This window comes from Lepeophtheirus salmonis, chromosome 5 (genome assembly GCF_016086655.4).
Source record: "Lepeophtheirus salmonis chromosome 5, UVic_Lsal_1.4, whole genome shotgun sequence".
NCBI lineage: Eukaryota > Metazoa > Arthropoda > Copepoda > Siphonostomatoida > Caligidae > Lepeophtheirus > Lepeophtheirus salmonis.
The window spans coordinates 51,669,756-51,737,492 of record NC_052135.2 but is presented as its reverse complement, the minus strand read 5'-3'; the positions used below and the strand labels follow the sequence as shown (position 1 = coordinate 51,737,492).

At 31.5% G+C, this 67,737-nt stretch overlaps 1 protein-coding gene across 1 annotated transcript; it reads right to left on the bottom strand.

Moving 5' to 3' along the window:
* Positions 1-7,179: 7,179 nt before the first annotated feature.
* On the bottom strand, positions 7,180-49,126 carry LOC121118797 (neuropeptides capa receptor). Its single transcript, XM_040713381.2, has 7 exons — positions 48,930-49,126; positions 36,862-36,987; positions 35,057-35,152; positions 25,106-25,196; positions 8,491-8,538; positions 8,265-8,424; positions 7,180-7,345 (listed from the first exon to the last, which is right to left on the bottom strand). Exons 1-7 carry the CDS (start codon positions 48,988-48,990, stop codon positions 7,307-7,309), a joined length of 621 nt encoding a protein of 206 aa, XP_040569315.1. The 5' UTR covers positions 48,991-49,126; the 3' UTR covers positions 7,180-7,306.
* Between the last annotated feature and the right edge of the window lie 18,611 nt (positions 49,127-67,737).

Here is a 67,737-nt window from a genome sequence, read left to right as displayed (position 1 = left end):
GTAGGGATTTTGTGAAGTGCGAGAAACAGCTTGAGCGAGACTAATGGTGCTACTGAATTAAGACCATTGTTAACATCAACTCCTTGTAATTTGATTTTAGGGGAGAAATGTGTTATTACTACAGAAAGGATGATATTCCCCAATAAATATAAAATTAGTACTGGGAAAATATTATCAAATTATATTGAAACATTTTTACTGTTATTTTAATATGAGTTTAAATAAAATTATGCCAAAATTAAGCGGGAATTCATCATTCAGACACTAAAATGATCTATCAACAATTAAGAATGGTATCACCAACCATTTTTCTTAAACCAATCTTAAAACTGTCATGTTCGTTACATTTTGCCCATCTTTTTTTATTGGATATCCACCAACTAAAACTTTTATCATATTTTGGAGAAAAGTTATGATAGTTGTGTATTTATTAACCCTAATCAGATATATGAGATAAGTATTAAGAGGATTGTACGTATCTTGCAAAATATATTCATGTTTGCATTATAAAGTAAACATGCGATATTTGTTTTTGTTTGATAATTTATTCTATAATAAAGAGTCAAAGGGTCAAAAGAAATCCATTATTTTTTAATGGATTTTTTAATTTTATTGGATTTATTTTTTATCTCCTTGGAAATCAAAGCTGTGCTTACATGACAGTCGGACTCGACAATTTCCATTATTTTATCCAGATTTTCTATAATTGACCTTCCAAAGCGCAGTGCATCTAAAATAACTGGAACGGATTCGACGGAACCATAATTACACGTAATTGGTTCTGACAGTATTTACTGGTGTCCATCTTTACTTTGCACTCAAACAAACTTGTTTCAAAAAATCCCAAAACAGCTTAAAATTTTTTTAGTTCGAAATTGTATCTTTCTAACGTCGTCTAAAGTAAACTGGTAGCCCTTATACCACGCGAGAAATACATCCCGAAAGCCATTTATTGTTAAAGTAAATGCTATCTTTTTACTATATCGATTATAATAGAATAATTAAAGAAATGAAAAATACACCAAATGACGTCACGAGGGATTGATTTTACCTTCTTTCAGGACCGAGAAAGTGGGACTGGTTGGGACAGGGCTGGTCTGGATCGACACAAACAGTAATGATTATAAATAACGACAAGTGGGGCGCTTGGCCCAGTCTGTTGGGATTTTCTATGAGTCCGATCTATGTATTATTACTTGACCTTTGGACTCCTGGTGGGTGTAAAAGTAATCATTTGTTCTTTTATATGTTTCCACATAGTGATTTGATATTCAAACTCACAAATTTTAATTCCAATTTGCTAATAATGAAAAAAGAAATAAAAAATATTTGAATCTGTAAGCAAAAATATATGGATTAATAAATAACTTTTATTATTAAGACTCTTCGAACCTTTTGTACAACATCCGATTACATAAGTCACCAATATATTTGGTATGTATCATTCATTGAAATAAAGCATTTAGGATTCTGCTTACTTGTGCATTTATTAAGTCACAAAAATACTTTTATTGGAGACTCTTTAAAATATATTGGGAAAAAATATGTATTACAATGCAGTTCAATTAATGGATCATGATTTTATAAAGAGTTAATACATAGTCGTACATACTAGTGTGGAGGTTCGGTTTGAGACCAAATCTCTTTTCGGCTCGGTCTTATGTCATCCCCCCCCCCAGATTTGAACCGATATCTCGGTTTTCCCGTCATCCCAGTAGTGTAAACCAAAATTTAATCATTTTTTTCGGTTTGAATATATAACGAAAGGGCTTCCAAAGGGTTATTATAATTTTTTTTTTTTTTTTTTTTTTTTTTTTTTGGGGGGGGGGGTGATGTAGGGGGCTTGGGTACTAAATTCTGTTGCAAAAAAATGAAAATTAAATTTTTCGAAAAAAACTTTTTGCAAAATATTAACTTTTTTTGGTTAAAAATTACAAAACTCCATAGTTATTCTCAAAAAATTAAATTTTTTGGAAAAAAATTCAAAACTCCTAAACGGTTTGCAAAATATTAAATTTCAAATATAAAGTTTTTCAAAAAAAGAATAAAACATTAAATTTGAAAAAAATCAAATACTCAATTCTGTGGAGAAAAATTTCAAAAATCCATAGCCATTTACTGAAAATTAAATTTTTGAACAAAAAAATTTAAAAATTATATTTAATTTCAAATATTGAATTAAAAAAAAAAAATCAAATATTAAATTTTCTGATAAAAAAACCACTGTAGACTGATTTTTTCGATCTTAATCAATTTTTTCTCTCCTATTCGACTAGTTTATGAGTTATACAAATATGTAATACGTATATAACTTCATATGACGTTATTGCGCACATCCTCATAATTTTGAAATGCACATGACGTTATCAACAATTTATCTATTAAATCGGTCAAGAACGAATTTTAAATAAGATCGATCCAGACCGATTTTTGGATCTATCCCGAATTTTTCTGTGGTACCGGTCCAGATGGAACTTCATTAAAGTACAAAATTAGCCCGGTTTCCATCTTAGACCGGGCTATGATTTTAAGACCGAAATCCAACACTAATATGTGTGAATATGTTTCTAATACGAAAAAGAATTGCAATTGACATAGATATATGTACATTTTTGCACTTTTTCATTTGGAACATTTCTCGAGCTAGATTCAAAAGACTTTTTGTAACAGAGTAATATATATTGCAGAGTGGTTCACAAACTCATAAAGCTTAAAAAAAATAGAGCAAAACACGATGGTTTATTATATGAACGTGTATATTTTATGTAATTAGTACAAAGTGGCCCCCGAAACTTGTAGTAGTATTTAGTTATGTCGATTTTATTCCCGTTATTTTTGATTACCACGTTTTATTACGTAACCAAACGACAGCTAAAAAAGCTGGCTAGTTATTTGTTTATCCCATTTCTGTAAGTATAAAATTTTTGAAGAAGCAAAAAAAGCAGGCAATCTCCTCCGCGCCAGTGTCAGTGCCGAGAAGGCTGCAGAGCCCTCTAGTATCTCCAATCGGACCGCCTACAACATCAATCAGTAAATTATATCTTATATATCCACGAAGAAACGAAACTCCTGCATTATCAATATGATCCTCATCCAGCCCTGAATTTAGTCCCCTGGAATTTACAGTTTGATGTGTTTTTCAGAAAAATGTCTGCAGCAACTTTCATTCATATATGGATTCGCTTTGGGCTACTGTTATGACAGCGTGGTACACCATAGAGACACCCTTCATGGCAAGATCTTCCAATCTGTTTGCTGGTGTGTCCAGGCTGTTATTGCATGAATGGAAGACATATCGATTGAAAAATATAGGAAAATATAGTATTTAAACATATCACAAATTGGTTATGAGTTGTCTTTTCTTGTGATTACATAAAAACCATGTTTTTTAGATTGCAATCATGCTACTACAAGTTTTGGATACCCATTCTCTATGTTTTTAAATAAAATTTGGTCCCCTATGTTAAATTTCAAACTTTTACGCCCTAGTGGACATAAATGTGTCACTAAGACAATACAGCGCACAATTTTTTGTTAAAACCAGCCTTTGTTTCGAAACTTAGCCTATAACTATGACGATAACTTTGATTAAAGTTTAATGGTACTTAAGTGCGACTTAAGGTCAATTTGAGAAACTTGTCCACCGCTTTGCACTGTTCCCAGATTTTTTTTACGTCACGTTTTAAGCTCGGACCCAAGTTGAGCCTAACCTTTTTTACTTGAATGTGACAAATGCAATTGAAATATTCAAGTCTCTATTCACAAATACGAGTCTAAGCTTATTTGCTGTTCAAGAGTAATTTATTAGGTGTCCAAGACAATTATCAAGTCTTTGCACTCGATTTCATGTGGAGTCTCAAGTTTTTGATTCCGATCCACGTCGAGTCTCAAGGTTATAACTAGTAGTCTGAGTCGAATTTGAAGTCTTATTTATAGTAGTTCGTTTTGTGGCTACGAGGCTGCAGCTTTGCACTGCAACCTATTGATTTTTTAGGTGTCCGAATCTAGTCTCAACTCTATAGCTTTTAACTTTGAGTCTGAAATGAGCAGGAAGCCACGTATGTGCGACCCGTCTTCGACTCGTAAGTGAGAAGGATATATTATATTTCTAATATTACTATCAAATTACTTAAATAGTGCCCTTCACCTTACTTTGACATAGGTTTATAAATCATAAGGATTTATTAGTGTTCGAGTTTTGTTACTGTTGACAACCTGAACGAGGTTTTTTTCACATTTTTCATTCTTAAGGAGAGACCATTTTAGATATAAAGTGGAACCCGAGTGTTTCGCTCTGAAATAATGGAGTATAACGCTAAGGATTAATTCGAAGAGTTATAATTGTTGGACTCAGAGTAGAATTGAGAATCTTAAATGGAGTAATTCCTGTCTTGCTAGATATTACAGAGAGGGATTTTTGTTTATTTTATGTTTATAACCTAATAAAATGTCATGACAGCTAAGCTACTCTTTTCCCGAACAAATTTCAAATTTTCAGGGTTACCATGTTAATGTTCGGTTTCTTTTTTTCTTTACAAAGCCAAAATGCTTCCAACTTACATACCTATTATGAAGTTTGAATCTCTCAAAAGGGATTAATTAATAGAGGTTCAATATTCCCAAAATTCAACCTTATAAATGGTAAAAATTGAGTTATTTTCTTCAAACTACTGTACTACTTGATAGTACATATATTAGAATACCATTTTACAACATATATCACGGCGTTACCTTGCGAATACCAAAATACCCAATGTATTTTGGATCCACTGTTGATGTCTTCATCTCACTAGTTACGTCATGGCGGTTTCAAGACTTATTCTTTTTGATATATAAACGAAGTAATAAGTTATTTTATACATATGTTCCGTTTCTTTAAGAATATGAATACAATTTCTTGTTAATCCTTCGTAGTAATTGTATAATGTATGTATATATATGTTACGGGCAATATAGAAAATCTGGTATTTTGCGCGAGGTATATTTTATAAAATAAACTGGAGTCTCTTGGTTTTATAATTTTTATTGAAAAATAAAAAAATTTAGAAAAAAATTCCAAAAATGAAATTTTTTAAAAATAAATTTCAAATATGACATTTTTTGAAAAAAATTCAAATATTAAATTTTTGGAAAAAAAAAATAATAAATTAAATTTCAAATATTAAATTTTCTATTAAAAAAATAATTGCTTAATTTAGAGGGGGGATAAAGCCCCTCCAGCCCTTCCTCTGCAGTCGCCCCTGCAATAGTTGTCTAGTAATACTTAAGAGATGCTTAATTTAGTATGACTAACTTATTTGGTTAACTATTAGATAATTTCTGGCCTTTTCCAGTGTCTTCATGGAAGAGAGGTTGTGTGATACAATAAAGGTAACGACGTGATATATAGATGATGACAAGTTGCTATGAATTTTCTTAGATAGACTTTGACTTTTCTCTTAGACGACTTCAAGGACAACTGATTACTATAAACGAGATCATGGAGAATTATTTGAGTAGTTACTATTACATTCGCGTGTGTCGTGAACATTCTACAAAATTAGGCGTAAGATCAATTGAATTATCTTTAATGTGGTCTAATTTCTAATTTAATATTACGAATCGTAAGAATGTGTTCATTTTAATCGGAGGATTACATTATAATATTATTAATAGGCCTTTCAAGCTTTAAAAATAATTTGGAGATACATTTTTATGTGACATCATCACTAGTATGACCAGGGGCGTATGCAGGATTATATATATTTTATGTTGGATTTTTTAAACTTTTTTATTCACAAAAAAAATTAATAATTAAATTTCAAATATTAAATTTTTTGTAAAATAAAACCAAATATTCATAGCTATTTACAAAAGCTTGAACTTTTCGTAAATTTTTTCAAAAATCCACAGCTGATCGCAAAAAAATGGAAAAATTAAATTTTTTGGGGAAAAAAATTCAAATGTTGAACTTTTTCAAAAAAATTTCAAAATCCCCCATTATTCACGAAAGTTATTTTATTTTTGAAAAAAAACTTTCAAATATATAATTTTTTTAACAAATTTCCAAAAATCCATATTTATTTACAAAATATTAAAGTTTTGGTAAAAAAACTTCAAAAGTCGTCACAAATTTTTTAAAATATAATAATTTTTTTAAGAAAAAGTTAACACCCCTGATGACATTATTTAATTGGGCTCTCAAGTTTTTAAATAAGTTCCAAGGTGACATTGCTCTACTTTTTTTGACTAAGTTCAGTAGTGATATAATAACATTTTAAGGTTGTGTCACTATGACGTCATTATTACATCATTTACTCCTTCCCAATTTCAAATACAGTGCGGTGTCACCGATAAGTGATTTATTGATTTTAAATTAACTATTAAACGGAACTTTTGGTTTGTTTGAGGTCATTGAAACATTGCCATTCTAAATCAGCCTATACTCTCATCATGACGGATGACAGGGTACAAATACTTGTAAAATATAATGTGTGACGTGAAAGCTTGTTATTGGTTGGAAATGATTGAGTCTCACGTCAATTGGTTGAAATCTGAGAGCCGCATATTGACTTACTTAACAATTAATGTAATTTAAATTATTTTCAAACAATTCCCATTACTCTTATGTATATTAATAAAGTGAAGTTTGATTGTCTGTCTGTGGAGTACTCATTTTTGAGTGTGTGCATAATATCTTGAAACTGGGTAACTACTTGATGTAGGAAGTAACAAAGGATAAGCGAGTACGTATCTCTATTAATTAGACAAAGTTTGTTCATCTGTCTGTGGAGTACTTGTTTTTGAGTATGCGCTTAATATTTTACTTTATATAAAAAGTAACCTTGTGGCAATGAACGGCTTTACACAAACAAAAAAGTTATTTATTTTACCTTTTACGTTCATGGAGCCTGGAATTATTTATTATTAATTTGATTATTTTGAAAAAAAAAACAAAAAAAAAACAACACAACCAAGACTCATAACTTAATTTTTGCATTGTTATGCATCTTTATTATTAAGACAAAGTTTGTTTGTCTGATTGTCAGGGAAAGACTTCTTAACAAGACAATTTGTAGTCATAGCTTAGCGCAAGGTTAATAGAAATACAAGTTTATACCATAACGCTTTTCCTACAAATGTTTTACTTCCACCACGCTTTTTAATAATGACGTCAAAGAGTATAAATGTTACCCCAGAGTGTCTATATATCGCCTTCCTTGACTGTTACTGTTAGAGTACCACTATTATACACTATCGTGTCATATCTTCCTGTCTTGCCTCTAGTCGGTACGGTACATTAAATTGAAAATTCTTGTAAGTCCCATTACATGATGCCATATCCTTGTATTTCTATTCCCCTTGGCTTAGCGCATCATAAGGAAAAAGAAAAAAAAAAATAAGAGAACATATAAAAAGTCAATAATAATGAATGTGACTTGACTTGAGATTTAGTAAAAAGTATGTGTATCATAAACTCAGTGCCTCCTATTAAAACGAGACTGTGTAGTTAACGTCAGCGTTTCATTTAAAAAAAGAAAAGAGGAGTACAACGATGAAAATCGGGTGTGTATTGTAGGCATGTTAAAAAAAAAGAAATCAAAAATCAATTTGGTAACTCTGACAGTTTGAATAATGTTTTGAAGGAGAACAGCTACAATGAGCTGTGACATAGGAGGAGGGGCAGAAAGAAATAAACAAGGACTTTGCCAAGAATTACAACGATCCCGTTCCTTAATTTTACTTTGAGTCTAACATTAACATCTAAAGGTTATTCTATATCTTTTATGTACACAGATGAATGTTCAATCAGGTCGCCTTGTAGAAATGGGAGTTCACTACTCAGGAATCAAATAATAATGCCAACTGCTTAGAGGGGTGTCCGAAGAGAGTAGGCTAGAGGGGCTTTATCCCCCCCCAACAAATTAATTTTTTTATGAAAAGTTCTGAATTTTTGGATTTTATTTCCAAAAAACAGTACATTCCTTTTTGGGAATAGCTACAGATTGTAAAATTTATCTTAGAAAAATTCTAACTTTTGGACTTTTGTGCAAAAAATCCAAAAACCAAGCTCCACCCACAAAATTCATTCTTGTTTATTCTCAAGATTACCAATTAAAAAGAAACAAAAAAAAAAAAAAAAAAAAAAAAAACGGGCTAGCTAAAAAGTATACACGATTTATTATTAAAGCAAAGTTTGTCCGTCTTTTTGTCTAGTTGTTGACGCTAAAGAACTCTGAAAAATGCGGGTTACCCACTAGTACATCATTATGAAGATTATTTACCTGATTCGAATGTGGATTTTTCATATAATGAATCTGCGTAAAATAGGCATAGGGAATGGATGCTAATATGGAAACGATCCAAATATAAGTAATCAACTTATTGGAACGACTTAGACTTGATATTTTGTATGATTGCAAGGGATGACAAATAGCAATGTACCTAGAAATAAAGAAATATTTAGTCAACCTTTCTTGACATCCTTATATGTATATACTAATTAAATACCTTTCTATCGTAAATGCGACAATGGTGAGTACCGAGGAATTAGATGTCCTAAATTATTAAAAAAAAAAAAAATGTACATATATGACGTGACATGTTAACATATAAGCAGGCAGAATTAAAAATAATAAATTTCTTCTTTAAAATTTAAGGTGTTAGAAGTCGTATTTAAAAAAAATCAAAGTCAATCTATTTCTCTGTTTAACATTGTATATTGAATTTTTATCACACGCAATAAATAAGTAAACAATACTGGCTTCCACCCAACGAATCAAAAAATATTGTTAATATAATTTGACGCACATAAATATATCGATTATTTTAGCTTATTGATATATTTTCACAAAAAAAAAAAAAAAAAAAAAAATCAAGCCAGATTCTATGTTGATTCATCACATATATAATAAAAGAGTTAAAAAAAAATCATATTTCATTTAAATTTTCTAAGGCCTAAGTCTCTAAGCTTCCTAAAATGAACACACTTTAAGGAACAGGTTTTAACATGACTCTTACATCTTAATATCATGTATCTGTACACGATATATATGTATATATATCGACTAGAAGTTGTAATTTGTACAGGTTGTGAATTGTACAAGCAGATTATATATACTACAAAATGAGAGAAAACACATTAAATGAAGAATTTTTTGTATACTTGTGCAAAGAATACTCTAATATGCAAATACATAGAACATGTATTTCATTTTTTTCTCTTCTTTTTTAATATCAACTACGAGCAACAATTTTTATTATCGTGATAAGTCTCTGAATGCACTTATGGTAATCGTACCTATGGTAAATATAGGGTGGGCCTTGGACCCGGATGTGAAGTATCCGGGTACGGTATACGTAAACTTTTATTAGCCGAGATCCGAAACAGCTTCAGGTACCCAAACTTTTATGGGTCATAAAAAAGATTGGAGGGATTTTCCGGGACTTAAAATGCTAATATAAGTATTGATTAATACTTAATCCTAGTTATATAAAAAAGAATTTAACACCATAAATATCGAACATACAATCTATTTATCTTGAGTTGCAATTGGAGCGGTATCTTAATAGACAGTTGCATTGTGTGATTATTCCATACGGCGTTATCTTAAATGTAACATCGTTTTTGTATCACACAACTTTTTCCCGAAAAAAAAGAAACTGAAAAAAGGGTTTAAAATCAGTTGGTAGTTAGACAATTTTTCTCAACTATGGAACTATTGTTCTTAATTATTTATTCACATTTTAAAAGAAGCTAATTCTAATTCAACCAATCAACGTTCGGAACACAATCTACACCATCGACAGTTGAGCACAAAATATTTTTATGTTAGTTAGGTTACACAAAAACTAAAATGTATATTGTATTTGGTTGCTTGCTGTCAAATTTTCTTCTTCTTTTTCTATAATCAGTGTTCTTAACATTGATTGATTGATATGAATAATGTCACATTCAACTATGAACATTTATTTATCAATAATATTTCAAAAATTGGAAGAATTGGCCAACTACGAACTCATTTTGGGCCTTTTTATGTTCTTTTTAAAGGAGAGGTTACAAGATACAATAAAGGTAACGATTTGTCCAATATTATTATAAAAATAATTCTAATAACTATGACCTAATTGTAACTAAATTCGGTTATTTATTGTTTCAGTATCCGTAATAAGTAAAAATGTAACCTTAAACGTGATCATATTTCGGAACTTTTATTTAAAATGAGGCAAGTATCGGTCTAATTTTTGTTTTGGATCCGGAAGTTTGGTCTAATGTATTTAAGTCTAAAGATCTGAACTGACACTGATTCGAGGAAATGTAGATCCGTGCTATATTTAAGCTACAGATTATCTTTTAGAGAATAATAGTTATGAAATTTAAAGAGAATTTAAAGAGTTGAATTTAAAAAAATCATATAATAAATGTCCTAAGGATGTTTAAAGATGTTTTTTGGGTAGGTTGATTTATTTATTTGATGTCATCGAAAGAATGATGAAAAAATAAAGTTCTATTAATTCCTTAAGAAATTCATTGCAAGATTATTTTTTTATTCAATTCGTTCCATCATTTCATAAATATTTTCTCATGATAGTAAAATAGAAAATATTGCCTTTAGTTGGTCAATCAAAGAAAAGGAAAAAAGAGCGTAGGCATCATATATAGTTAGAAAATTGATTTTTGTAGAGCGCGAGGAGAAGGTCTGAGCGAAACTTATGAATTATGATACAAATGGGATAATAGAAGAAATGAGAAATCACTGCAATGACATAACATAAAAGTTCCGAAGACCATATGTTGACCATTGGTCATAATTTAATTAAAAAGGAAGTATTTATTATATTAAAATAGTCAAACATATAGCTACAAGTTTGATCCTATCTAGTGGTACACATTTTATTATATTTAATCTGGAATGACATTAGCGCAAAATCACAACAAATCTCTTTTACTTTTTTCAGCAAAAACAAAAGTATTTCAAAAAGAACATTGGATTCGTCCATATAATAAGGTTTATAGAAATTTGTATTGAAATTCGGTTGCATATAAATTTGACACATAAAATTGACATTCAACTAAAATATCTGTAATTTTCTATTTTTTTTTAGCTACTCTCATTTTTTATTAAATGTCAATTTTCAATTTTTTAAAAAGAAATGCCACCTTTAAGGTAACGGTCCAAATCCAATAAAATTTTGACACGAACTATTTAGGTTACGTAGGTTAGTAATCAGACATTTCGCGCATTTGTCGACATTTATGAGTCATACTGGAGATTTATTGAGCGATCTGGTATATGAATAACATCAAAGTGTGATGCGTAAATATAAAACTATCTGGGACAAAAATTGAGAAAATAAAAAACTCCCAATAATAATTTATTTTGGCTAAACTTTCTGCTTATTATTCCAATTTGTAGTTACAGTCGTTTTAGTGACCCTAGTTTTGAAGTGACATTCACTGGTTGCTGTCCATTCAGTTGACTATCTTTTTGACGTAGGAGTGTATTGCTTCATCCCTATTTCCTCTTTTGTCACATAACAACACGAGAAATCATTTAAATTTCGTTTGAACAGCTCCAAACAGAGTTGTGAATCATTAATGAATTGTTGCTTCTGATTCCAGTTGATCAAACGCGGAATCCCACTTCGAAATTCACTTGTGCATCCCCAAATTTGTATATAAAGTTGGAAATACAGTACTTTTTGATATCTTTAAGCTGTTAGATATTCGCCACAGCTTAATTTTATGGGATTTAAAACTATTTTCTGGAGATTTTTTATTTCTTTTACGAAGCAACTACCGGTGTTGGTCCCCAACACCGGTAGGGTTTTAATAGTATTTTTTTCCAACAAAAGAAGAGTTTAATCAACACTGGAGATTTCTTTGTATTCATTGTCTCAAAGATTAAAACAGTTGGGTAGCTAAAACGTCTGTAACCTCACAACTAACGGTCAGAATGCAATACACTTTCTAAATCCGATAACAAATTAAAAAAATGAACTTTTAAAGTATGTTTTATCTAAGCATACAATACATACAATATACATACATGTTCAAATAACTTTATCAATGTCTAGTCAATCACGCAATGAGAGAATGCTCTTCAAAAAAAATAATTGAATAAAATATAACGTAACTAAATACTTATTGATTACATAATCAGTATACATAGATTCTTTAGGAAAGCCCACGTTAGTTTGAGCATGAAAAGTCAAATTTTGAATTTTGTAATACGTGACACGTCAACAATAAAGTAAGTTAGAGTTATAGGAGGCAAATGAAGTCTCATAAATCATAGAAATATAATGTGACGTAGTTCAGTGGACAAGGAGCTCTGGAGAAAATTATTCTCTTGAACTCAATGTACGTATGTTCGATTTACGATCACGTGATCCACTCCCTTGGTCGGTAAAAATCCCCGATAATAAAAGCCTTGTCACTTGACCAGGTCGTGCATCAGTCTGCGCACTGAGGACGTCGACCACAAAAAAGAAGAAAGAAAAGAAAAAAGCTTTTAAAATAATACAATCGCCATATGAAGACATATGAATGCCCTATTTGGAAATAGCAACGAAATGAATTATCATAATTCGTATAATAAAATATTATTTTAAAGAAGGTGTGTAACGTTACATCTTTTATTTTTCTAATTTTTATCGGTGTTCAGACCACATTCCATCGACTCACACAGTTTAGTCAGATAGTTGGTCCGGTTTATTCAGCCCAGACCTACCCAACACTAGTTAGTTCCAGCAGTTGAATAAAGGAGTATCAAAGACGACGGGCCATCGATATAGTTCATGCCCATGTAAAAATGCCCCCCCCAATAATAATATAAAAATATTCTCCATTTTCGGCGTTTCCACTCAAACTGTGTATCAAATTGACAATTTTTCAAAAAATTCCATATATGGAATTTAATTTTTGAATTTTTTCTTTTTTCCAAAAAATTTAATTTTTCAAATTTTTTTCCAAATTTAATTTTCTGTTGAATAGCTATGGATTTTAAAAAATGGATTTTTTTTTTTTTTGTGTGTATAGCAATGTATTTTTGAAATTAAAAAAAAAAAATCACCCCCTCCTCAATAAAAATAAAATAAAATATACATATATAATCCTGCAGACGCTCCTGGTATATGTAAAATTATTAAATTATTATTGGGATTTTCTCTTTTCATGATTTTTGTTTAAGATTATTTTTTGTTGACCACACTCTTTTTTAAATTTACTCTCAGGAAGGCTCATAAAATTTCACCTCTCTATTCATGAACCATTATAGCATATACGAGTCGAATCAGTTTTATATATATAGAAATTGTTGTCCGTTGTCAAAATTATCACTTTTTTACATTTATGATGATGAACAGGGTGCGCAAGCAAAAAAAAATTATTTTTTCAAACGCAATTAATTCTCCATGCAGTTATCAAATAAAAATTAAAACCTGATTCTGAAAACTTGATGAAATAAGATTTATTTTTTCAATATTATCACCTCCAGGCTCAATTACAGTCTATATAACAGAACAAAAGTGGGAGTAGGCCTTCGCCACTAGATCCCTTGGTAAATCCTGGAATTCCTTCTGGATCCAACAGATAAGTTCATCTTTGTGTGTTTCAAGGGGGTCGGCTAGTTTGTTGTTTGATCGGGTTCCACAAAAAAAAAAAAAAAAATCAATCTGATTCATATCCAGCGAGTTTGGAGGCCAAAAGTCCTCCAAGATAAAGTTCCAACATTTGTCTTGGAACAATTTGAAACTTTTATTTTCAATCAGCTTGCATCAAAATTCCCTCCTGACCTGATGCATGAACGTCTCACTGAGTCCAAGAATTTGAGTAATTGTTATGTTATCACTCCCGATGCAGATTCACAAAAGGCCTAGGTACCTTTTCCAAACATTTAAGACAAACGAATTCGTCAATTGATTCCATTTTTTCCAACGGGTGCAAGTTTAATAAAATATCAAAAAAAAAAAAAAAAAAAAAAAAATCAGCTACCTAAGTGCTTGTGTTTGTCCAAGAGAACACGCCAAAATGGTGGCATGTATAACTTGTGGAACCCTGTACTTGTATTTGTAGAAGTACCGAGTATTACACTAAAATCTGAACACTTTGGATTTCAACAAGATATCATTTATTCATTGAAAATAGAATTTCAACAAAATTAATACTATAAATAGATGAGTCTCTGAGCTCTCTTAATTATTAATATAGCCGCCCTTAGCGGCAATGATGGCTTCCAGGCGGCGATTGAAGGCATGGGAACTGCAGTTAATGTAGTCCTCTGTCATGGAGTCCCAGTGCTGGCTGACAGTGGCTTTGAGGGCCTCGGTGATTCGATGATGGTCATTGCAGGCCTTCCCCTTGACATACATTCAAAAGGTGTAGTCGAGGGGATTGGCTAAGGGCTGAAGGATGGCCAAAAGTGTCAAAATAGATCTCAAAAGAACTCAAATGGTTCATTTAAAGAGTCTCGCAAGGGAAAAGATGGGCTTCCTTCATTTTTGGTGTCAAAGGGGGACTCTTCACCCTCACAAGTTCTTTCCACCTACTTTTTTGATAGCTCTACGGATAGTATGATGTAAAATCCCAAGACCGAATGCGTGGGCTCTCATGGACCTGAGGGGATTACCCTGAGCTCTTTTTTATAACACATCCGGATCCATTTTCGCCTTTTTGATAGAGTCCTTCTTCCTCTCCAGCGTTTCGGACTTGCTACGGCGTAAACAGTGGCTCTGGAGACTCACAACTGCTTTTGTATATCCAAATGTAAATTTGTTTTCACGTTCAAGTGTCATTTTCTCGACTTATACTTACGCTTTAGAGCTCAGGTTTGTTTATGCTTTAATATATCGAAATATGAATTAATTTCAAAAACTCAATCTTAATTAATCATTGAATTTGTAAGTGCTATGATTCCAATGGATCACCCCGTACTATAGTACTAAAATGCCAAAATGGAGAGAGATGAAAGGGGGATAGATCACGTGCATGATATCATTCCCCTCCTCATTTATTTAAAATGATATTTTTGTTTTTGAATGTTTAATCCGTCTTAGAAACAATCTTAGAATCTATAAAGAAATAAAGACTCACAAATATTTTTGATACATTTGAAATTCCATGAATTGTTTTCTACTTTAAAACGAATGAAAAAATAAATATACTATTAGGAAGGCATTACAAAATAGAACTAAATTATATAAAAATAATAGCACGCAATTTATCTATAGACGAGGGTGGTCTGAAAAGTTTCAGATCTAAATTGAATGTAAGATATTTTTTCCGATTTTTATAAAAAAAAATTAACATAGTCTCCTTGCAACTCTACAGACTTCTCCCAGTGATGCTTCTAACTCTTTAACCCGTCCCAATAGTACTTTGCCTTTTTCTATGCAAAAATAAATTTTCCTTTGAGAAAAATCTTTGCAGTCCAATACTTGGGCAGTTTTTTGTTTCGGACGTATTATCGTGTATCCAAGTTTCATTTACAGTAATTAATTGGGGTCAAAACTTGGATTTATTGACCAACAGAGGAATACTCGATTTTACCCAATTTCACAAAAATACTCAAACAATTGTTACATAATAACTGCTCGTCCAAAATGGCTGAAACATTTATTTAGCATCTGTTAACAGTTGCTAAATAGATGTGACTAGCTCTTATTTACGAATGCTACCATCTTCATGTTGAGTTCGGAAACTTTTCAAACCACCTTTGTATAGAATGTATTGTATGTATGAGTGTGTCCGGGCTCACGGCCTCACCAATGAACTGATTTTGCTGTTTTTTTTTTTAATGTAGTTTCTTACGGCTTCAGAAACGGGTTTGATAAACAATTCCTTTGGATTTCAAGCCCATGGTGGGCTTAAAATAGCATTTTTCTAAAAAAAAATAAAAAAAATGACAAACAAACGACTACTTCATTAAAAACAAGTAAAAGTAAAGGCCTTAAAATTCAACAAAATATTCTCGCTGTATGTTGGCATGTATCTATGTATATTTTTTCGCTAGGAGATTATAAGGTTTAGATAAGAAAAAATGACTTCGTTAGAGAGGTAATTAAAAAGAGTATTCCTTTCATCCTTTAATTAATCAGATCGAGTTTCAAAAATGAAGTATTTAAATAAACATTATAGTTTTAGAGTTGCTCTATCTAAAGTAGGAATTGTCTTTGAAGTCCATATACATAATGTATGCTTATTTTTCTAGAAAGGACCGAGTATCGAACGCACATTGAGTTCAAGACAATAATTTTTTCAATCGCGTTGTCCATTGAGCTACGTCAAATTTACAAATAATAAATATTCAAAATTCTTCGTGTAATAATTAAACACCATCGACACGTTTAATCGATTCTATATTTCGAACACTACCCATATGTATACCCCGGAAAATCCCCAGAAAAAGGAAAATAATAGTAAGAATAATATAAAAATAACAACAACAGTCTAATTAACTGATGTACGGGCTTGATTCGGTTTCGCTACAAATATAATAAATAACTTTATAATTGAGCGATTTGTTTTATAAAAAATAGCCAAATTGTTAGCCAATTCTTCGCCACTTTTTGACTATTCATCATTTAAGATAAATATTCAACTACCGTTTTTCGATCAGAATATGGTCAACTAAAAAAATAATGCTTCTAGGATGTCCCTACATTTGGTCCAAACATATTTGTTGTCATAATAAGAATCCTAGCTCATTGCTAAGGACTTGAGTGTATCCCACTTCCAAATAAATTTCTTTTATTAATTTATAATAAGGATTATATCATTAATTAACTGTATCGTCATCACATAGTTTTTAGTATTCAAATATGAAATTCAAGTAAGAAATTGTTCACAGTTAAGTAGAAATAATTACAATGAAACAAAGTTCTCAAGTTTTAAATTGGTTTTGTATTATATTTGTTGGTCCAAAATATATTGTGACATCATCCAAACATTTGGTGTCATCATTTTGAAATTTGAGTTCCTTACATTTATTTTTATGGCAGAAATAATAAATAAGGGCCTTTTTCATTTGATGAGTGTCTTCAACGTCTATCCATTTAATTTTTACAAAAAATGGCCATTTTTTGTGATTGGTAAAGAGTTATTTAATTGAAGATCACAATTTTGTCGCCTCTATATATTTGTATATGGTCTGATCATATTAGAAATATTTTGCACTAATAAGTATGCAAATGACATTTCTCAGACTTTAACTCTAATTTATACAACACTATGGTCTTGAGTCTTAGCCAAAAAACGAAAACGTGAAAAATGAATTAAAAAATAAAGAAATGCTTTGTAGCATGGAACTCTAAAAATTGATTCCTCTTTGGTAGTGTTAAGACTTGGTGCCAGACTTAATTATTTTTTGGTAGGGTCTTAATTGATTTTTTTCAAGTAATGACCCTTAAATACACCATTTTAATCCAACTGTAAAAGAAAAACAATAATTTTTTTGATTATTGAAATTAATCATTTGTCCCGATTTCTTTTGTCAAAAAAATTTAAGAAATATTTCCACTGACTGCTTAAATTTTTTTTTTACATTGGAGTTACAGTTATGCATGTAAACACTATTATTGTTGTGTTTTGGTCTAAAAATCTTAGACTTGTCCAAGCCCATTTCTATTTTCAATGAGCTGAACTAATCCGGTCTTTAAAGAAGTTTGGATTCAAACGGTCACATTTAAATTCGGTCTAGAACTATTTTATAGATGAATTATTGATTATTTGTGTTTTAAAATCATGAATATTGGTTTAATTATGTGATATGAAGTCAAATATTTTTTTGTATGTTACATAAATAGAATTGATTATTTTGTAATGAAAAAAAAAAAAAAAAAAGCGTGAGGAGAGGGTGAAAGCAAGACATATGAATCTGTGATACCTATACCTAAATTAATACCTTGTTGATATCAACTGTCTGTTAATTGATTTTAGGGGAGAAAATGCATTATTTTTATAAAAGAAGATAATTTTCTACATTCAAAATATCATTTAGTGCAAAGAGAGTACGAGTTGACTTTTCAAAGTCAGGCAACGTATATTTGGTATGCTAAATTTTATCATTATTTATGTTAGCACATAAAAAAAACCCTTCACATATATACATATTATTAAAAGCTAATTAACATGTTTAGTTTTTTTGTCAGGCCCATAATGGTTAAAAGTATTTTGTGTTTTCTGCAATTTTTTTGCTATTGAAAAATATGGATCAAAGAATTTGTATTAAATTTTTGTGCAAAAAATAAAATTAAGAAAATAATTAAAATGTTAACAGTGGCGTACGGTGAAACTGTTCCGAGTAAAAAAAAAGAAGCTTATGAATGTTAAAAACTCTTCCGAGTAGGCCGGGAAGATGTCAATGTTGAGTCTCGTTCTGAACGCCCAAGAACATTGAAAACGTTAAAATAGTGAAGAAAAATGTTTTCGAAAATAGTCAGAGAAGTTGCTGAGGATATGGACTTCTCGGTTGGGTCGTGGCATAATTTTTTTCCGTCTCTTTGGGCATGAGACGAGTAGTTTCAGAGAAATTTGTTCCGAAATGGATTAATTTTGACAGTAAGAATCGTTGCATGAGCATCGTTAATGAGTAGTTCACAGAGGTCAATTATGATCTTGATTTGCTCAAAAGAGTCATAAATTGTGGCGAGTCATGAGTTTTTGTGACATTTTTTCCCCCCCAAAACTGAAGAGGCCTATAAGAGGACGTATAGTGAGAATCGCGGAACATGCAAAAGACTTGTAACCATTATGCCACTCCCACACAATGTTGCCTCATAAAAAAAATAAAAAATCTCCCGCGAAAAATTGCCGCGACGACCCATTTAGACCTTCACAAAAAGAAGAAAGAGCACGTAAAACAACTGTTTTTCTTTTTCTAATTTTTAAAGGGAGTTTTTATTCAAAACAATTCATAAATCAAGAGGAAATCGGTCCATAGAATGAGAACGATTTTTTCCCCCTATATCTTTAGACTAAAAAAAATCACTTGAAATTGAGACCGAAATATTGGTGCATATTGGTCTAGAAAAAATCCCTTAAGACAGAACAAAAGACAAGTTTCAAGACTAACTTATAGATTTGAGCACACATTTGTATTGCACTTAGTTTTTTGATTGAATTGCATCCTGCATATTGTATAATCTGGAATAATTCATATTTTAATAAATGCAAGTATTGCATTTATTAACGTCATAGATGTTGTGTAATTCTTGTAATTATGAGTAAAGCTTTAAAATAAAGTAGGAAAACGCGCCACTGTGCCTGAGTAGATACTTGGGCGGAATCAGTGGAAGAAGTAAGATGTTATTTTTAATGATACCTCAGATAACGTCACTATATCATTTTGTCATTTCCCCTTATGCCGTATGCAACTTTTTCTTCCCTTTTCATAATTTACCTTGATATTTAAGTTCGAGGAGTGAATTAATGGAGATTAGTTATATAATAATTATCAACACTCATAGTGGACAAAACTAAGTGTCCCTATGATGAAAGAGACTTTCATTAGAGCAGGTCAAAAATTATGAAATAATAACAGGCAGAGTACCTTTTCATGTATTTTAACCAGATTTTATTAAAGAAATTGTGCAATCTAACAAATGTATGACGTAAACAGTAGTCCAGCCCCTGACGAAGGTCAAAATATCAATGAAAATTAGTGTTGATTTTTTGGTCAGCAGTCTTCAACTCATACCTAAATACTGAATTGATATTTATTCGACAAAAGGTTGCAAAAAGAAAGAAGAAAAAGTTGACATGACTGTGATCTCCTTATTCATCCACCTCTCCCTCAGAAATCTAAGTAGAATAGGAGCAATGGGGAACATGAGAAAAAAGAGCAAATAGTGATAGTTTGTATCTTAATAAAATGCCTACCCTAAACAGTGGTGTTCGATTCTGCACGTATTTTTCATACTATTCAATGTCAAATTCGGAGACCTTTTCTTTTTCACTCTCATTGCATGAATAATCAAACTTTTCGACTGAGATTCCCCTTGTCACCCCATTCTATCCCCTGTCAAAACGTCCCTTAGGAGGCAGAGCCGGTTTACTGTCTTCGAAGATGAAGGCAAAGGTATCTTCTTTTTTTTAAACTTATTTGTTTCTTTTTTTTTTAAAAATTTATAAGAGTATGTAAATACTTTTTTTAAATACTTAAAATGGAATTTCATTAATTAAGTATAAGTAAACATTACAGCATTACAATTATTCCATCTATAAATTAAATATATCCTTCCCTAGGAATGAACGAGAAATGAACCTACGCCCATTGAGTTTAAGATAATAATATCTCCAGTGCGTGTAGTCCATTGAGCTACATCGGTTGAAATTTTTTTTTCTAGTGTAAAACGTTTCATAGGAGTAATGTAATAAAAAAAATATTTTTAGATTTTTTTTCGTCTGAATACTAATTAATAATTACCTACTTAGCGTAATTGCTGATACAAAATACTACTAATATCTGTTTAAATTTACCAAAAGAGTTGTTTTAGATGTAAAAAAAAGTTAAAATGTGACACATTTTTGTTGAATAATATACAAGAAGGCGTTTTTTTACAATTTGGATAAGTGCAACAAAAGGCATTGACGGTTTAACTTTTGTGGTAAAGCAATATCAAAATTCTAAACTAAAACTATATGGTTTGTATGTTGTGTCAATTTTTTTGCGTCTGAGTTAAGGCAGTTCTAAGTTCTACTCTGTATAGAAACAATTTTTTAGAAATAGTAGATAAAAAAACAAGATCAGCTGTGTTGTATAATCAAATCAAATGAAACTGACATTACATAAAGGAAATATAACACATTGCAAAGTTATATACCTACATTGTACATACAGTAATACCTTGAGATACGAGTGCCCCAGAATAATAGTTGTTTTTTTTTTGATAAAGGAACTACATTCTGAGAAACAATTTGCATTGACATAAGAGGTTATTTTTTAAATATACGAGCTGATAAAGAGTTGACAATGGGGTGCAAGAGCCGGTTTAAACTTTTTTTAATGGTTATTTCTTTTTGGATAAATTGTTTTGACTTACGAGCTTCGTTCACTAATGATTTAAACTCGTACATCAAGGTATTTATGTATATCAAAATGTAGGGATTATTTCTATATATAGTGCCGTAATCACGGTTTTTTTATTTGAAAGGGGCCTGGTTGGAGTGACTATGGAATTTACTATTAGTAATGCGATAAATACTTACACTGGTCAATTTTTTTTGACCCTCCCCTCGGATGGATATGGCCCTGACAAATATTTATGATTCTAAATGATATTTATATAAACTCACTGAACAAATAATAATATGTATTTTTTTAAAAGGTCTATTACTGTGTCCATATTAGGAAAAAGTAATTTGGTATTTCTTTTTTATGCCCTTTTTTTCAATTAAGGATATCTTGTTCATAATTGTTCATAGATATAGTGTTGTAAAGGTGTGATTGTATACTACAAACGATTTATGGACAGTATTGCGCTTGGTTGGGAATTATCGTACGTCGATTATGGAGGTCTCAAAGGAAGAAATTTGCTATGTATTACATTTTTACTAGCTGAACGGCAAAAAGGTGTCATTTCTAAAGCGAATTGTGACTGGCGATGAAAAATGTACAATTAACGTCAATATCAAATGACAAAGATCGTGGTCGATAGCCTACAAAAGTGGCCCAGACTGTGTCCAAGCCAGGATTGACTACCAAGTAGGTGCTGCTGTGTGTGTTGGTGGAATTGGCAGGGAATAATCTACTATGAACTCCTCCGTTACGGCGAAACTCTTAATTCTGCCCTCTACAGTGAACAACTTGACTGTTTTAGCTAGCGATCGAACAGAAGCGGTAAGTATTGGGGAGTAGGAGAGGAATCGTGTTTAATCAAGACAACGCCAGGCCGTACACTTTTTTGATGACGCGCCAGAAGCTGCGGGAGCTTGGATCCGAAGTTTTTATGCACCCACCCAGCAGTCCATATCTGGAACCATGTTCCTGTCTATAACCAACGTGTTTACAAATTTGGTCTTAATAAAAGGCTGTGAAAATTGGTTGTTCGAGTTTTTTGTCAAAAGGGAAAAGGGGTTCTATGAGAAGGTCAATATGAAATTGGATTCTCGTTGGCAACAAGTGATTAAACAGAGGAGGGCATAGCTGGCTTAAACCAAATGATTGTAACACTTCTTAGAAAGCATTGAAATGAAGCAAAAATAAAAAATTACTTTTTCCCCAAACTAACATTATCTTTGTACCAAAGTCAATCTTTAACTTTTGCCGTAATCCTGGTGAGTTTGTCAACAAAAAGAGACAAACAACTTTATTATTAGTGATGCCATTTGGGGCATGTTAAAAAAGCCGAAAATCAACATGGTAACCCTGACAATTTGAGAAATGTTTTGGAAGAGAGCAGCTTAGCTGTCATGACGTTTCATTAGATCAGCTACAATCAGCTGTGACGTGGGGTGGAGGGGAGAAGGAAATACACAAGACCGTAGAAAAGATTACTCCAATGTCGATCTTCAATTGTACTCTGAGCTCAACAAGTACCTATAATTATAACTCTGCAACAAATCCCTCAGAGTTATACTCCGTCTTTTATGAGCACACACGAATGTTCCATCAGGTTTTGAATATAATTAAATGTAGCAAAAAAGGACTCAGAAGTTAAAAAATAATAACAACAACATCTAAAGAAAAGAAAATTCATTCTTCAGAATAGCAATTAAAAAAAAGAAAAAAATGGGACAGCTAAAAATATAATATATGGCTATGTCGTTCCATAAATATTTTTGACTTACAAGTGATAAATATATTAAATAATATAACGATTGAGGGAGTTATATTATTTCAAATCTCTGATCATTGCTAAAGACGCAATGGACCAAAATATCGGTCCAAATTGTTGTTAAAAAATCCCTTAAGACATAACAGAAAATAAATTCGGTCTTGAACCGAGTCGGATATAATTTTCATATATGTAGTCAAATTTGTAATTTACTTAGTTTTTTTATTGAAATGCAATCTGCATATTGTATAATCAGGTGCAATTCATATTGTAATAAATGCAAGTATTATTACATTTTGTTGAAGTCATAGTTGTTGTGTAATTCTTGTTATGAGTTAAGCTTTAAAATAATGTAGGAAAACGCACCTTTTGCCTGAGTAGAAACTTGGTCGTGACTAGTGGGGTTACCGTTTTCCCAGGATTAGATGTTGCTTTTTATAATACAACAAATGACGTCACTATATCATTTTCTGTCAATTTCTTCTCCTTGCAGAATAACCTTGATATTTCATTTCATAGAATAAATTAATGGATACTGAGTAGTTAGTTATGGAGTGATATTCAGCGTTCTTAGTGGACAAACCAAAGTGTGGCTACGATAAAGTGACCAGATTTCTGAAAAGAAAATCGAGTACACTTTCATTGCAGCGGTGAAAAATAATGAAATAGCATCATTATGAAATAATAATAGGCAAAACTAGCTTTTATCAAAGAAATGTTGAATCAAGTAAATGAATGACGTCACCAACCACCCAGCCACAAATATCAATGCCAATTAGAGTTGATTTTTTGGTCATAAGCTTTATTCTCACAACTAAATGCTGAGCTGATATTTATGTCAAAAAGTGGAAAAAAGGGATACATACTGTGATCTCCTTATTTATCCATCTCTACCTCAGAAGTCTGGATAGAATAAGGGCAGAGTAGAATATGAGAAAAACTACAAGATGCCTTGTGTTTGAGTCTGCGTACAATTCCTCATATTCAGTGTCAAAATCGGATATCTTTTCGGTGAGACCTTTGACCAGGGTTAAGTCATCCAAAAAAGGAGTATCCCCGCATATCGATAACATCTGGTCACCTTATGCTATGACCACTACTTCGCTCTTATTTGTCACGTTATCTTTGTTTCGTTAGTTTTTAAAAAGCTATGGTTATATTGCAGTACCAATCAGGGGCCATATTAAGCTGAGGAGAGGAGACTGCAGGCACAGACCACTGCTAGGATTTTTCTTTGCAAAGGGCGAGGTGTAATTTTTTTTTTAACTATAACTGGAAAAACTTTTTTAACCCTCTGTTAGGGAACATCCTTACGTACTTAGTGAACTGGAGTTAAACTTTATCCTAATTTTATTACATGTATATATGTACTGAAATAGACTCAGAATTATGCTACTTAAATTTGTATTGTTTTTTAACTATTTGATCCATTTTGAAATATGCAAGTATTCAATTGAAAAAGAAATAATACAATATTCTTAAAACTAATCATAACAACTTTTGTTTGATCTATCAACAATATACAATTTGTTATCATTATAGGTAAAACATTAACTCTTCATTTGTGATAAGAACTTATACGAAATATTTTTATTATTTCTATTAAAATTTAAGCACCAAAAAGGTACTCTATTAGTTTTGATAAGGTTGAGCTTGAAATATAGAATAATAGCTGATATTACGTTATTAGGAAATTAGGAAGGTGTGTACTTTAAATTGAAAAAATGGAAGTAGGAGAAGCCAAAAAACAACTTAAAAGAAAATAAATTAATTAAATGTTAATTAAAAATTTACAAATAATTACATGCAATATTTTACAATAACAAAAAGTGGCATTTATTCCGAAGAATCTTTGATGCACATACTAAAAAATTCCGGTGATTAAATCTATTTTAAACAGATTTGTAGTAATTTTATATAATTCCCAGTTCACGAACAAAGAGTTAAGCAAAACATTTCCATTTTTTTCCTACAGAAACCCCCCTATTTACTGTTTGAGAGGACTAATGCAAATAAATCTTCTTTGTTTTTATTTTTTAAAGTTATAAAGTATTTATTAAAAAAATGTGAAACAAATTTGTTCTCTACTTTTTTAAATTTATATATGTATGTAACTACTTTAAACGGAGTTGCATTGATTAAGTGTAAGTAAACATTTGTTATAGTATCCATCTATTCTATAAATTATCGTTGAATTCCATATACATATGTTACGTATATCTCCTTCTGTAGGAACGACCCAGACGTGAACATACGTACATTGAGTATGAGATAATAATTTCTCAGGAGCTCATTGTCCCTTGAGATTTCTCGTTCTGTTCACTGTTTTCTAATTTATTCAAATACTTACATTTCAGATACCATGGCTCTAATCTTGCAAACAGATGTTCCGAACAACCATGGATACTGTTGCCAGAAGATGTGCAGATCATTGGGCAGACCTAGAAAAATCATAATTTATTGGTGGAAAAATATATGTACATTAATATTTCCATCATATGGTGTACAAAAGTACTCATCATTTCTTTGAAGTATCCAAAGAGATAACAAATTTAAATAATTTATGTTCTAAAAATCTTAGTACAAAATTGAATTCAATTAATTTAGAAATTTCTTTTTAAATAACTTTGACCTGGCAGTCAATTTTCTCACTGTTACTAAATTTTTCATAAATACTAATCAAAGTAAAATAGATATAAAGTATATTCAAACAAGAGTTAGTCCCTTTGCATCTAAAATATTAATTACTTAATACAATTAGTAAGATAATCACCCTAATTATATCTAATTTCGGAACATTGTTCACTCAACCTTATTTATTAAATATCTCATTAAAACAGTTAAAAATAAATAAAAAAATCAATAAAAATCGACCCTTTTGTTACGACAAATCTTTGTAAGTCATAAATTCTTCATTTTTTTTCTTTGTTTTTAAATATATTTAAAAGTATTAATAGATTCATAATGAAAAAAAAAAAAAGATTTTCTAATTACTAATTACCTACTTAGCATAATTGCTGATACAGAATAATAGTAATATCTGTTACATTTACCAAATAGGTTGTTTCAAAATTAAAAAAGTTGTAATTTGATACATTTTTCTTGAATAATATATAAAAAGGTGTTTTTTGATATGTTACATATATGCAACGAAAAGCATTTAAGCGTTAAATTATGATTTCAGGATTATTTTAGAGTTCTAGCTATAATACAAAGCAGTTTAAAAAATATTAGCTTCGAAATAAAATCCTTCATTTTACTCATTTTGTGTATGATTAGACACATTTTTTTGTAATTTTAATCAACATAACCTACTAAATTATTAATTCTTCATTTGCTACCATGTTTTAATCATTTTTTTAACTTTTACCCCCATGCGTTTAATACTTTATAGGCCACTATAAATGAAGATTAAAAAAACAAAACTTTATTAAAACCTAGTTCATGAAGGCAGTGAGAACAAAATGATGTTTATTCCCAATGAGTTATAACTGAAACTGATATTTTTTATTCAATATGGCCTCCGCTTTTTTCCTGAAGTGACCTTACGGAATTAGTATTCTAAAAAGTCAACCCATACGGCCTTGACTCCAAGGAGCTTAAATACCCGTGAGGCATTTTGCAGGCTACTCCCTTGACCTTTACCCAGATGGAATAATCCAATTAATTAAAATAACGGAGAGTTGGGAGCCACCATGTCCTTGAACAAGATCAAAAGAAGGTTGGATACAGACAACCTGTTATCTTTTGTGGTCATCATAATGAGGTGATGCCCATCCTACTTGGTCTTGATTTTGCTCCCAAGTAATCGTTAATGATGCTTTGGAGGGTTGCCTCCCTCATATTCTTCTTTTTGACTATATTGCGAATAGTCCTCACTGGATCTCTAGCAAGACAGATTTTGATTCGCATAATTATGGCCTTTGTTCTTTCCGTTCTTTTTTTACATTTACAAGACTTTCTAGCCACTGTTGTTTGGATTTCAAATCCCTTTTTAATGCCATAAACGGCCGTCCACATGACCATGAGGTCATTTTCAATCTCGGTTGGAGTCTTCTGACTGGTTTTTCCAGCATAATAATTTTTTGTCTTCCATTTTATCGTCTTTTATGATTAGTCAACAATTGCAAATGATTATTAGAATATAATGCAACTGCACTTTTGTAAAAAATCCTATAAAAGCTTTAGCTGAGAGCATTTTTCTAAGTGTAAACTTAAATATGAAGCACGGGATGATATATTTCTTTCTTTCATCTCGAAATAATATTTTAAATCGAAATTGTACTCTAAAAACTTATGTTGAAAGATATAATGGTCATTTTCGTGTTCTACCGATTAAATAACAAAGACAAATGTGGGTTTCAGCTGACGGGGAAAAATGCTGTTAGATTGAATTATTATAAAGAAGGTGCACAATATTTTTAATTGAAAAATTGGATACTTAAATGTATAATCTTTTACTCGTAGCGTCATATTTGGAATGGTAAAAGAAGAGCTTAAAATGCCAACTTTTACACAAAAGTACATTTTTTCTTGCCTAAATGACCTGATAGGCAATATCAATTCTATTGGATTGCCCTCTAATAAAAAAGTCTTTGTGCAGAGGGAGAAAAATAAATTTCTGAAAATGGGAGAGTCCTATATACAATAATCATATGATATGTCTACTTGTGTAACAAATATATTTTATATTTACATAATATAGGGTGGTACAGATAAATAGGGAAGAGTTTCAATCGCTTGTAATTCAGCTTCTATAAGTTGTGTGATAAAAAATCTTTAAGTTCTGAATAGCCAAGTATGTTGTTAGTACCCAATTTTAATTTTGAAAAAATTAGTCGACTGATAGAGATGGAGGATACCAGAAAAAACCGTTATGTGTGAATTGTGTTGCACGCGATTCACTCTGTATGGGATTATCAAGCGTCTCAAGTATTCGAAAATTATAATTTACCGGATATTTATGAATTTGAAGCGAGGGGAAGACCCAATGTGAAAACTGACAAAAAAAAATCCCCCATGTTCGTGGCGGGGAACAAAAAGTCCACCGATGCTAATCTGAACACCCCCTTTGCCAAGCTAGCAAAGACCAGGAACTTAAGCAAGATGACAATCAAGAGATCCGATGAATTCAACCGGAGGATTCTTGAGATTTTTTTCGTCATAATTTTTTTCATGGTTTAGGGGCTAAACAGTGAAGACGGACGTGTACCTGAGGGTGCACGAGGAGGTGATCATTCTCTGGATGGAATAGCACAAGGGAGAAATTACACCTTCCATCAAGACGGTGCACCGGCTCACAAGGCCAAAAAAGTGCAGGATGTCTTGGCCACAAATTATCTTCACGATTGGAGCCTGGATTTTTGTCCTTCAAACAGCCCAGACAAGAACCCATGCGATTTTTATCTCTGAGGTAGGATCGAGAATGAGGCCTGTGCAACGTATCATTCGTCCATTACCTGTACATTGGCAAATCTAGATCTGCACAAGGTCTCCCGGAGCTTCCAAAGCTTCCGGCGCTATGTGACCGAGGTTATCAAGAGAGGCGTACCACATTATGAATAATTGAATTTCATTAAAGGTAGCTTTCACAAAACAAAAAAGTAAGGTTCTACCACATCTAGCTCGTTTGTTATAAGCCTTTTGAGATTTCCCCAATTTATTTTAATAGATTTAGTTTAGCCTTCATCTAGCTTTATTGATAAAATAACGAGTACCAATTACATTTGTACAAGATTGTACAATGAGATTTCAATCATGTTTATAAAACGAAAGAATTCAAAATTCAAAGCTGGATCTTGGAGAATGAAGATTTTCAACAAAGTCTTCAACGTAGGCTAACAGTAAATTATGAGCGCGCATTATTTGCTTCTGGGATAACATTACAACTTACTCATACTATTCAAGTGACTACGAGTATTTTTTATTCTAAAGAAGCGTGAAGGAAATTCAATGGTAACTTCAGTCACTTTCATCTTCAGATTAAAAAGCTGGCCGAAAATTTGGTCCTCCAACAATAGGGATTAATTTAATAATGGTGGATGGTAACAGATTAGTAAAAAAGGAGAATACCTTGAACCTTTTTTTATGAGTGCTTTCAAAATATTGTCGGCGGTATAGAAATAACATTCCCCGAGCAAAGAGGCATAGGGGCACTATATTCTGATAAGACATTATTGGAAATTTTATAGGCAAAAAATTTGAATCTGATAAGACATGTGGGCCTGATGGGAAAAGTTTATGTCGTTGCAAAAAAGGAAAGCCTTATTTAATATATATATGGAGAAGCAGCCTTTCAAAAAAGGCTCTTATTCTAAAAAAGAAAAAAAAAAAAAAAAAAAAAAAAAAAAAAAACAGAATGGACTTCAGTCATTGGAGACCCATAACAGTGCTTAATGATTCATATATAATTGCTGCTGGAGTTTTAGGCAAGAAAATTTAGCCAATTTTAAACATGTAGTCTAGAGCAAAAATGTTTTCTTCGTGGGAGGATGTTTTCTTTATAATTCAGGCGGCACTAGAATAATTAAAGGAACGTCAAATGTATGTTGTGGGTATAACTATTGATCTTTTTTTTATAAAAATCATTTGACTCTACCAGCCACGTTTTTTATTATGAAGTCTGTTAAGAATATTTTCCCTTAGAAATGTTATAAAACGATTAGGGCTTTACTTTTTATTGGAGCTTGAACAGGTGGGTTGGAGAGTGAATCAATTGAATGGAAAAAAAGTTGCCAACAAGGATGCCCAGTTTCTCCTTTACTTCTTCCATGCGGCAGTAAGATTTTCAATAGGAAATTTGGCAGATTTGGTATTCAACTGGGATTGAGCAAGAAAATCATTGAACTGTATGCAAATAATGTGACTTTTATGGTAGAAGCTAAATCGGAGATGCAACTTGTTAGAAGGGTCGAAATTACCTTAGGTTGGTTGGATAAGTGTGAGATAAATTATGGCCTTGCAGTCAACAAGTATAAAAAGGCAATAATACCAATGAGTAATTGGACTATACTTTATACGTAATACGAGAAAGTTTAGAAGTTCTTGGGATTTAGTAGGACAGACAAGTAGTAAGGTTAGGAAACTGGACTTCACTAAACAGTTGGATCTATAAAAAATTAGCGGAATGGATAAATTTTAAGTTACAAAAAAGGATCGACTTATATAACACACATGTAATTCCATGGATTGATTATAAAACTACTTCAGCTGTGATAATTAATCGGACAGTATTCGATTAAGGAGGAAAAATGTTAGCATGGAAAGTTATTTTATATATATACATTCCTTCATTAAAAAGTATCCAGGAGAAACTTGGAGGTGGACTTGTCACAATTTGTACTATCTTGCCTAAAGTTTACAAAAATATTTTTCTTAATTTAATTGTGAACCCGGATGGTGGTTGGAGGTCTTGTATTTCCTCGAGCAGGATTTTCAAGTGGATGTTGTTTGGAATGAAAATGATAAACTCACAAGTGGTTCTTTTATTTTATTGGGGAATCTCATATAATTCTGTGGAGGAACACTTTGGGTTGTGGTTCAAACTCAACAATCGACTTAATACAGTAGAACAGGGAAATGAGGTTTTCCTTAAAAACCATAAAAATCCGATAAGTATGGTAAAGGAAGCTTTAGATAATAACATACTTTCGAATCATGATATTAAATATGAGGATAGTTTCTCAAAAGGGTAGCTAATCTTTCTTTTGCAAAGTACAACAGTAACACACTATCTGTTGACTCTTTGGTACATAAAATGGGTTCATTTAAAAAAGTATCAACCAAATTGAGTAGTTTGCCTCACTACAGTCAACTGCATCTTCTTCTGCTACATTCTGTACCATAACTAAGGAGAAATCAATGTTCTTGCTTCATAACTGCCATTCAATGTTTTTTTATAGTATTAAACGTAGCATTAATAATAATGACGTATAAACTTCATTTATTTATTGCTAAATATCCTAGAGACAAAATGGGAGGCGAAATGGTTTCAAGGAATATATCATAAAGTAAAACAGTTTCGGACAAAAGTACATAGCTCCGTTAATAAGGGGCAGGAATCATAGCTATTTTTCCTGTATTTTTTTTGTTTAATAGTATCGTTTCAACTTGTTTATTTTCGTGGAAGATTAAAAAAAAAAAAAAATTTTTGAAAAAATTAGCAAAAATGTCGAATAAATAGTTACAGCATATAACACGCATTTAAAAATAAATACTTCCTCTTGATATGGGCCGGTACAAAAATATAAAAATCTTTAAGCTCAAGATTTAATTTAAGCTTTAAAAAAAACCTCAATTACTTTCCATGATACTAACTATATGAGTAGACTCGAAAAAAAAGTGTTAGGAGGTGCCCTGTGTTTGTATGTTCTCTCTCCCAATGTTCTCCAATGTTGGTAATCCCTCTCTACTTAATTCAAAATAAAGAATAGTCTTAATGGAATCCACCTGTAAGCCATTATTCCCCGAAATGTTTGTTTGTTTCTGACATTGTCACCAAGACTGCATTGTAGGACAAAACATTTATAACTCCAGTTTGGGGTTGAGAACATAAGACTGGCAAACAAAGAGAAAGGTCGCCACTCTTAGCTATAGTTTTTCCAGGTGGTGGCGGAAAGCCTGGCACCTGCAGCGAATGCAGTCCTCTGTGAATTCTAGCTGACAGTGGCTTTGAGGGCTTATGACAGACACAGTAATTCCTAGGACAAGAGCTCAAAAATCTACAGAGTGATTGGCATCAGCGTTGTAAGGGTGGTATGTTCAAAAAAGAGTTATTTGAAAACTCATTTAAAAGAGTTTTAGTTATTTCATGGATGATGTCAAAAGTGACCTCTTCTTTTTCACTATTTTGATGAGGTCTCTGGACATCTGGCGTGACATCCTGAGATCTCTTCCAAAAGGATTGGCCTGGGTTGTTTTTTGAACTCTTTCAGGTCCATTTTGACATTTATGGCAGAGCCCTTATTCCTCTCCAACGTTGCAAAATTGCTGAAAGAGTAGTCGGTGGTCCTGGAGAGACCCAACTTCTTGGAGTGCGCGAATGGAAATTCGTCAATCACGCTCAAGTGTCATTTTATCGACTTGTACAGCTTTGAATTGTCTTGTAACTAATTATTTATGCTTGAATATATCGAAATATGAATAAATCTACCTTAATTAATTATTGAATTAGTTGATCTTCAGATTTCAATGGACCACCTGGTACAATAAAGGTTATGTCTTGTCATACTTTAATGGGACATTACATCCATTGGATTCTCTCAAAACTACGACTGCGTGTTTAGAGAGCCCATTATGTTTAGCCTGTAATTTAGTCTACTGTGTGATACTGGTAGTGGCAAGAAATTACGTGATGAAACGGATAAAATAGACTATTTTGAATGGAAAATTTTAATTGGGAGTTTTTAATTTCGTATAAGTAAGTTTTTAATTTTTATATCCTTATATTATCATGACTAAAATTTATACTCCATTTCGTATCTAAATATTATATTTTTAGCCTTCTGTGTCTTCACTTCAAATCCGAACGTAACTACTGCCCTTGGATGTTTAGCCACCTCGACATTAAAATGGATATTTGAGTAATAAATATTGTAACTATATGTGTCTCTAGTAGTTATTACTAGTGATGGGACGGTTAATTGGAATCAGAGCTTCGGTTTTTTCTGCAATAGGAATGGGCATAGAGAAAAAAATGTTAAATTTGCGATTCTTATTCCTTACTGGTATTGAACTATTTATTACTTTTCTAAGTCATGAAAAAAAAAAAAAAAATTAGTCCCCCCTCTCCTCACAATTAAAGAATTTTTGCTTTTTACATAAAATTTAATTTTCTATGAATAACTATGTATGTTTGAATTTTTTCTAATAAAAAAAGAATAATATTTAAATTTTTTTTTCAAAAATTTAAATATGATAAATTTAATTTTTAATTTTTTTCTTAAAGATTTTTTTTCTGTAATCGCCTCTGGAGTTTGGAAATTTTTCTCCAAAAATTTAATTTTTTCTGATTTCCTGATGATTTTTGAAATTTTTTTTCTAAAGAATTTAATTTTTTGCGACAACTGTCAATTTCTGAATTTAAAAAAAAAAGCTTTGAGAATAACTATGGGCTTCTCAATTTTTTTTCTATAAATTTCCAAAAACCAAAGGCCCCACCTTGCCCCACCCCCCGTAACAAAAAAATATATAAATCTATGGACGAACCTCATAACAAAATCATATTTTTAAACTATTATTTAAATATTAAAGAATCGGAATAGTCACTGGGAATTTTGATAGAATTGTCTTGGGATTAGGATTTCTGTTCGAAATCGTCCCATCAGTAGATATTACTTATGATACTATGGACATTAGTAAACAAATGCCAATACAGTTTGACCATTATATTTTATTATGAGGCCATAATTTGTATTAGTATTTTTGTACAATTAACAGAAATTTTGTAGACTGTAAAGCATATATTAGTTATAAATTAATAAGCTATTATCAAACAAAATATATTTTTCGATTTTCTCAACATTTTATATAGTTTTTTTTTTTTTTTGTATATAGAGACAATTTTATTCTACTTTAACTTTTCTTAATTTTACAATATACAAATTCCATCTTATACTACTTTATATATTTTTTTAAATTGTGGGATTGTAAATTTAATACATTTAACAAATCTTTATGCAAAATCTAGAATATCATCCTACTTCTCAATGTATAAAGTTGAAATTTTTGTGTTGAAAAAAAATTATATCATCTTAATGGGGGCCAATATAAATCAAACGAAAATAATTAGTTTTTTAATGTAACTCTGTATCTCCTATACAATAGTTCTGACCGCCAACTCCTTATCACTTCAGTACGCATACTTTTTGAGAAGGAAAAAAATATTCAGGGGTCTCTTCTACCACGAAACAGAAGAACCAATGTCTCTCCCACAGGGTTTTCCCATACGTTTCCTCAGGATTAAGTATTTGTTATGGATCTGTAAATGAACTAATGCATATATATATCCATTTTTTTTACAATTTATGACATGCAATATTCCCCTAGGACAAACCTTTTTGGCCATATATTCCCGTTTCTTATTTTTTGATCTCATATATTGTGTTTTAGTTAATTCAAGGGCATGTAATCTCCAAATCTGTCGATTTCACAGTGCCTTTATAAAAGTTCTATGCGTTGGTACAATCTCCCTACCCCGTACTTTTTATATTTTTTTATGATAATAAATCAAAAATAGTATGTCTGTCAATACCCATTTTTAGATCTACAAATAATATCTCAGAAATTTGGGACTACTTGATATAATGATTAAAAATGTAGCAACGAGCGTGTATAACTAAGTGTGTAATAATAGAAAGGAGAAGGATCGTTCATATTTATGTAATTATAGCAAATTTTATCCGTCTTTTTGTCTGTTTGTTGAAGTCTTACAGCTCTGAATAATGTCAAGTATTAATGGCGTACGAGGAGGTGGGCTGGCGGGGCTATGCCCCCAAAATTAAGAATTTTTTTATTACAAAAAATAAAATATTTAAAAAAAAATCAAACTTATTAATTTTTATAATGAAACAGTTGTTAACATAAAAAAAAAAAATATTTTGAAAAAAATTTCAAAAAATTAAATTTCAAGTATAAATTTTTTTGGAACAAAATGTAATATTCATACCTTTTTTCAAAAAGGAAAAAAAAATTATGGAAAAAGATTTCAAAGAGTCGCAGTTGCTCACAAAATTAAATTTTTAAGAATAAATTTTAAAAATGTTGTTTCAAGTATAAAATTTTTTCTTAAAAATGTGAAAAATCTACAGTAATAAAAAAAAATATTTTAAATTTAAAAAATCAACCCCCTTCCTCCCAAACAATTATATTTTGTGGACATTTCTGGGTACTATGCTTTTTTTATAACGAAAAATAAAGTTTAGAAATTAAAATTGGAAAAACGGATGTTGCATTGCTTTTTTTTTCTTTAGAATTGATTTAAAAATGCAGTGTCAAATATATATGAATTGAAATATATTATCATTTTTTCCTGTACTAATGCTATTTTTAATATTGAAGACTCTCCACCTCATGGCAGTAATTCATTTTCTACCACAAAATCACCTCAAGAAAGTAATAGAATATTAATTCATACTTAGTGGAGTTGTCGTTTTCCACTTATTCTGTAGTAAACCCTAGTCTTCTAAATATGTTTTGTCTCTATCCGAGTTGAGTAAGTCTACCACTGAGTAAATAATTATCATAAAGTGTTAAGCCATGTTCAGAGTATGTTTGCATATTTTTAATGTTATAAATGACTTACCTACAAATAGTAGCGAAATGTCTGAGACGGCAAGGGATACGAGAAACGCATTGGTTGGGGAACGCAAGTTTTTGTGGTAAAATATCACATAAATGACTGAAAAGAAAGTGTACATAGATTACAACTAGATAGATATGGATTAGTTCTTTGGTATTGAACTATTGACAGAGGTGGACATCAGTTCTTATACTAAAAGTCGAGTCTCAAGTCTTTGCTCACAAGTCCAAGTACTTGAATACTTTAAAGAGTCCAGTTCTTGTCTTCATATTTCTTCATATTTCTTTTCAATTTCATTATAAATAGGGTTGTAAATGTGTGAGTGTTTTACTTGAAGGTAAAAAAAAACCAGTTTTCTTTTCTTTTCTTAAGCTATTATCATTATTTTTTCATAGAAGAGAGAATATCTAGCTATAAAATGTAACCAAAAGTGTCTGTGATCATGAATGACACTGATATTTTAGTTGGGAGTTATAAGTGTAAGTCTTTGTTAGATTCAGAGTAGAAATAGACTTGTGTTGATTTCTTGCTTTCATAGCTAGATACAGCCGTTTTTTATGAAACATCGTGAAAGCTAAAGCCCAAAACTCTTCAAATTGTCATGATTATCATGTTAAAGTAATATATATATTTTTTTTAGAAACATAGTGATATGTCTAATTCCTTCTTTGACTCAAAGTATAGTTGAAGATCGATATCGGAGTCATTCCTACTATAATTCTTGATGCCCACGGAATGGGATTTGTATTTATTTGCTCTCTCTCATAGCTAGCTACTGCCAGCCTATGTCTACCTCATTAAGTAGATCTTGTGTTTGTTTTCTTCTTCTGATAGCTGTCTGTAGACAATCTCATGAATTAATCATGATAGCTAAGCTGCTTTCCTTCCTGTCGTTTTTAAGGGTTAGAAAGCTTTTTTTTTTTTTTTTTTTCATACTTAAAAATGCTTACAATTTACAACCATAATCATAATAAATAATGCCCTTATTTTTAAGGTTTTTCTTGAATTTAACTAATTTTCGAGTCCAAGCAAATTCGCGAGTCTTTGATTGTGAAATCAAGTCAAGTAACAAGTACTGTGTCCTTTGTACTCTGGAATATTGCCATAAAATATTTCATTTTTCTCATTTACGGATAGGCGTCAATATAATAACACTCATAATTTTTTAAACACGAGATTTGAGTAGGATCCATTTGGTACCTCAAAACAGATAAGGAATTATGGCTTCTACTTTTAAAAAACTTATATAATCGCTTATGCTCCAAATCAAAAAGTGGTACAGGGATACTGATTAAAAACCCAGGGAGTCTGTCGGACTATAAATATATATAGGTATATTCTTTTTTTTTGGGGGGGAGGGGGTAGCTTAGTTTTTGGTGTTTTTTGAAAAAAAAACCAAACTAAAAATTATTTTTTTTGTGGAAAAAAATTAAAAAATTCAATTAACGTTTAAATACTGAATTTTCTAGTAAAAGCCAAATTTCCTGAATTTGGAGGTGGTCAGTAGCCCCTCCGGCCCACTGTCTGTGGATGCTCCTGAAACCACAACAAGAACCCTAAAGGACCCTTCTTAAATTGATAATACTTTTTCTCGATGGTAGCATTGAACGGCCATTGTTTATGTTATTGGGGTTTCTGCAGATAGGAAAACTATCTACAGATCCTTAGATGCACTAGTGCCATGAATCCCTATATATGTAGATAGTAGAATTCCAGTAATTTTCCCATGCAAATATTCCAGAGGCCATTATCCCTTTGGCAAATCTTTTTAGAACCCTTTAGTTATTATAATAACTTATAATACTGACCTAATATGTTTCCAAGGATCCCTGTTATAAACATGCAAATGTAGAGGAGAGTAAAGGGAATGAGATATTCGAGGGGTTGCCGCTTATCGCCAAGACAGAGCTTGAGAAATATTTCTTCATCAAAATCTATAAAATAAACATATTTCACATTAGATATTGAACAAAACAAGAAATAAATAAAAGTATTTCATGGAATATCTGACATAATTTTTACCCCTATAAATATGTGATTGAATAATTTGACATGGCTTTTGCAATAAGTCTATTGCATCGTAATATTCTGAATTTGAATTGATTTGATTTATTTATCTATTCGTTATAAATCAGTATTACAAGGCTTTCTAAATTATAAAGGATATTTCATTGATTGAATTCCTGGAAATGTAGGTACATATTAGTGTTAGGGTTCGGCCTGAAAATGCTAGAAAGATCTGAGACCGTTATGACTTATAATGTATCGTAAAAATTCAGTTCTTTAAAGTAGTTTGGTCTGGATGCGTCTCAAATCCAGGGCGTCAGCAGGATTATTTATATATTTTTTTGGAGGGGGGAAAGCTTTGTTTTTGGAATTTTTTGGAAAATAATTTAAAAATTAAATTTCAAATATTATTTTGTTTCGAAAAATGTTTCAAAATTCAAAAGTTATTAAGAAAAAATTAAATTTTTTTGAAAGTATTTCAAAAATCAATAGCTAATGACAAAAATTTCTAAAGATCTCAGTGCTTCACTTTGAGGAGCTCGGTACTGGGATGAATTTGTAGTCAAGGGTGTTGGCATCAGGTCTGTAGGGGACCAAAAGTGTCAAGAAAGAGTTCAAAAGAAATAAAAAGAATTAATATTTAACTTTTTTACCCTTATTGCACTTCTATACCCTAGCCAGGGGGGTTGGGGGAGGTGGGAGGGCAAAGACTCTGGATTAAATGTTTAATGTATTAAAAAAAATATATACCTAGGTGTGCCATGTATAAAATACGCAAGTTTTTGGCATATTTTGCTGACCTAAGTTGGTATTTAATACGCAAAATACTTTATTACTTTTCCCAACGAATTATATAATCTCCTCCTTGATTTTTTGTCTGTTTGTACGCAGGAGTACGAAAAAAGATAAAAACCGATTTTTGTAGGAAGATGATATATGCTTAGAGTGAAAGGACATTATATTTTGAAAAGTCAAGGTCACAGAAATCGTTAATAACATTTAATAGACCATAAGCTGCGACCAAATTGAGATACATCATGAAAATGATTTTAGCTGGAGGTTTGCATTCTACCGAGTGCCAATTCTAGTTATAGGTTGTTTTTCCTATTTCAAAACCCATTCCCCTTCTTTTTGCGTAGGTTAATTTTGTACGCTCGTAAAGAAAAATTTGGAAAATTTGTTGTTCAAATTACAAACTTAGACAATGTCCTACGCATTAGCAGATACTCCTTTAGTTGATTGGACAACACATTTATTGTGTTAAATTATACTTATATAGTTTGTAATGTGTCAGTACTTATTTATTCAGGCCAGTTTAATTAAGTCTTCCGACCTCGGACCGATCTTATGAGTCCTTGGGACCGGTCATTAAGACTGTAATTACTAGAATTGATTACTTGGATAACCCCCTCTAAATTATACTGTTTTTGAAAGAGATCCTTTGAAATGACCTTCGGGTAATACGTTCATAATAATAAAAAATGGAAGCGATCAGCCCTATTTCCTATTACAATGCAGAATATTTATTTCTTATTGTAGAAAAGAGTTTGCCTGCTTATGAGTTGCTCTCATTTATATCCCTCCTGCTTGCTATCGGTAGTCATATAAAAAAATGAATTGTATATTTTTGCCGATGTCTCTACTATTTTTTTTTAATGTTTCTTTAATTGGTCAGATGGAGTTGTATTGATTAAGTATAAGTTAATATTATAGTAATACAATTACTCAATCTGACCTAGGAATTTTCTTTGAAGTCTATATATATTAGGGGTATCACAGGAGCCCAAAATTGAGTTATCACGCATTCTGACCACTCAATAGTTGCAAATAGTAAATAGAAATCCGTTTTACTAAAAAAAATCCCAGAGAAAAAAAATTACCTCCTTTTGTCCGGAAAGGTTTCTGTATGAAAAAAAAAAAAATTATGAAAGAAACTTTTTTTTCTTATTTAAAAAAAAAAAGCTCTATATGCTTAATAAAGGATATTGCACCATATGTATTAAATCCCTAGCTTCTACAGCGAGATAAACGTTGCACAGCCCCGGATTTATTGAGAAAATAGACGAAAAAGATAAAAATTACTTATGAAAAGGAGTAAATTGTGCGAATATCATATTTTTTTATTGTATATAAGTTAGTATATAATAATGTAAATATCATAAATGCTAAATGTTTGTAAATTAAATTTGCTTTGTACATTTGGAACCAAGAATTCAAAATTTAACATTTTTTATTATTACCTCTTTGTATTTTGAAAAATAGACTTATTAGTATGTTTTTTTATGCAACAACTTCAAATCGAACCATTGTTCAAGAGTACTTAATTGGCCCTATGAACAGTTTTTTTAAATTTTATGAAAAGGATAGGAAACAATAGGCTGAGAATACTTTTATTGGACAAATCAAGAAAAAATCAATTTTTACATCAAATAAAGATAGGCTTTAATGCCTCGGTCGGGGAGATATTAAGAGGCCTTACTAGGATGACAGATTATTTATTATTTTGGATGAAGTGCAGAGTAGTTACCAACTTACTACCCTTGGATAGTTTATATTGCAAACATCGGAAGAGAGAACATGTTGCTGCTGTAAAAATCACTCGAGACATCCCAACATTTTTTATTCGAGTGTACGCATATATTTAATATAATGGACCAATTGATTGAGTGTTTTTTTTTTTTTTCAATTTTAAGTTGTATCTTGTGCATAAAGATTTTTCTTATTTTTATACCGGCCCATATCAAGTAGTAATTAATTACGTAAATTTAGATGCACAAGAACACCATTGCCTAAGGATTTTACTGTAATATTGAAGAATATTGTATTTAATATGTTAAAAAATTCAAACTAATGTTTACATAAAATAATAAGTAAAAATGTGGTTGTACCAAAGTACACACACACAAATAAAATAATAATATAGTACTTAATTATAAATGCGATGCAAGTGATTTTTCCAAAGCAGTATTCCAACTGAAACAACAATGGCTACAAGATCTTTAATTCTACCTTTCCTTTTTGGTCATCCCAGTGATCTAAATCCAGCAATTTCCCCTTCTATAAAGGATGTCTATAAATCCCTTTAATTATAAAGCAAGACTTAAATCAAACTCGTCCTGGTAAATGGTTTAAACGAGAGGCCCATTTACCAACTGCTGATCTAGTTTTGTCAATATGGGAGCAATTCAACATTCCTGCAATGAACAAATACTTTGTGGCTGGTGGAAGTAAAAAAATAGACGAAAAATAGACAAGATTTCTAAAAATGGGCTGAAAACGGATAATCCTTTGGTCAAAAAGTTTGTTAATGAATGTGAGGAAATGTTTGATATCGCTTCATGGCAATGCTATGATAATAAAATTCCAAGAGATAAATGCAAATGTCAAAGAAAGATCCCTCTTCAATAGTGGCAGGCATATACTGATAAAAAAATAGGGTGGGGATGTTAAGGCCTATTGATTATGTTACTACTAGAAAGAAAAGAGAAGCTAGAGAAATACTATTGGTTTTAGAAGATCATAAAAGCTTAGAATCCATAGTTGCTATCATATGTGATGGTTGCAACACAAATGTAGGAATTTGGTCGGCATTGTAAGGAGGCTTCAACTTTCCCTCGAAAGACCCCTTCAATGGCTGGTGTGTCAACTTCACATGAATGAATTGACATTGACCAATCCCTTTTTATTTAGATCCATTTTCATTGGAATGTGACCAGAAACAAAGCTTACAAAAATTTTGAGTCATGTTCTAGTATGTGATTGCAATTTCCATCCATGATTATGACTTGTAAAGAACTGTTTTGTTTGACAGCAACATGGATCAATCTGCCATTCCTGTTCCATTTAGGGGTTAATAATTTTTTTAGCGTCTACCTCCAAAGTTGTCTGTGGAACTTCTATATGTGATTGATAAGTCATTTGGCACCCCATTTTAGCAAGGGCATCTGCAAATTGGTTCCCAGTGTTGCTGTCACAACCTCATACCCATTTTATACATATGGGTCGTTTTGAAATTCCAATTTCTTCCAAAATACATAGTTGTTGTTCTATGAAGGACCCTCTTTTCCTTTCCAAGCATTGAATACTGCCGATGTGAAATATGAAAGGGGACTTTTGTCCATATAAATTAGGACACGTGTTGCTTGATAAATACCTTCCAACTCAGCCTGAAAAACGCTATTAAACAGGCTCATATTTCCGTATCTGTCGAATCAACATTCGTCTCCCGTGGAAATGCACCATCCATAACAAACTTTGTCCGCAATCTTCTATCCATCTGTGAAAACATTCAGGTAATGCGGATCTAAGAGTGTCACATTTTTTATCAATACAAACAGAGGTAGAGAACAAGCTTTATGAAATGTATGAGACACTAAATTTGCTGAGGCGTACTCTTAGTTCTTTTTAGAGTATTTCTACTGCTCCTTTAGATCTGGAGTGGATCATCCATGATATGGGAACATCAACCATCATTATTAGCTTTACTCTAAGTGGATTCTTTTTTTATGCTGAAATGGAGTGGTGCCATTTCGAACATATCTTCCATGGCTTTTGTAGGAGTAAACCTCGTTGCTCGACACATCAAAAGACATACGAGCTTATTAACTCTCCTAATCCTTTGGATAAAAAGGTCTACATCATTAACTCGAGGTGCCCATATCCCTGCTCCATAATAAATAATAGGCTCCAAGCAGGTATCCGAATCCACCGTAAGCCCCACTAATATCCAATCAAATTCCTCACGACAAATAAAACTTTTTTGATTCAACATGGCCACCCATCTTTTATCTGAAGTATATAATAGCTCCAAGATATTTGTATTTCTCTACCCATTGTATTGTTCTCTCATTGATTTCAATGTTTGGGAATATCACTTTGTAGGCATAACATTCCTTTTGTTTTTACTCAATAAATTTAAGGCCAATTTCAGAGACTTAATTTGTCGTTTCATTAACTCATCTCTAGAATATATCCGCATAGGCATTCAAACAAGTTGATGGGGGTCAGCAAGGACCAAGTATTTATAGGGGCTCAACTGGAAAAGGAATAACTGGAGATTTACAAAAAATGTTAGTCGTCAATTTCAGGCCTGTTGTAGGAAAAGTTTAAAAAAAAATAATGAAGATATTTTGGCAGATTTAAGTAATGATCAACGCTACCTTTACCTTTATTGTTTTGTCAATTAAGTCTGGAATTTTTTTCCCTGGTTTTTTCATGTCGAAATATGGCACTGAATCTTAGTTATACTCTAAAAAATAGATTTAAAAAAAGGCTTTCAAGACCAAACCTTCATTGATTGAAAGTTTTAATGGTCATATTCGAGTTCGACGGATTAATAAAAGTACTAAATGGGGGTTTCAGCCTGGGGGCCAAAATGCTGTTGCATGGTGTTATCATCCCTCATGCATACATGGAATAGGCAGGCTCATACTAGTATAATTACATATTTTTTAAAATAAAAATGTGGAATATGTGTAAATTAAAATTCTGACAAAAACTGGGGAAATCGATTATGAAGCTTGGCTTGGGCACATTTTTAATTTTTTTAATAATGTTTTTGCACATATGTCATTTTTTGTGAAGTATGAGTTAAAACTTGTAAGTTTTTCAATACAAAAAAAAAAAAAAAATTTGTTCGGTTCTTAATGGTTTTATAACTTAATCAAGTTCGAAGTTATTTCGAAGGGGCCAAACTTTGAGAACTCCCAAACGTGTACTTGCGCCTCCACAAGTCTAAAAATTCACATATGTTGTTTCTGTTGTGTCTTACGAGGTCATATGACACAAACTATATTATAAGCAAACCAGAATGACCGAGAGAAATGAGGAAGGGAATTGTGATGGAATAAGAGAATGTATTATAGTATTAGGAACAAATACGTTATAATACTCAATAGATATGTCAGACTACTCTGACGTTACAAGGTAGTCAGCCTATTTATACTATACTAATGAAGTGCTTTACATATAAACACAGATTATATAACACTATAATATAAAAAAAGGAAGGAAGCTTCATATTATCATATGTAAATATACAACAGTTTTTTAGTTGGTATAGACATGTTGATCAAAAATTATAAAAATCTATGATGGTGATGGCAGAAGGGTGTGTTCCGTAATGACACAAGTTGGGAATTCGGTTTCGCCGAGTATTATTTATTTCGAATTTTATTCCTATAAACAAGAAAATAACTATCAAACGTCCAAAAAAATGGTCATTCATGGACGCGTTTTGATTTGAAAATCTGTAAAGTGTCAAAAAAGAAAAAAAAAAGAAGAATGAAATTTTGATGTTGTTTCTTTAAAATTATCGATTTGAATCCAGTTACAGGATTTTATTTTATTAAGTATTATAGATGAAACATCTATTTTGCAACAATCTATTTTTAATCTTTCTCTAACATGTCTCATGGTATGAATATTTTACTTCCAAACATGCTGCCAATAGTTTATCTTTTATTTCGGTACCGCATATTACGCGCATGTTTTTTGATGTTTCTGTTCATTTTTATATATTAAAATATATTATTAATAAAAATACTTTCTTTCTTCATTTATGCCAAATTTTACTACAAAAACTATAAATTAAACTCTTAAAAATACCACCTTGAATTTATTATTCCTTAATTTCTAAGGTTGATCTGTTTTTATTTAAGGGTATTTTTATTTTTATATTCTATAAGTTTGATATTTTGATATTCTTTAAGTTTGATATTTTTCATTCGTAATGAATCTATTTTTTTCTCTCTCGATAAATCTTATTAGTTGAGTTTGAGGAATGAAACAGTATGGCCGTACACTGATATGTCAAATCACTTCCATCTTTTTTGTCACTTATTTTTGATACCCCAAATTGTCTATTTTCTTGCTGAGAGCTTGAAAGTAAAGATAGTAGAAGAGGCTCAGAGTGCAACTAATCGGGAATCTTATGGTTCATACGCGTTTATTTATTATAAATAGGGAAATTTGGGAAAATTATTTGTAGTAACGTACAGGATTGGAACAACACCAAGGGACCTTTTATCTCAGTAGTCCTTCCTCAAAGTCAACTGATGAGTTTTGTCTCTTCACTGCTTCGAATTCTCAAAGTACAATGCCGCTCACAAAGACGTGAACGTGCAGTAAAACAATTAACCAACGCCTCACCTCATATTTGTGGAAAAATAAACAATATCAGAGCAATATTAAAATTGCTTTAATTTCCCCAATTAATGAAATAAAAAAATAATTACTAGCAATTATTGATTCATAGTTTATTTTTTAAAAGGTTATCGAGAGAAAAAAGGTATTAAATATTCATAATAAATGATAAAATTTCTATTTTATGGGATATAAAAATATGCTTAAATAAAAACAAATCAACACTAGAAATTAAAAAATAATTCATAAAATGTCTTATTTTTAATAGTTTAATTGATAGTTTTTGTAGTTCAAAATTAAAAATTGATAAAATAGGGTGTCTTATTTGACATAAGTAAACATCAAAAGTATATTTGATAATAATATACTAAACATATTGTACAAAAAAATGAAATTTTAATAATAACAATGAAGAGAAACTTCAAAATAAATGCGTATAATACACGGTACCAAAAGAGAATATATATTAATTGGCAACATGGTTGGAATTAAAATACTCATACGTTGAGACAAGTAAGAGAAAGATTGTAAAATATTATTGCAAGATATATATTTTATCTATAATACTTAAAAAAAAAAATAAAAAACCTATTACAGGGTTTAAATTGATAATTTTTATTAAACAACAGCACAATTTCATTTGAGCTGAAATTTTACAGATTTTCAAATCAAATGACGTCTTTAAAGGACCCTTTTTGTTGGACGTTTAATGGTTACTTTCTTGTTTAGAGGAATAAAATGCAAAATAAATCCAACTTCATCATGCACTTCTCGAAAAAGCTTTTGTCCCCATTGGAAAAAAACTCGGCAAACAATTTTCAAAGGCCTCTATTGAGGCCAAATTTGTACCCCCAAGCTCCTTTTCCATAGACAGGAATAGTTGGAAGTCACTTGGTGCCAGGTCCAGACGGTAAGGCGAATGCATAAGAGCTTCCCATCCGAGCTATCAGAGCTTATGGCGAGTCATCAAATATGTGTGCAGACTGGCCTTGTCTTGATAAAACACGATTCCTCTCTTATTAATCAATGGTGGTCGCTTCTGTTCGATTGCCAGCCTAAAACGTTCAAGTTGTTCATAGTAGATGGCAGAATTGAGCGTTTGACCATAAAGGAGTATATTATTCCCTGCCGATCCTAATAAACACACAACAGCACCTTCTTAGCATGCAATCCTGACTTGACCGCCTGAAATTGACGTTAGTGATCCATTTTTCAAAATTCAAATTCAAAATAATATAAAATCCTAAGTGATGGACGTCTTTATTTTTTTAATATTTTTTTGTAGGGCTTTTCATGAGAATAAAATGTTTTAATGTTTCTAGTTCTGAATTCCACATAGGCTTTTTAGACTGAAAAATGATAAAAAACGACACTCTTATTTAGAAAACTTTAACTTATTCATCATTTATATTGATGAGGAATATCATAGCTTAAATTATTGAAAATATTTCTTGTTATATTCATAAAAATACATATTTAAAAAATATGTATATCCAAGGATTTTGGTTCGATATTGTATATTTTGAGTGATCTTATTTGTTATGAGGGTGTAAAAGAAAATATCTAGAATTCTCTAAATAATATTTACTGTTTCAATGTAACGATAATGACGTCATACCCGTAATAAATGATAATTTGTATCAATATCATAATCAGACATTGATAATATAATACCAGGCTTCGTACAAATTCCAATAAAGTAATTTATTATATGTTGACATTGTCTAATTGTAATATTATTAATTATTTTTAATTACGAGGTATGACGTCATGTTTTAGATTTGAATGTTTTGAATAATTTTATCCATTTTATAGGTTTTAACATCTTTTTATTAAGAAAAAAATAAATATCTTCATAAAAGTTAAGTTTTTTATTGTAAAATGTTATGCTGATTTCAAATAATCCATATATTTTGTATGCAATAGACCAATCCTAATAAAATACTATTTTTAGATTCGAAAGCACCATACTTTAAGGGTTTTGTTTGACAAGAAATTACACCTTAATTTGTTGATTTTTTTTTTAAACCAAAATAATTTATTTTACTTTTGTATGACAAGGAGTTCATTTATAAAAGAGTGTTTGGTTCTACAAGGTCTAATTCAGCTGTAATACGGATTTGTTTTCAATTTGGTTCAGGAAATAATCGATAAGAAAAATATTAATAGGTCATAACTACATTTATACACTTAAAAAAAACCTCAGTATCTCAGAGTTGAATGGAGTTGAAGAAACAAAATTATAAATCAAACCTACATTCTTTTGAACATTTATCATGTAATTATCCTAATTTATAACAATTCCATTGTTCCCTTATTAATATTTGGAATGATTTAAATGCTTATGAACATTTCTCATAGAAAGATCCTAATTTATGAAACTCACTTGTTCACCTATGAATATTTGGAGTTATTTATTTCTTTTTGTATACAATATAATACATAATCACAAAGTCTTAAATATTTCATTTCGTAACCTCGATAAATTTCTGCTTCAAAATAAATCAACTCAAATCAATATTGAATTTTAACTAGGCCATTTAGGACTAAATACAGTTTTTAACTTTGCGTGTATTTCCCGAAGACCTCACGAATTACCCTAAAAAATAAGGGCATACATAAGGTAAGTAGGTACCACCCCCAGAATATCATCAGGTGCACCCGAAGGATTTTTTTGGGGCTGGGCTCTAAGCATTTTTTTACAATTTTGACTGAGAAGTTTTATTGTTTTTATAAATGCCAAATTTAAAAAATATTTTGTTGATAAGAGACCAATTTTTCTTTTTTAATTTAGACTTTAAAATATTTTTATAACATACAAAAAACTTTTTTGTTAAATTTTAGACTTAAAACTTTTCAGAATATACTAAATTTGAATGAATAATAGCTTTAAAAAAATTAAGAGTTAAAATTTGTCAGAGGATACTAAATTTGGACGAATAATACTTTTTTTAAATCATGGGAAATATTTTTTTTTCTCGAAAAGTTAATACATTTAATATTTTTAAGACATGAGGAAATTTTTCTATTGCGATAACTATAAAAGATCCACCAATTTGAAGGAACCATCAACCCATTATCATGTATTGTTATGTGTGTCTGGTGGCGTTATTTTTTTGCCAACATCAACTTTGTTATATCAAAAAAAATTCTGTGTTGTTTTGTGCATCATGCTGCTCCAGAAATAAAAAATACCTACCCTCCCCTTCCATAACAAAAAAAAAATAAATCAATCGGTTCATGCTTAGGAATGCCCTACTTTTTACGCACATGATATTATTAACCCTATCTGTGATCCCACCTATCCCAAAAACATGTCCTTCCAACAAAAACATACGGAGTGTCCATTTCAATCTGAACACTTTGAATTTGAAACTTCAGCAAGATATGATTCATGTCTGAGGTCTCTTAATCATTAATGTGGCCGTTTGTGGCGACAATGATGGGATTCAGGCGGTGGTGGAAGGCCTGGCACCCATTGTGGATATAATCTTCTGTCGTGGCGTCCCAGTGCTGGCTGACAGTGGTTATGAGGGCCTCGGTGTTTGCACGATTAGCACTACATGCCTACAGCAGTTGGCATGACTGCTGTAGGGAGGTGGCTAAAAGTATTACAAGTAGCCTCTCCACCCTCAGAAGGCTCTTTCCACTGACTTTTTTGAAAGTTCAACAGACAGTCTCGTGTGAAATCCTGATATATCTTGCATGGGCCTTCATGGACTTGAGGGGATTGGTCTGGGCTGTTTTATTTAACTCTTCCAGGTGTAGTTTGGCCTCCTTGACAGATTCCTTCTTCCTCTACAACATTTTGGGCTTGCTGATGGGGTAGATGGGGGTCATTGAGACGCCCAACTGATTGAAGCGCACGAATGGAAATTTGTAGATCACGTTCAAGTAAGGTGCCAATTTTATTAATACGACTACATTATTATTTATTTTATAAAAAATATTTATATGATTTACATTAAGGAACACTATATACAGCGCATTCGGTATACACACTCGATGCTACAGGGTCGTCTACATAAACTGGGAAAATCTTTAAAGGCTTATATGGAACGAACTAGATGGGAAATAACCATATTTTTGTTATTATTTGAAAGCTACACTTAATGACAATAAATTATTCGTAATAAGATCCGTCCCTCTTGATAACCTTGGCCAGAGAGGTTCTGGAAGCTTTGGCATGCTAGGACGAACTCGTGTATCCTGCTTCTTCAGGCCCTACACTGACGAATGATACTTAGCACAGGCTTCATGCTCCACCCTCTTCAAGAGATGTTTGCAGCTTGCAGGCCAAAAATTCGGGCTCCAAAAGTGAAGACAATTTGTGGCTTAGACATCCTGCACTTTTGGCCTTGTAAGGTGGTGCACTGTCTTGTTGAAAGGTGTAATTTCTTCTTTTGGCTACTTCATCTATCCAGGGAATGTAAATTAGATATCCAAAAACAGAACTAGTACAATGGCAATGTGGGCCTGCCTAATCTTCCGTCGCTATCTGACCGAGGTTATCAAGAGAGGTGGATCTCATAATAAATAATGATGACGAAAAAAAAGAGGAAATTACTCCAAATTTTTCTACGGACGTCAATCTCCCCATTTTGTCCGACTCAAATAATCTTTAGTTCCTACGACCCTGCTTAAATTCAACTCAATAGACCTTTTTACTTTAAACAACATTAGTAATGTACAACAGTTTTGTTTTATTAATAAATATCCTACTTACCATCTTCACTCAGAGTAATGTAATCTTCACAAGTGAGGACCAAGAGTGATATATTCAGCATTGTACTATGATGTGTAACTCAGGATATGTGTGGATCTATTTTAATTCCTTAATACATGCTGGTCCAGGAAAATTGAGCACCTTGTTACTCTTAACTTCACTCATATATGAAGTGTTATCATATTTTTTTTTAAACTCAGGGAGAATTTGTAGATGTTGCCTCTTTTCAACACTTCTCCAACGAGAATATCAAACAATCCTTCCTCTAAAGGATGTATTTACTCTTTTTCGTGTCAAAGAGAAGGAGAAAATAGATAGGTTACGTGTCTTGTGTATACTGCATTGTATTTGCAACCTAGCTATTTCTCTCATCATACAAAAAAAATAAAAATATTACATAATTTATTTCGATTTATATAACACATTCTCCTGATTGTTTTCTACCTTCGAGTATATACCTAATTCACAAAATATTGCTTGGAGGCAGCTCAGTGATGTATAGCTCACAAAAATCTACAATCTATGTAAATCAATATGTACAATATACAAATGTAAATTGCAAATTCTATTTCCAACAAATTAAAATGTTTACAAACTCAGGTTACAACATCTACAGGGCGTTAAATCTGCGATTACGTGCGCCGGCAATTTTGTTATGTCTTCCTGATGGCATCACTTTTTTTGCCGGCAGAATGTTATCAAAAAAAATTTAGTGTTATTTAGGGCATAATAAAGCTCCAGAAATAAAGAGGATACGCATTTACAGAGTAGGAATGGACCTGCTCGGTGACAATGTTTTTGTCCACAACATTATGAAGATTTTGAATCGGGAGGTGTAAAATGTGACGAATCTGGGTTGTGCAAAATATGATGCAACAAGACTCACCCGCTTGTCATGCATCTGACAGGTTGCTGAAGTGGCTGAGTGAGCACTGCTATGATTTCATTGAGAAGAACATATTCCCACACCCCCAAGCAGTCCGGATATAATCCAATGGATTATTTTTTTGACGGAGCCCTTCATCCTCTCCAACGTTTCGGACTTGCTGACGGCGTAGACGGTGGTCTTGATAATGATTTTATTCATGATTTCATTTGGTTTTAATATATAAATATGCCAATGTAATATACTTAAGGTTTTACCAATTTTTGAATTGAAATTCTTTACTATAATTTAAGTTCTTTAAGGTATGACTCATCTTTCAATCACCGATCACATAATAGAGAAGAGACCGATTTGAATTCGGTTGATGGATATGAAGGACTAATATATCTTTATTTGAGTACATTAATAAATTAACTACATTATTTGATTTAACTTTTTGATGTGTAACCGTATAGTTCATACTAATGCATATTGTCAAAAAACAAAACAAGAATTTGGGTTACAGCCTGAAAAAAGAGAATACCGATGTATAATATGTGTAAAGTCATACAAAGGCTCATTTTACATTATTGATATCCAAAAAAAACTCATGATTGAAGCGCTAACAAATATTGATTTAAATAAAATATTCGGAAAGTTATCAACACATGCCTTAAAAACTTCAGAACGTGTACATTGGTACATTTGATTTAAAACAATATATATGATCCTTAGACCCAGACAGTTGATAAGGACAGGGTAAATAGATGTAAATTAAGGAAGGATGGGAGCTTACTTCAATGTTCCAGAATTTTATAAAATGTATATATGCCATTTATGGGTGTCAACCCTTCTGGACCCAAGAGGTTGAAAAATTTGTATAGGTGCCTCTTTTGCATCTGGTCAGGCTAAGACGGGGTGCAGATTTTTTTCTCTAACCAAAACACATAAAAAAATTTGGAGCTCAAGAAAACTAGATAAGGGGTTGATTTATAAATTCAAAAGTCACTAGCGTCTCAAAAAACAACCATTTGATTATGAACGTTCTCTAAATTTATTTTAAATGAAAAAAGTTATACAAAAATTGAAGACATCGCTGAAAAAACTACAATTTCATTTTTTTCAGGTGCAAAAAAATGACTTTCCAATTGAATATTGGGTTCGTTGATAAATTAAAGTTTGTACAAATGTGTCTAAAAATTCGTTTGCATATAAATTTGACACAAAAATAGGTATGATTAACAGGTATATGTATTTGTCATTTTCTGAATATGTGTTTTTTTTTTGTATCATCAAATGTAAATATTCAATTTTTTAAAAAATTTGCCATAAAACAATGCATTTCGGACAAAAAATCCTAACAATGTAATATATTATTTTTAATTTCAATAACATTTTATTAAATGACGCTTGCAATATTTGCAAAAATGAACCAGTAATCAAGGCTTATTTTTTGTATGACATTATTTTCCTTAACTTTTTTAGTTTTGTTGTACGAACTTTCCTTTTGGTAGGCTTGTGTTCTTATTTACGATGCCAATAAATGCGTTTGAGGCAAAATGACTAAAAAACAGTTTTTTCAATTATCGTCGCAAATTTCGAATCGACAATTTTTAAGCAAAAATAAAAGATGGACTTCTCATGTAGACAAATTTTTTCATTCCTATTTGTTGATATGTTATTTCCAGATCCTTCCTTGTTAATAGGCCGCTTATACTTCTCATCAACTTATTGTGCCCACTTAAAGTGGTGTTTTTTTTATTTATGACAAATGACATCAAATTGTTTGTTTCTTTAAAATAGTTGCAAATATTTCGTTTTACTATGTTTATTTAAGAATTGACTAAAAGACTTAATATTCAAGAATACATTTAAAGTTTAAAGAGAACATGATTTATTCTTTAAATATTAAATACTTAACTGAAGTAAAGTATTTAAAATTTCTATTTATGAAATAAACTGAAATATTGCTATTAGAAAGTACTTTTAAATAATAAATTATAATGAAATGAGATCCATAATCTAGTTGGTTGGAGTTCAATACGATCCTTTGTTGACATTAATCCGCTACTTTCTTCTGTTTATATCTTCTTGAAGGCTAAATAATTTCTTGGACAAACTTAGTTACCATTATTCTTATAACTTTGGACACTTCTTCTAGTATTGTTTTCATCTGTGTAACCTGTCCCATCTGTAACTTTACTGGGAGAATTGTGCAGAGTTAGTAGAAATAAAAACCATAAAAAAAACCCAAAAAAACCCGAGATATTTCTTTAACATAAACACACACATGAACGAACTCAAAATACTTCTACGTTAAAATGGCGCGTCTAAAACTTTGATGAGTAACTGTCAATAGATGCTAGATACATTTAAAAAGCTTTTATTTACGAATGCTGCCATCATCACGTTGAGTGGGAAACTTTTCAGACAATTGAAAAGGGAATAGTTTATAGGTAGTGATGAAAATCTTGTGTTATTTGGGCGTATTAAAAAAAAGAAACGAAAAATCAACTTGGTAACCCTCACAATTCGAAGATTGTATTAGATGAGATAACTTAGCGGTACTGACGTTTCATTATATTAGCTACAATCAGCAGTGACGAGGGAAGAAAATAAACAAAGAAGTTGGCAAGAATGACTTCAATGTCAATCTTCAGTTCTACTCGGAGTCCAACAAGGACTTACAATTATAACTGTTCAAGAATTTTTATTTACTTTATTTTGAAGCATTTTCATGCAATCTTATAATGCATTTGATTAAATATTATATAAGGAAATTCAAATTTAAGAAATCAAACAAAGTATAACCTTCTGTTTCAACAATTTAAAACATTGTAATTTAAGGCTTATTCTTTGTCTTTAGCTATAATATATCCTACACAGTATTACAATGATTTATATCTGTGTGTGATGTACTACCCACATAGAAAAACAATGATAAAAATGCATATATTTCAAAAGGGGAGACCGATACAGACTTTATACATGCAATAAAAGTTGTTCAGAATTCTGAGTTTAGTACGTAAAGCTATGTTTACAGACATCCTTACTTTTATTATATAATGCAACCTTTCCTCTTAAAACAATTTTGGTGGAAAAAGGTACGAAGTTAATTAATGGTAGTTGGCCAATTCTTCCCAATTAGGGATTTGTTTTTCAATAATTGTCGTAAAATATTCTCATATTAAAAGTTGCTACTTCTAATCCAACCAATTAACAATCAGAATACTGATTAAGAGCAAAGAAGCAGACAAATAGCCAAAAACAATTTAAATTGTATTCTTTTGTGTAAGCAAGGTAACCCTATGTAGAGTTTTTTTGAGTAGTAAAAATAGATTAATTGTAATAGAAATTTAATGAAGTAACTCTTTTTGAATTGGAACTCAAAATGTTTTGTACATATCTAGCTAAAAGTTCCACAAAATATATTTCTATATAATTATTACTGACATACATATAATACATATGATTACATTTTTGAAAATATATTTTTGCTCATAGTTCTTTGATTAGTATTAGTAATGCAAAAAATATTAAGGTTGAATTAAAACAACTATTATGATTCAATTAAAAGATAAGTATAAAATATATTTGATCTATTAAACTATTTGTAGAATAAATGCAATATAAAAGAATTAAACAATATATTTATTCTACGTGCTTCTATAAAAACGGAACAATTTAACAACTTTCTAAATACACGAAACCTTGCTATTGAAATTTTTATGTAATAAAAGTATAATTCCAAAAAATATATTAATAGTTTCTTAAATAAGATGGACGGATCATACCATTGATAGTATGCTGGATACAAACAGATTGTACAAGTGACCATTTCTACATCTCATTATTTACGATTTAATAACTACATCAATCATTAAAATTAGCAACTATTAATTGATGATATCAGTTTATCATTTTAGTTCATGAATATAATTATTCGTTTATGATACATTTAAGTAAGGGTAATATAACTGTGGATATTTGTACTATATAGTGTGCAATAAAATACTTATTTATTTATAATTTTGTAATTAAAAACCCTATTATTAAATAATAATTGATTATGGACTATCCATGTAATATTCAATTATTCCACTATCCTCATCAAAAGTGTTCTACATTATTCATTTAAAAATATTCATCTCCTTTCTATGTTGCAACTTATACGATTTAATCATAAAAGTTATAACTTGTACAATTGCAACTTACACATATATATATACCGAGTGGTCCATTAAAATCTGAACATTTCGAATTTTAAACTTCAACAAGAATTTCAACAAAATTAATACTATAAATAGATGAGTCTCTGAGCTCTCTTAATTATTAATGTAGCCGCCCTTAGTGGCAATGACGGCTTCCTGGCAGCAACAGAAGGTTTGGCATCCGTTGCAGATGTAGTCCTCTGTCATGGCGTCCCAGAGAGCTGGCTGATAGTAACTTCGAGGGCCTCGGTGTTTGGATTCACACACTGCAGAACTTCCCCAAGACATGCACCCCAAAGGTGCAGTCAAGGAGGTTGGCATCAGGGGGGTCAAAAGTGTCTAAAACAAGTTGGAAAGAACTCAAAAGACTCATTTAAAAGAGTCTTGCAATGGAAGAGATGGACTTATTTCATTCCGTGTGTCAAAAGTGGGCTCTCCGACCTCACAAGGCTCATTCCGCCCACTTTTTAGATATTCTTTCGACAATTTGGTATGAACGCCCGTTCAAGTGTCATTTTCTCGACTTGTACGTGAGGTAGAGAGCTCAAGTTTGTTTTGTTTGTAATTATTTATGCTTTAATATATCGAAATATGAATTTATTTTAATCTATAAACTTTAATTAATAGTTTAACTTACCTGTGTTCAGATTTCAATGGACCCCCCGGTAGTAACCTTTTTGTTAAAGCATAGCTATACATTTGTATTTCTATTTCATAGCCAAAATTTATTCATAGAAATAATAAGATGGACAATATATAGGACGAGGGATCAAAAAGAAATTGTACTTCTGTCCTTTTGGAAACGGAGCAAAAGTATAGTAGAACTTATTACTTTGTTTATTTTTCAATAATAATAAGTTATGAAGTAGCCATGACGTATCGAATCAGACGAGGGAATTGATAGTTGACATCAAAATTCATAGGGTAATTTAATGTGAACAAGGTAATGTTATTATGACTTATAATCAGTTATTGAGCTCATAGGTAGAACTGTGGTTCTATTCCATCATTATCGGCGTTGGTATTCTATAACCAAGGGGCGAGAAGGGTGTGCCGATATTCCTGCTAAGAGTCAACATTATTACGTCGTTAGAATTATTTTATCTCAAAACATCTCCTCCAAAAGGAAACAGGAAAAAGACCCAAAATGACTTATTAGTTAGCCAATTTTTCCAAACTATATAATTATTAATTAATAATGGTTGTGAGTTATTCAAAATTTGCTTCACCAAGAAGTTTTTGGATAATTGAGTACTTTTAGTGTCTTTTTCTGGGGCTTATGGAGGGAGGTACATATAATATACAATAGACTTATGAGTTTATTATTTTGTAATTTTAATTTCCTATATATTTAAATGTGTTTTTCTACAAATAGATTTTGTTTAGTATTATTTATTTAGTTATTTTTATCTTGATACGTTTGTTATATAAATTTGAACAATAATCTTTTAGTTCGTTTTCAAATTTCTAATGTATAAATATAAACACAAATGATCTAATCTGATGATCTAATAAAATATGATGTTCTAAAAAATAAAAAAATACAACTTTCACATCAAGATAATTGAATAAAATTTTCAGGAATAATAAAATACAGTATTGTGTAAAAGACGATAATTTTAGATAACTGCCATTGAATTTTATAATATGAAATTCGAGTATATGAATATTTTAACACACTCTCCAGAGAATAAATGATAATTATTCAGAGAGAGAGAGAGAAAAAAAAAGAGAGGTTGAAAATTGAAACAAATTACTTTCATATTGCACAGTAATAAAGATTGAACGTACTATTGCCGGGTTAAAATTTATGTACTTTCTATAAGGAAATTGGTTAAAAACTTTACAAAATACTAGGTAAATACTTGTTTTAACGTCCATTATACTCTATTTGTAATTTTAAAGGCTATCTTGAGATTATTTATTTTCCGGTGAATTGTCGATTAACCGAACAACGCATTAAAAAAAAATCATTGAAAGATTAAGAATTTGTCTACCTTAAATATTAATGCCGTCAAATTAATTTCTGCCATTTAAGTAATGAAAATCCAAAATTTCTATTGGGATCCCCAAAACACATTTTAGACTTCTGCGCAAGCCTCCTGCCAGTTTTTTTTCTTTCAGTAAATTGGTATTTCGTACAATACCTATACCTTGAGGGTCAGAGTTCTCTCCCTTCTCCTATCCTCGTGGCTTGGATATCAGACCACCATACAAGTAAATTCGAAATTTTTGAAGTACACAGTTGCACATATTGAAAGCTTTTTTTGTAGTCAATATTTATCGTTTATAGAAAAGAGAGAATGTACAATAATTGTAAGTTTAAGGACTATTCATAATCATACCTACTTAAGTATAATCATGTATAGCAGTATATATTAACAAAAATGTGTATATACTAGATGTGTCCCAAGGTGGGGGGGGCTGTAGTCTCCCCTAAATCGAGAAATTATAAAAAAATAATTTGATTTTGTTTTATAAAAAAAGGTCATTGAGGGATTTTTTTTAGGATTAATTTTATATTTAAATTATTTGTGGTAAATCACAGAGGAACAACCAGAGAATGTCTCAGCTTCAGAACTAAAATCAAGCTGGAACGATAGCCTTGGGCGTTGTGGAGTCTACTCTCCCATTTTTGTGAAGAGGAAGGAGCTGCTCAATGCAGGTGTTAACATTGGACTTCCGGATAAGAAAGTGCTACCTTGGGCCAGATAAAAGTTCGGGGACAACTTTGTTTTCACTCTAGATGGACGTCTGTGCCATACCCCCGCTTAGACCCAAGCCTTCATAAGAGACAACTTTCCTTTTTTTTGGATATCAACCCATTAGCCGCCCTCCTCTCCAGATACAAACCCCTTGAACTACTCTATCATGGCTCGTATGGATGAGAAGGTGTGTGCTACTCCTCACAGGAGTGTCCAGTCTCTAGATGCCTCCATCAAGAAGGAGTCGATTAAGCTCGAGACTGAGTGCATGGTTAAGGTATGCAAACTATTTAGGCCTCATATTTGGACCATTATTAAAGATAAATTCAAAAATGAGTTTATTTCTTGAAATATTGTCTTTTTGTGACCTTTGACCTTTTTATGACTTTAAAACTTTACTTTCTAAACTTAGAATATAATATACTATTGCTCTAAGCATAAAAAGGCTTTAATGATCACAAAATTCGCAAAGTTTTTCTTATTACTTTAAAAAATTATTAAAAAACTACGCATTCATGGCTCAAAAAGTCATTTTTGGGCGAACTTTTTTTCCAGAGTGCCTAAAAACCATTTTGCATCCGAAAAGTTGGGTTAAAATTGAATTTGATTCTAACAACGTGTCCCCCCCCCCCTCTGGTATCACATGTAAAATATTTTTTCTAATCTTAAGTACCTCCTGGAGTTCCTCCAAGTACCCAAGGGGTACGTGTACCCCCATTTGAGAACCATTGGTATAGAGAATAAGCTTTAAGACGATATAATTTATTTAACTCATTTTAATTATTTACAGTGTGCAAGAAAATTATTTTATAACTCAATTTGTGAATCTAACTGATAAATGTGCAAAAAAAAAAAAAAAAGTTTATTAAGGTGTTATATATCTTATATTTTTACTTTTCATAATTTTTTGACGCTATGCAACTATTGCACTCCATTGCAGTTTTTTTTCTTATTTCTTAAACCCCTTTAAGGTTCTTACTTCTTTATATAACATTGATTCATCTTGGTATATGTGGGTCAATTCTTATAAATAAGTGTTCTTTATGATTGTATGGATGAGACTGAGAACAAAGAAGTATTATGGCCAATGTGACCGTAGAAATACTGTTTTTTTTTTTGTATCACTGTGAGGGCGGGAGAGTAAGAAATATAGTACACTTTAATTAAGACACTTGTTAATATTAGATGCCTGTTTAATGATTTTGGATGGAAAAATCAAGTACTGTTATCAAGAGGAGAAACTTTTACATTTAAAATAGCATTATTCCAAGGAAAATAACATAATTAAGTTTATATTCAAATATATTTATTTTATTATGATTTTTTAAATAAATTTACACGGAAAATAGGCGAGAATTTTTCTTATTTAATTATAAACATAGAAGAAGAAAGATCAAACGTACCCCCCATTTTTCCTTTTTTTAATCGCTATACTATGTTTTTTCTTTACACACATCCCCTCTTTATGTATATTACAAAAAGGAGATAAGAAGTTCCAATTCATTTGACCACATGATATTTCTATCTATAAAATAATTTAAAAATCTCCACCTCTCCATCCTATTGTCAATGAAATATCTTCTTCTAATAATGAATACGATATGAGTATGTTGATAATCTTCATTGATGACGATCTTAATCAAAATGCTTTTGAAATAACGAGCATCACCAAATAAACCATTGAATGCCACTGGAGATAAAAAAATAATTATGATTGTTAGTCTTTTGTTATCAGAATTTACCAAATAAACAAAGTAATTATGGGCTCTTTGAGGGTTATGTATGCTGGAGAAAAGTTTACTGTCCTATTTGAGATATTTACAGGCATGATAAAATTCGTACTACTCTGCAAAGACTGTAGAATAATATTTAATAACATTTATGTATTAAAATCAAAATCGTTTGTGCGTTGGAGCACCTCCCAGCTACAAAAACAAGGTGGTGGGAGACTTCTTCTTCGAAGTTTGGTGCAAAAGATTCATGAAAGATCAAAGAATGGAAACATACACATCGCACAAAAGAGTGTCAACCTTTCGTTTCAAAACATGTACTTACTTGTTTAAGCCTACACAGGTAATGGCCCATGTTTGGCCCATCTTAGCAAATGGAAAAATACTACTACAATGTGCAATATTTGCATGGAAGAACCACAAAAGTACAGATCACCTTATTAGCAGCTATCCGTTGCACTCATATAAGAAATACAAAGCCATCACGAAGAGGATGAATATCTTCGTATTCTTAAATTTATGAAAATGAAACTTTTCTGTTGAAGTTTTTTTGATTTTTTATCTCTAAGATTTTATAAGTCCAAAAGAGGAAATTAATTTTAAACTATAATGTTTATTTACATTTTATTCTAAACGCAAATTTTCTTTTATATTATATTATTTACTACTGATGAAAATATTTTTGTGTGTGTGTGCATTGTGCATGTGTGAATAAATAAATACCTATTTGAAGATAAAAAAAACACAAATAAAAGTCTTTATTTGAACAAAAAGGCAGAATTTACAAGGGGGCTGAGTAAATAACTTTGTTTGCATAGACCAATAGTCCGTGACAATTATTTCAAGCAGAAAAAAGTAATGTAAATTTAAAATTGTTCATTTCTCAAGAATAAATTAGTTGCGTGAACGTAAAAGCATTTATTTGTGAACCTTAGTTCCGTCTTATCTTAATAAGCAAACAAATTGTGAAATCATGGATGAGCTAAGAAAGAATATGTTGCATGCATTGACGCTTGAGACAAGATCTAGGTCATTGTTGTATGTAGTTCAAAAGCTGAAAGCCTAATAATGTAAGAAAAGACTTGAAAGATGTAAGAAAATACTCAAAGAACTGAGATTTTCACCACCATATTTGCCAATTTTTAATCCCTTTGATTGCTTTATGTGAAGGACCGTGAAGTCCAAGGGCTGGGTTGGTTACCATCCCAATGTTGATGAAAATTAGGTATCTCTGGCCAGAGAGTGAAACAACATGACCAATGTCACTGTGAAATATATGTGTGAGAAGTTTATGTCACGATTGAGGCTTGAATTACTGCCAACGGATAAGTTTTCGATAAAATTTTGAAAGGAATATTGGAAATTAAATGCATAATTTTCTTTCAATACTTTTTTTTTCGAAAATAATATTTGGCACGGACTTTTTGTACACCCTTTAAGTATACAGGGTTCGGAAGTAAAACGTGGACTGAATGACTGATTTTAGAAAAATATCAACAATTTCGATTTTTGTGAACAAAACTTTGAGACACGACCTTTGTGAACATGTTCACTCAATATGGTCCCCCTCAGCCGCAATCACAGCTTCCACAAGGCGGCGGAAAGCCTTGCAGGAGTTGACGATGAACTTCTCAGACATGTTGTTCCACTCCTTCACAATGGCGGCCTTCAGAGAGTCCACGTTCAGGTGAGATGTCAAGTTAGTATCTCTCTCGAAAGTGCCCCCACAGCAAACTCCAATGGGTTCAAATCCGGCGAAGATGAGGGCCACATGTCCTTGTGCCGAAAATCAGCCATGTTGTAGGCGCAGAACTTGTGGGATTTGGCCGATGTGTGTGAGGATGCACCATTTTGGGTCCCCACATAGTTGTCCACTAGGTAGGTAGCCTTGAGCCATGGCAGTATGGTGAGCCTCGCCACCTTGTAGTACGCCTCCTGGCCAATTTTCTCCCCAGCTTTAAAAAAGAAGGGAGGCATTTTCTTGCCGTCAGACACCACGCCCCTCAGGACCATTTTTTGGGCCGGATGTTTTGTACAGAACACTCCCTTGACCTCTTCTGGTGATCCCCCTAGCCAACGGTTGTTTTGATGGCTTTGGACGTGGTCCACAGTGAAAATCTTCTCGTCAGTGAAATTTTTTATTTTATTCTTTTGATCCACTCACGAACTTTCTTGCACCTCTACAGTATCATTTCCTTCAGAGTGTCCGTCAACAGGTGGCGTGGGGTCCTTGTGTAAGAGGACAGCCCTAAATCCTCCTTCACATCCCTCTTGATTGTTCCCTCGTCCACGTTAAACTCGTTAGAGAGGCGATTAATGGATTTTGAGGGGTCGTCCTTGATCTTCTACTTCAAGTTCCCCAGAAACTCAGAATCCCTTTTCAAGCTGTGTCCCCCACTTTCTTCTTTCCTTGAGAGGTCTTTTCCATCCTTTTTCATAAATGGAGCACTTCGCAGTGTCCATAATCTCTGCTACCTCAATTTTGGCATCCAGAAGGTATTAGATCCTCTGCCTTTTTGCTTCTTACTGACTCAGGAAGAAAGATTTGAGAAATGTTTATTGTTGTTTACTTCATCAATTTGGAAGGAATCAACTTATCTGTCAATGCAGGGGAAGGAAATAAAAATTCCAAAAGGCAAGAACTACTCCAATGTTGATTCTCAATTACACTTTGAGTCCAACTAAGACTTTCTGTTCACTCAGATGATGATCGTTTTGATTTTGGAGTGAAGTGATCCGCGTTTCATACCGATGCAAGAATTTCAGTTTGACCGTTAAACATTACCAAACACTGCTCAGAATCATCTGCACGTTTTTGTTTTTGGTCCATAGTGAGCAAATGTGGCACCTTCTTTGAACAGAGCTTCCCATGGATAAATACTCATGCAATATAAGGGCAACACGTTCTCAAGATATTTTTACGATATCAGTTAACTGATAAGCAACTTCATTTTCTGATCATTCCAAACGATTTTTTGATGTTGTATGGTGCTACCGCCTCATTTGGACGTACACTGTGTTTTGTATCATTGGTGTCTCTACGACCACGTTTGAAGTCAGCAAACCAACGTGGTAATTGTTGTTTCTGATGGAACATAGTCCCTGTAACACTCTTCAAGCTATTGAAATAGCTCATAAAATAAAGAACAGTTTGTCATGAAATTTTGACAGCTGTCTTTCCAGGGTTGGCAATAACTGAAAATGAGGTGAATTTAAAAAATATAGTACCATCTATTATTAAACACCATTTCTATATTAGGATATTATATTATTTGTTTTGATCATTGGTATTTATTTGTATTACTGTGTGTGTCGCCTTAATGAATATCTTATTTGGATTTTTTGTCAACTTTACTTTTTTTGGACAGGGTTTGCTAGGGTGTAATAACAGCTTGGACCGGCACTGAATGGTGGACTCATATAAAACGACATGTTGTTAAAAAAATGCGAATTTCCTTGTATAAAAAAAGTATAAACATATATATATATACATTTTTTTCCCCGAACAGCGGCGAATAACAAAGCTGATAAAGGTCGACTTATTTATAAAATATAAAAATTATCCTTCTTAATAATAGTGATGGATTTATAATACAAATATTAAAATATAAAAGACAAAAACGTAAAAAAACGTGACATTGAAAAGGGGAAGAAAGTGTCACACAAAAAAAGAATTTACTAAAAATTGCTTGAGGTCAGCCTCACTTCCCTGGCAAAAGCAAAAGGGTATTTTGTTTCAAAGAATAATATATCTGTAATAGAAAATATTCTTACAAATGCCAATCTTTGGTTTTGGTAGGTAGATTGTGTTTTGAATGGAGAGTCTCGTTTTGTGGCCTTTATTTAGTATCCAGGTTGGGGGAGATAGGTTCATCTTTGTACTCAAAATTTGGTGTAATGTAATAATATCTTTAATTGCACATCTATGCGACAAAGGGATGAGGCCAAGTCTTTTGATTTTGCATTCGTAGTTCTCGTTATCTCCCAATGAAAGAAAAAACGACACAAACATGGCTTGAACCTTTTCTAAGGAATCAATCAAGCTATTATATAATAAAACTTTTTTAAATAATTAGTTTAATTTTTCCTTTTTTTTATTATTTGACTTTGTTTAAAAAAAAGTCATTCAACTTATGAGGAAAAATAAACATAAAAAGCAGGAAACATGTTTTTAATTTTTTAAATAAGTATTTATTCCTTTTGATATGTTTATAAGAATTCATTTCACATTTTATGGTATTATATTTTTGGAATATAATTCTACATAACCAAACAAGGACTTTTTAGTTTATTTTTTGGATAATGTAAATGCTTAACGATTTAATAAACTTTTTATCAGTATATATATTACTATTTTGTTCTGGGTTATATGGAATAAGATATAGCTTGATGGATGGTGAATGATAGGCTTAATGTTTGTCGGTTTTATAGATACAACTGAATACTCACAACACAGCAGTTAACTCACGTTGCTTCCCTAGGGTGTTTATTAGTCATCGGACAATTCCCAAAAAATCCCATTGCTGATTCTAATACTATTCTAGTGAAAATTCCAGATGCTGATTCCAATTCTTTAACATTTTAAATAATAATAAATGAAAAAAATTTCAAAAACCCATGGTTATTCTCAAGAAATTAAATTTTGTGGAAAAAAATTACAAAATTTAAACTTAAGTATAAAATATCTAGTAAATAAAACCAGATATTAAATATTTTTGATAAAAATTTGAAAAAAAAAATTGAAAAATTAAATTAAATTTCAAATTTGAATATTTTTTCAAAAAATATAGTTATGGTTATTTTTTCATAACTTGGAAAAGTAATAAATAATTAAATACTTGTAATAAATAAGAATTTGAATTGTAAATTAAAAATTATTTTCTCGATCCCGATTACAGTAAAAAAAAAAACCGATTGTCGATTCTGATTAATTGTCTTATCACTCGTGTTTATCCATCCCAGAGACTGAAATGTGTTTGTATTGTGTTGTGTTTATCATACACTTGATTCATATTTGATGTAAATTCTTAGTTTATCATTACTTGCGCTAGTATCCAACATTGACTGGAGTAATTAAGCGTCCAAGAACAAACACTCTTGTTTATATTAATACATAAATAAATAATACCCAGCAAACTCTTATTGGTACTCTCTGTTTTTCTTGAGAACATTTGCAGATACTTGGATGCTCTCTCATCAAGAATAAAATATTAATGAAAAAAAATTGAAAATAAAACAAACATTATTCAGATTTCCAACAACACGCTAAAAATGCTTGGGATTTCAACCCTAAATTTGTAGAGATAACCATTGAGCCATGGAGTAATTTAGTCTCTAGAGCGCTCCCTGACTAAGCTTTAGCTCATCCACTATATTTTTTATTCAATAAGCTCTTTTTTACAAGCAACAACAGCCTCAAGACGCCAGCGAACAGATTAGCAGCTATTTTTTACTCCTTCTATCTTTACCTATATGAAATAATCCGAAGGATTAATATGAAGGCCCAGAGAGGCCAAATGTTCTTGGACCCATTTGCAAGAACCTTGGCTCTTGAAATCCTATTTTTCTTAGGCAATCGTAATTAGATGTTTCTTCCTCCTTGCTCTTGATTTTGGTCCCAAGTTCACACTCCCATTCTTGGCCATTTCTAATAAGGCGATTTTTGACACGAATAATCATGGTCTTTGTTCTTAGAGTTCGTTTTCGACCTAGAACAGATTTTTACGCGACTGTTCATTAGATTTCCAATCACTTTTTAATGCCATACGTGGACGACAGGCTGATCTTAAGGTTTTTGGATATCTTGGTTTGGGGTCTTCTGGTGGGCAAGTATTTTCAGTATAAGAAGTTTTTTGACTTCCATTTTGTCATCCTCGTAAATACAGTCACTATTTATTAATAAAAACAATTTCAAATGATTATTAGAATGAAACACAGTCTTACCTTTGTAAAAAAAATCCTATCACAGCTCGAGTTGTGAGTATTTCTTTAAGTTTCATTGGGTAGATCTTCACCCGTCAAAAAAGAAAAAAATCTCTTCGACGGATATGGATATAAATAAACATTTTTTTACTACGTCATCAAGAAGTTTGCTTTAATGTAACCTGATCTGTTAGTATTTTTCACAAAATTTTCACTCAAGAGTCTCCACAAATTATACACAATTTATGTTGGTCATAATAAATAATCAAAAGTATTCATTATCTACTAGAACATACATAATTAGGAAACAGTTGAATGAATAAACTAATACATCATAATTAAATACTAATCCTTATCAATAGAAAAATAAAATGTGGAACGAGACAAGGTATTTTTTTTTTTCAAACAGATCAAAATTAAAATTAAAAATGTTATAAGCTTTTTCCGAAATTGCAAACATTTTTTATGTTGTTACCTTTATTTTATTGTGTTCAGTAAGTTTTCCAAATAAAAAAGAAAGAATAAAGAACCGAAATAATACAGTAGTTTCATACCAACTATTCTTTATCTCGTAAGTATCATACTTATTAAGTTATGAAAAATTTGAGGTATTATTTAATGACAAGACGATGTTAAACATACATGTTGACGGGCAATGTGGAAAATTCACGATGGAATGGTAGTTTTGATCCAAGTTTTTTAACTAGGAGTTCACTTATAAAAACAGTGGGCTGAGGTGTATTATAAATATTAAAAGGGATCCTTAATGCTCAAGGAAGCGGTGGTGGTGGGCAATGACCCACCTTGTGGACTGCTTGCATAACTCAGGGACCGGGATGTACTAGATTATATAAGAAGGGGTCTTTATACTCAAGATAGCGGCGGCAATCGGCTCTTATTCCCCTTAGGGACCAGCTTTACACATGCACAACCTGTTGGCCGAGGTATATTTTGTAAAATAAAATTGGGTCTCTCATGACAATTTTTATCATGCAATAGTTTGATTGTCCGAACACAATATATATCAATCAAAGTGCACAAAATTAAAAAAATTCCTTGTAATTAAATGGTATCATAATCAAATCCTTAATAATAAATTGTTTAATTATTGTTTGCTATGAATTGTTTAACTAACAAAATACTCACAAACATTTCACCTGAGAATGTTAATGAACGTAAAATGACCACTCAATTGTCCATAACATGTATATATAATAAGGACTAAATACAAAGAATATTCTAAACTGATGAATTAGTTGTAAGTATTAGGATGTTTGCAATCAATGTTTGGATCAAGCCTGTATACAGGGACCACTGTGTAAGGTACTCCCTGATAAATATTATATTCATATTTTTATATGTATGAAATAACAAGCCACATTTATGAAGTTTCCGAGGCGTTTTGCATAAATCATCGAGGGAGTATGTAGGGTGCATTGTTCGGTTCCGGTGCGAAAATTAGTATTGGTATAATTTTTAAATTGAAAACATAAGAACAAGGAATTTAAGATGATGGTATAAATTCATTTTGATAGACGACAAAGGGATTGCGATTTAAAGTTTGGCATGACGAAGCTGTAGTAAATTAAAATATTAAGTCTGTGGCAATGAACGTTAGCTATGGAAAATAGTAGACACAAAGATACAGTATAACTTGAGATACCGGGTGGGCATTGAAATATGAACACTTACTAATTCAATCATTAATAAATGATTGAAATTCACTCATATTTCCATATATTCGCGGCTAAAAAAATAGTAACAAAACAAACAAAAATCAGATCTCTAGCTTACGTACACGTCTAAAATATGAATAGAATTTCCCTTCGCGCACTCACAGCAGTTGAGTGTCTCCAGGACCACCGTCTACGGCATCTGCGATTCCGAAAACATCAGAGAAGAATAAGGGATATCAAAAAGTCCAAACTGGATCCAGAGGAGTAAAAGAAAACAGCCTCGGCCAAAGTCCTTGAGGGACCAATGCCCATGCAAAAGATCTTGGGGTTTCACTCCAGACTGTCTAGAGAGCAATCAAAAAAGTTGGTGGAAACAACCTTGTGAGGATGAAAAGCCACTTTTGACACCAGCAATGAAAGAAACCCATCTCATACTTTGCAAGAACTTTGAATGAGTATTTGGAGTTCCTTTGATCTCTCTTTTGACACTTTTGGCTCTCCCTATAGCCCTGATTCCAATCCCCTGTACTACACCTTTGGAGGCATATTGAGTAGAAGGCTTACACACAATAACAGAGGACTAAATCTATGAAAGGCCTTCCACCCCCAACTATATGTCCTCATTGAGGGTGCATGTTGAGTAGAAGGCTTGCAGTGTCCGTTATTCAATTTCTGAATCCCTCAAAACCACTGTCAGCCAGTACTAGGACACAATAACAGAGGACTAAATCTATGAAAGGACATCCGCCGCCAACTATACGTCCTCATTGCCGCTACCTTAATGATTAAGAGAGCTCAGACACAAATCTATTTATAGTATTAATTTTGTTGAAATACTATTATTAATTAATAAATCATATATATTTTAAGTTTAATATTCAAAGTGCTCAGATTATAATAGACCACTCCGTACAAGTGCTACAACATACGAATATATATATATATATAAATATTCCCAAAAATGGTTTCACACATTATTTTAACAAACTAAACTTATTGCAATTTAGTTCCTGAGTTTTTATTGGTGCGATTTATAAAAATCAATTCATTGCTTCAATTTATAATATACAAAAAACGGTATTTTTCATTCTTTTTCATAATTTGAAATCATAAAAATCTAGGAACGCTAATAATTCTACTTATAATTTTGCTAAAAAGCTGAAATTGATGTCATAGGATTTAGTGTCATAAAATAATCTTTAAATTGTACGGTTTGTTCAAATCATATAATTGAAACCGGATATATTAAAAAAAACTAATATTTTCATACCTTTGCAAAAATTGCCCTAGATTAATTATCTAACCCCCCTCATCCTCCACTTTTATAAAATAAGATATGGTGTTAAATTAATTTGGCATCTTTTTGTATGAACTAAATACCCTTCTAAAATCTCTCAATAAAAAGTTATTTAAAGATAAACAAGAAAAGAAGACATTTTTTTTATGTATGGAGAATATGGGACGTCACCTATTTAATATGACTTTCAAAACTATGTAAATTTATTTAGAAACAAAAAATAAAACTCTTTTTATTTATAACACTAGTTTAATTACTTATGGGAAAAGGCCAATTATGCTGTCACGTCCAGTACACGATCATCAATTAGACGTGGAATGAAATAATAATCAATAAAAAGAAGTATTTCATATTTTGTCTGTAAGCACTTTCTCTTTCTCTAATAATTTTTTTGCAAGATTT

Excerpts from the sequence above, each read along its gene's own strand:
- LOC121118797 (XM_040713381.2), bottom strand. The coding sequence starts at position 48,990 with ATGCTGAATATATCACTCTTGGTCCTCACTTGTGAAGATTACATTACT. Across the intron at positions 8,539-25,105 it reads AGAGCCATGGTATCTGAAAT|GACATCTAATTCCTCGGTAC; the intron begins GTAAGTATTTGA and ends TTAATAATTTAG. Across the intron at positions 8,425-8,490 it reads GTCGCATTTACGATAGAAAG|GTACATTGCTATTTGTCATC; the intron begins GTATTTAATTAG and ends CTTTATTTCTAG.